This window comes from Euleptes europaea, chromosome 19, assembly GCF_029931775.1.
Source record: "Euleptes europaea isolate rEulEur1 chromosome 19, rEulEur1.hap1, whole genome shotgun sequence".
NCBI classification, from domain to species: Eukaryota; Metazoa; Chordata; class Lepidosauria; order Squamata; family Sphaerodactylidae; genus Euleptes; species Euleptes europaea.
In genome coordinates, this window is record NC_079330.1 from 6,770,912 (window position 1) to 6,832,205 (window position 61,294).

Sequence of the window (61,294 nt, forward strand, 5' to 3'; positions counted from 1 at the left end):
GGGATTTGTAACAAAGCCCAAACCCTTCAAAACAAATAGAGAAGGAATGAAGGGTGGTTAGTAAATTGTTTAAGGGGTGAGGGATCCGGGGCCTTTAACCAGCCGGAAATTCAACAGATATCACTTTCTACAGCCATTTCAGGCTAGGATTTGTACACAGAAGAGCATAGGGTTGCCAGGTCCCTGTTCGCCACTGGTGGGAGGTTTTTGGGGCAAAGCCTGAGGAGGGTGGGGTTTGGGGAGGCGAGGGGCTTCAGTGCCATAGAGTCCAATTGCCAAAGCAGCCATTTTCTCCAGGTGAACTGATCACTATTGGCTGGAGATCAATTGTAATAGCAAGAGATCTCCAGCTAGTACCTGCAGGTTGGCAACCCTAGAGCAGCAGTGGAAAATCACCCTCCACACAAGGCTTTGTGATTTATCAGACCAGTAAAAATTGTACCAAGGCTTTGCGTAAAATTATTTTCAAAACTTTTCCAAGCCCTCCCGGTCTAGGGTTCCTAAAATTTTGCACCAACCAAGACACCCGGAAATCTCGGTCGCCATTTGGTGGCGCTTCAAACCCCAAAGGGAAACTCGGCCGCCGTTTTCCTCCGAAGTACGAGATTCACCTGAGACAAACTCCTTTCTGTCCGCGCAAGCTTCCAAGGCCTGCGTCGATGCCAGAGCCGGGCACCCCTTCCCCGGAGGCCGCTTACCTCATGCGGTTTCCATGACGCTGCATGCCCGGGCAGACACACGGCCCACGTCGCCCGGCCTCGGCTGGCAAGGAACAAACCGCTCATTCTATTTTAATCCTGACCGATGCTGGGGCCCTTGCTCACCGGGTAGGGGCGAGGGCATGAAAAAGGGACCTTTTTCGGTCAGCCAAGGTCACTCTGGACTTTGAGAAAATGTCTCTGGGGGCGTCTCGGCTCTCATTTTCCCCAAACAATGACTGTCTGAACCATTCCTTTCAAGACCATCCAAAACAAAACCATGGAAGAACATGACATAAGAACAGTCCCGCCTCATCAGACCAAAGTTTTGGCTCGTTCCTAGGGTTGCCAACCTCCAGATACTAGCTGGAGAATTCGTGCTATTACAACTGATCTCCAGCTGAGAGAGATCAGTTCCCCTGGAGAAAACGGCCGCTTTGGCAATTGGACTCTATGGCATTGAAGTCCCTCCCCTCTCCAAGCCCTGCCCTCCTTCAGCCCCATCCCCAAAATCTCCAGGTATTTCCCAACCCAGAGCTGGCAACCCTGGAGTTTTACCTGGGATTCAAGGGTCTCTTGACCCACACTTTTCTGTTCCAAATCCTAAAAATGCGACACACGTTGTTTGCCCTGGAGAAAATCCTGGGGTTTCCGGAGTACCGCAGAATCACCAGCAGAAATCCGGATGCATCTGAGTCCCTGCCCCTTGAAAATGCTGCTTTGTAATTGGCGGTAGTGCTTACTGTGAGAGAAGAACGTCACGCGCACACTCAGCTCCCCTCTCCCGTGCTTTGGCTTATGCATGGAAATGGGGACAATTTACTTTTTAATCTGATCTAGATGACATTACTAATACAGAGAAGTGTAATTAATTATATCAATAGATTATTTTAATTGAAACTTAATTGAGATATATGAATAATTAAGATCAGATCATATCACGATGGGATATAATACTTTATTAAGAGGCGGACGGAGGTGATGGGGAAGTCAAAAGATTTTCCTTTATTTTTTATTTTATTAAGTACTTAAATAACTATAGCAACATTACTTATGATTTAGTTTTTCATATTACTTTCATTGTTGTTTCTTAACATGGAAAATTTATATTATAAAAACCAATAAAAATTTCTAAAAAAAAAGAAAAGAAATGGGGACAATTTGACCCAGGCTGATCTCAGGGCAGATCGAAGAGTTACGTTACAACAGGATCGGGAAGACCCGGACATTGTGCAGGCTGGGCGCAAGGTCATCTCTAAGGGCTGGAAAATTCATTCATAACCCCAACGAAAAACCGAGACCAACCAGCGGAGAAAGTAAGTCAAAGTGCCCATGCATAAAAGACCATCGAGAGGCCAAATCCTTCTCCTGCTGTGGCCCCCGCAACTGGCATTCAGAGTATACTGCCTGTGAACATGGAGGTTCTATTTACCTATCATGACAAATAGTCATTGTGGGGCATATCCTCCGTTCATTTGTTTATTCCCTTTTGAAAGCCTTCTATTGGCCATCGCTGCATCTTGCGGCGAGTTCCGTAAATTGGTTTCACAGCGTATGAAGAAATATTCCCTTTCCGTCTGTCCTCGAAGGTACCGACCATCAACTTCTTTAGGTGCTCCTGAGTCCCAGTATTTGGGGAGAGGGAGAAAAATGATCTCGCCACACGGTGCATCCTTTTATAATCCCTTTGGCCTTTTATCACGAATCTCTTCCCCTTTAGCTGCTCCCCCTCCAACCAGAAAACCAGACAAGCTCTTGCTAATTCGTTATTTGGGAATATCCATAGCTTTCCACTGCAAACGAAAATTGCAATACTTGAGGGCTGCCATATCATTATGTGATTTGCTGCGGAAATTACCGTGCGATCAACAAAGTCATTAAACTAACGATTCGGATCACCATTATACTATTACAAGCTGGGGGCTGATGAGGTATTATGTGCGGGGAATACAACTGGATTCTTCTCCCACATACACACATGAATCTCTCCTCCGGGATTAAGTTTGAACTCAGGAGACCAAACTGGCCCATTTCTCCATCACTATTTTTCTCTGTGTGTCTTTAACTGGTTCTCAACATTCTTTGCCTCCGGGAGCATGCTCAGACTTCATCAGGACATCCTGCTTTAAAAAAAGAATCATTTTGGTCCATATAAACTCATATTTTTCTGCTGTTCTTCAAGTAGGTAGAAGCCCCTGCCAAGTTTGTGAGTATCGGCATGGTGTCGTGTTTGTGAGAGCCAGCGTGGTGTGGTGGTTAAGAGCGGTGGTTTGGAGTGGTGGACTTGGCATTTAAAACCCAACTCTTCTTCTTCTTCTTCTTCTTCTTCTTCTTCTTCTTCTTCTTCTTCTTCTTCTTCATCATCTTCATCTTCATCATCATCATTTTCATCTTCATCTTCCCTCCTCCTCCTCCTCCTCTTCTTCTTCTTCTTCCTCCTCCTCCTCCTCCTCCTTCTCCTCCTCCTCCTCCTCCTCCTCCGGCCGATGTTAATTGATGTTTAGTTGACTGATGTTTTAATCAATCAATCTAACCAATTATTCAACAAAACGTTCTGGGTCCATGAAGAGGCGACTAAGGAAAGGAAGTCAAACACTGAGAAGCAAAGACATAGACCAAGAATTGCAGGAACAAACTGACCCGGCCGTGTCCCCAAAGCGTTTCCATTCCCATCAGGCAAAAATCAGTAACCCACAGGGAGCAGGTGTGATAACTAAAAGAGCCTGCCGTGCCCTATTGAACTTCCCAACATCCGGAGTTTGTCTCTGAGAGACCCCTGATGCGGTTCCTGTTTCTTAAGAGTTTCGGCCAAAGATGTTTCTTTTTTTGTTTATTTGTATGTTATCATGAAACAGAAAGAGGAAAAAAAGAAGAAGAAAAAAACCCTGCGCGTTTGGTATCCTGTGGTCAATCAGCCCATCTGCAACGGGGCCATTCCTAGTCTCCTGGGTAAATATTGAATCTGGCTGCCAGTAAAACAACACAAAGATTTCCAAAGCACAGTTTGTTTGCTTGGCTAAATTTGGAGAAGGCTTTTCAAATATCTTTGCAGTCCTGGGAATTAAAAGCCCTTATTTGTCAATCATGGAGGCAGAAGTCCTGGAAAAGAACCAGCAGATGTCCTGGGGAACTCTCCTTCCTAATCCGCAAACAGGTTTCTCAATTACCTTCCTTATGCCATCCAGAAATTACAAGGGGGTTGCAGAGATGTGTGAAATTTGCGATGTGGATCTGGAACATAACGTGGTATTAGACTTCTGAGGTCAAATGCTGGGACATGACTCTTGGCTCCAGATGGAGACTCTACATAGGGTTGCCAACCTCCAGGTACTAGCTGGAGATCTCCTGCTATTACAGCTGATCTCCAGCCGACAGAGATCAGTTCCTCTGGAGAAAATGGCCGCTTTGGCAACTGGACTCTATGGCACTGAAGCCCCTCCCCGAACCCCACCTTCCTCAGGCTCCACCCCAAAAATATCCCGCCAGTGGCAAAGAGGGACCTGGCAACCCTAACTATACAAGGGGCAGTGAGTGACCGTATTTTTGTCTGTGTGGTCTGTGTATACGTTGTGTATTTACTACTCCATAGCTCATTTCCTTGATCTGGGGCTTGGGGCGCAGACTTTTTTTAGGGGTGGAAAGGAATAAAGGTCATTACGATTTTTAAACATTGCAATCAACTGTGCACTCTTGAGCACTTCTGAGCTTTTTTTGCATTTTCAGGACATTAGAGGGCATTTAAAGTCTGCCAGTGTGTATATGCACTGGCACATCAGTGTATATGCACTGGCACATGCACAGTGTATATGCACTGGCACATCAGCACATAATGTTCCACATCTAAAGCGCATTGCTCACTCGCCCTTATCTCTTTCTTCTTGTATACAATTCTTGTTTGTCTGAGGAAACGTCTTTCATGGGCTTCCTCATATTTGTGGCTGTTGGAGGTCACCCAACCGAGTCAAGCGTCACTCGCGCATCAGTCGCACTGTGCCACACTTCCCGACACAACCGAGACATTTGTCGCTGCAACATCCGAGAACTAGAACAATATCCTAGCAAATAAAATCTGCCCTACGAGTGACCTGAAAACGTTTTGAGCTCGTATCTTGATCTCTGAGGCTACCCGTGAAGCTCATTGTGGCTACAGATTGGGGAAGGAGAACATGATTCTCCACACAAACACACTGATGTGCTGTGATTTTTTCACAGGTTTCTATTTGGGAGTCTTAAGCCTCATTCTTACAGAAGTACCACTTCAGATTGCAAGTGGAATCTCATAAGGACATAAGAAAGGCCATGCTGGATCAGGCCAAGGTCCATCAAGTCCAGCGGTCTGTTCACACAGTGGCCAACCAAGTGCCTCTAGGAAGCCCACAAACAAGATGACTGCAGCAGCACCATCCTGCCTGTGTTCCACAGCACCTCATACAATAGACATGCTCCTCTGATACTGGAGAGAACATAAGAACATAAGAAAAGCCCTGCTGGATCAGACCAAGGCCCACCAAGTCTAGCAGTCTGTTCACACAATGGCCAACCAGGGGCCTCCAGGAAGCCCCCAAACAAGACGACTGCAGCAGCACCATCCTGCCTGTGTTCCAAAGCACCTAATATAACAGGCATACTCCTCTGATCCTGGAGAAAATAAGTATGCATCATCATGACTAGTATTCATTTTTACTAGAAGCCATGAATACCCTCCTCCATGAACATGTCCACTCCCCTCTTAAAGCCTTCCATGTTGGCAGCCATCACCACATCCTGGGGCAGGGAGTTCAACAGTTTTGCTATGCGTTGTGTGAAGAAGTACTTCCTTTTATCTGTTTTGAATCTCTCGCCCTCCAGCTTCAGCCGATGACCCCGCATTCTAGTATTATGAGAGAGGGAGAAAAGCTTCTCCCTGTCCACTCTCTCCATACCATGCATAATTTTATAAACCCTGGAGAGCCACTCCAGTCTGAGTAGATGATACTGACCTTGATGGACTGATGCTCTAATTCAGTATAAGGCAGCTTCATGTGTGCCTGGTAGGGTTGCCATGTGGGAATTGAGAGAGTGAAGACAAAGACTCGGTGTCAAGGAAAACAGACCTCTGGTCCCAGAGCTGCGTTTTATTTATAGCAAGTAGTAAATAACAGTTGCTTGTAACTTGCAACTGTTGTGAGTAACCATGGTAGCGGCAGAGATAGCAAACTAGGTCAGCCGAGCATATATGGTGCAGGAACTAGAACCCTTTGTCTATTGTTCTACCCCCCCCCTCTACGGAGGAGGGGCAGCCTCAGTGACGTGGCCTGCCAGCCATCACCTGACTGCCCCACCAAGGCCGTGCATGGTATAGCGGCAGTTTGCCAACTCGCTAAACACGGCCTAGTGGTCATAGCGGTGGTCTGCCAACTTCGCCAGAGGGCCACAACCCTACACTTCCCCCTTTTTCGTTTTAAGCTGATGATATGCATAATACAGAAAGTGACGTTGCACATGCTCCTTAGAGAAAGCACACATATTGTAAAGACCAGGAAGACATTGGACAAAGCACCCCAATGCAATAAAACCAGCAATGATTCCAAGTAACGCTAAAAAAGTTGCTCGCAGCCACCCAAAGTCAGGTAGCCAGCTGGTCAACCAATCAAAAAGACCAGGAGCTCCGGAAGTAATAACATTGTTAGTGAGCATATGACGCAATTTCTCCAGCTCGTCCTCAATGGTTTTGTTGAGGTCATGGAATGTGACTTTGCAACCTGCCTGACCAACAATTTTACAAAACCCACCTTGACGAGCCAGGAGAAAATCTAAGGCAAAGCGATGCTGTAAGGTGATTTGATGCAATTCAGAAATCCCTTGCTGTAAATCTTGAATTAAGCGGCTTGTAGCATTAACAGTCATTTCTAACCTACAAGTGAGGCCTAAGATGGAACGGCGGTTCTCCTGGGCAATGATCCCTGGGTAGCTCCCCAGAGTCAAAATCCCAGTAAGACCAGCCCCTATGGCGCGACCCCAGTCGCTTCCCCCACTGAGTTGGGCGTCCACAATAACCTCATCGGAACACCCGGGGCCAAGGGGGGCCGCTGCGGCACGCCTCACTTTGTGATTGGCTAAAGGTGTCCCAGAAGCATCCAGGACTTGGACTGGTAAGGTAAGATACCCAAGAGCTGCACACTGATATTTCCCAGGATGATAGTTGGTAGCCCACCCTGACCCCCAAAAGAACCAAAGGTTGGGGTCTCGGATGAGCCAATTGCCACAAATGCTTCCGGATGTGAGCAGGGAAGCATTTGGGGAAAACATCGGTAAACGGTGATACAACTGTTGTGTGGTAGTGTTCATGAGATGGAGATTGGGTTGGAAAGACGAGTTAAAGGTACCCCAAAGGTAAAAACGGTCAGAACAAGCAGTATAATTGGCTGCATTATTTCCCACATCTGATCAGCAGCAGTCGTATAAGTCCAGTGGGAAAACAGAGGATTGCTAGCATAACATCAGAAGCACAACCCAGGTAGGTAGCGATGAAAGCGAAACCTTTGGAAAGGAGTACTGTTCCAGTGAGGGTCAGTGGTGGAGGCAAACAGCATGGAGTGGTTCAAATGTTGTAGTTCAGACAGAACCAGTTCAGGAGAGTTAAAGGGAGGAGGCAAAAAGGACATAGCAGAGGCAGAGAGAGGAGGCTCATAAATCAGAGAAACGTTCTTGCCATGAAAAGCAAACATGTAAGAAGCATGACGAACCCATAAGTTCGGGGCAGAGGACTCATGCTTGACCCCCTGCACTCCAGAGCTCAGGAGACAAAAACACAAGATGATCATAACTGAGTTCACAGTCAGCTGAGCAAAAACAGCAGCCAGAAAGTTCTCTGGGGTCATAGGCAGGTGCTGCTTAGCCAACTCCTGTTGGGCTTGCTCAGACAAGCCTTTGAGGGCCCCCCAAGTTACTGGAGGGCTCGATCTGCGACGACCACGACGCCTCTCGGCCATGGGCTCAGGGTCCACCAACTGAAGGCGGAAGTGAGGAATCAGGTTGGCTGGAGGACTCGGGTCGGGGGGAATCAGGTTGGCTGGAGGACTCAGGTTGGGGAGATCCTGCTGCCACGCCATGGAGATCAGGGCGAACACACCGTGCAGGCACCCACAACGGTCCGGTAGATGTTTGGACTGCAGCGTAGCCCCGGCCCCACGTGATGAGAGGCACCGGCCCGTGCCAGCGGGGGTCGGGGAGGCGGCGGTAGCGCACCAGGGGCTGTGGCAGCGGCACGTCAGTCTGGAAGTGCCGCTGAGTCCTAGTAACAAATTTTGAATTAAAAGAGAGAAGGTTAAGATGGTTGAGGGTAAAGAGAGCCTGAGCAAGTAGGCCCTCTCTGTCCAAGAGGGAGAGGCCAACTCCCCCTTGTGTTTTCAATTTGTCAAGCATTCTTTTGAGAGTGCCATTGGCACGTTCCACGATGGCTTGGCCCGTGGAATTATATGGGATGCCAAAGGTATGGCGCACTTGCCACCGATCACAAAAGGCAGCAAAGGCGGAGGAACAATAGGCAGGGCCATTGTCCTGTTTTCAAAGCAGAGGGAACACCCATAACCGAAAAGGCACGAATTAAATGGGCGCAAACGTGCTTAGCCTTCTCACCCTTTTGGGGAGTGGCAAACAGGTAACCAGAATAGGTATCAACAACCACATGGAGAAATTTCCAGGGAGCAAATGGAGGAAATTGAGTCACATCCATTTGCCACAATTGATTGGCTCCAAAACCTCGAGGGTTGACACCAGTGGAAGGAAAGGAAGCCTGTCCAGAACACTGAGGACATGGCTGAATGATGGCAGGGGCTTCTGCAAGGGGCAAGTGAAATTGTTTTGCCAAGGCCTTGGCGTTTTGGTGATGCATGGCATGGCTCTCAATGGGGGAGAGAGCTGCATAGGAAACAAGGGAGTCAGCCCGGGCATTTCCTTTAGAGATGATGCCAGGAAAGGGCTGACGACTGCGAATGATGATCAACAAACAGCAATCCAGTGCGCTTTGCCGATTGATTGCGCAAAGCAATGAACAGACTCAGGAGATTGTCATCACAGGAAGGAGACACGTAGCTTCCTTCCACCTGAGAAATGACATTACACACATACAAACTATCGGAGATGAGATTGACTGCATCATGAGGAAAAAGACCAATGTGACAAACATGAAACAAATTTCCAGAAGTATTTGAAAAAGTAAAAAAAAAGGACTAAGCAAAAGAAAAAAAATGTGGAGATTTTTTTATAATTTCCATTAATTTTAGTATAGAAGTGCAAAACGCAAAAATAAAATGGGCCCATACAAAGGGACCCTAAAAGGACAAAAAGTGTTAGAACTGCAGTTGACTTAAGCACAGAAAGTTATTTCCAAGGAACAATAGAACCTTTTAAACAACTAATTCTTTGGTCAGGAGATGCTACTGAAGGTCTTTGCCGTAGCAACGGGAGGGGAGTACAGCGAGCTGGCTGGCATAGAATTGTTGCGACTTTAAGAATGTGAACGTGTTTGTGTGCTGTTTAGGCACACTGAGTGAAGTGTGTAGCAGAGAAACAGAGAGCAGGAGAGAAAAAGAGGGGGAAAGGTTTATGGCATGCAGATCCAGAGGCCAAAGTGCCCTGGGTGTCACACCCACAAAGACAGCATAAACATTCAAATATATACATTTTAATGGCTGGTGGGAAACTTCTGCAGTTAATTGCTTCGATGCAGATGTAGTCCAATTAAACATAGTTACCACTGTAGAATCATTCACATTATTTATACAATCCATTTCTTTCACTGACTTTGTTATTAAGATTTCATCTTACCACGTGTACCATGAGCTGCAGTCTCATGTTCCCACCTTCCTTTGAAGAACTACATTGTAAATTCATTAGTTTCTCTACACTAGTTGTACATATTATAACCTTCATAACTTCCACCAGAATATGGACATGGGGGTGTCTCCCGGAATGGCCTGGAGAATCTCCCGGAATGGCCTGGAGATTCTCCCGGAATGGCCTGGAGATGTGATTTTTGAGCATCTGGTGCATGCTATTGCCGTTGCAGACACTTATGGATATTTTGGGAGTGTGAGGTGACCTAATAAGTCCACAAAAATGGACTTATAGACAATGTGACTGTTGAGTTTTAAAGGCAAAATATTTTTGATCTTGAGGCTGTAAGGTCAATGATAGCCATATTACGAGGGATCATGTTCGGGTTGGGCAAGCCACACTGTAAGGCACCCATTGGTTCGATAATTTTATTGATGGCGCGCAAATCATGCTTTGAACGCCATTTGCCAGATTTCTTTGTTGATGACAAACACTGGAGTATTGTAGGGACTAGTGGAAGGAACCAAATGACCCTGCAACTAGGCGTTGCAAAGCTTCCAATTTTTCACCAGGCAGTAGCCATTGGTCGATCCACACATAGTCTGTAGAAAGCCATGATAAGGCAAGGGCACGAGGCTTAGTCATTAGTGACTAAAGTAGCCTCCTAGTGAGACAAAAGGTCTCGCCCCCAAAGATTGACTTTAAGTGGGACGACAATTGGAGTCACGTACCCCACCTGCTGGTCAGTTGTGGTAGTGACAAGGAGAGGCCGACCACTTTGTTGTGCCGGCGTGGAACCCCCCACCCCCCAGACAGCAGCTGACTGTTCTAGAGGCCAGGAGGGGTCCCAATCCTGAGGGGTGATCACAGAAACATTAGCACCAGTATCGAGAAGACCTCTTAATTTTTTACCTAGTACCTTATACTCACGGATTGGCTTCTGGTGCCAGATGTTCTCGGTGACCAAGGCAATCTGTAAGGAATCAGAAGAAAAATCCCCCTTGTCCACTCCCGAGGGCGGGAGCGGCACAAGGTGTGCACAGGAAGCACCTTCCTTTAAATTCAAAGGAAGAGCGCTCCAACACTGCAAAACAACAAATACAATTGTCCTGGACCACAACCTTGTCTGGTGGTACATTGATTCCCTGTTGCTGGGCTGCACAGGTAGGTAAGGCCAGGTATGTGCCAGGAGGAGCCTCAGCACGCATGGAAACAAGGGCAACCTCTCCAGGGAGGGTTTGTTGAAGTGCTTGTGCAACATAGAGTTAGGAGTGTTAGCACCACTCCCTCGGTAGGCTCCCCCACCGGGGGCTCGGCACTTATTCCTAAAGTGATTGGGCTTTTGGCAGTGAAAACAGTGAGATGGCATTTTTAAGCCGATTTACAAAACTTGCATATGACTCATTGGGACTTTGTTTCAAGGCAGAGAAAGATTTACGCAGGTGGATCTCCCTCCCACTCTTCGGAAAGATCCAGGTCCCCATTACAGCGGGCTGCCTGGATTGCCAACGCCACTTTTGATCGAGGCGGTGGACAAGCGGGAGAAGGAGATAAGGGAGCCAAAGACGAGGCTGCAGGGAGGAGAGCCGGATAGGGGGGCGGTGTCACCTCCATAGCAGGTTTCAAGAGCATGTTGTCCGCTGGCGTCCCAGCGCAGACAGCTCTATAAACCTTTTGCCAGGCAAGAATATATTGCACTGGTGCATGGGGCTCACCCTTCAAGTCCCTTCCTATCTGCTCCCAGTCCCCTGGTTTGAGAGTGCCTTCCTGGGGATACCAGGGACACTGACAATCAATCTCCCGTAGGAGATCCTTAAGGTCTGCTGTCGACACTGAGTCCCCGTTATGTCTCACCAATTGATAAAGTTCTTCAGCATGCTTTACCTGCTCTGAAGATAATGTTTCACCCATACTTACCAATGGGGGCCGAAGCCGAGGGGGCCGATGAGCCGTGGGAGCCAAAGAGCTGAGAGTACGCGTAAACCTTTTCCAGTCGTGGTAAGCAGGCGAGACCCAGTGAATCACGTCGAATCACGTCGGCGGCACCAGATGTGGGAATTGAGAGAGTGAAGACAAAGACTCGGTGTCAAGGAAAACAGACCTCTGGTCCCAGAGCTGCGTTTTATTTATAGCAAGTAGTAAATAACAGTTGCTTGTAACTTGCAACTGTTGTGAGTAACCATGGTAGCGGCAGAGATAGCAAACTAGGTCAGCCGAGCATATATGGTGCAGGAACTAGAACCCTTTGTCTATTGTTCTACCCCCCCCTCTACGGAGGAGGGGCAGCCTCAGTGACGTGGCCTGCCAGCCATCACCTGACTGCCCCACCAAGGCCGTGCATGGTATAGCGGCAGTTTGCCAACTCGCTAAACACGGCCTAGTGGTCATAGCGGTGGTCTGCCAACTTCGCCAGAGGGCCACAACCCTACACTGCCAGGTCCCTCTTCACCACTGGTGGGAGGTTTTTGGGGCAGAGCCTGAGGAGGGCTGTGGCTCAGTGGTAGAGCATCTGCTTGGCATGCAGAAGGTCCCAGGTTCAATCCCCGGCATCTCCAGATAAGGGACCAGGCAAGTAGGTGATGGGAAAACCCTTTTCTGCCTGAGACCCTGGAGAGCCGCTGCCGGGCTGAGTAGACAATACTGATTTTGATGGACCAATGGTCTGATTCAGTATAAGGCAGCTTCATGTGTTCATGTGAGGGCAGGGCTTGGAGAGGGGAGGGACTTCAATGGCACAGAGTCCAATGGCCAAAGTGGCCATTTTCTCCAGGCGAACTGATCTCTATTGGCTGGAGATCAGTTGTAACAGAAGGAGATCTCCAGCTAGTACCTGGAGGTTGGCAACCCTAGTGCCAGGCCTCAAGTACAGGCCACCTGGTGAGAATGTTAGAGGCATCCTGTCACAGATGTTATCATAGACAATAGTTTCTGCTTCCCGATTCCAACTTTAGTGCTCAAAAGAAATATGTAACCCATTTACGACAGCACCCATAAAGCATCTTGTTGTTGTTTTTCACCTCTTTGGCTGCGGTCCCCTCATCTTGCATCGACCTCTGCCAGCTTCCTGCCTCGGGGCTTTCGGCTTTGGGTGAAAGATCTAAAGAGCTTGGCTCCGCTTCAAGAGGTTTTTTTTACTGTGTCTTTACGGTCTGTCATTCCCCTCTGCCCTGAACACACGGAAACCCAATTCATCTCCGGGAACGCTAAGGTGCCAAGCGGCAAATTCTGGAAATGGCCACGTTGGACTTCAAAGACTTGGATATCGTCCCGAAGAACAATTATGTGGGGCCGATGAAGGGGAAAGGCCCAGAAAGAAGCCAGTTTGCTACATGCTTAGCTCAAAAGAGGGCTCCTTCTCCCTCAGACAACTATTGAACTGCCAATGGCTTCTCTGTCCATTGAGGGATCCTCGGCCTTCTTTTAGAAGCCAAAACTTGCTGTGTGTAACTAACACCCCCCCCCCCACTTCTCTCCAAGAGAAGAGAAGACTGAGAGGGGATATGATAACCATGTTCAAGTACTTGAGGGGTTGTCATATAGAGGATGGTGCCAAGTTGTTTTCTGTTGCCCCAGAAGGTCAGACCAGAACCAACGGGTTGAAATTAAACCAAAAGAGTTTCCATCTAGACATTAGGAAGAATTTTCTAACAGTTAGAGTGGCTCCATAGTGGAACAGGCTTCCTCGGGAGGTGGTGGGCTCTCTTTCCCTGGAGGTTCTTAAGAAGAGGTTAGATGGTCATAGGAGCCCCGTGGTGCAGAGTGTTAAGCTGCAGTACTGCAGTCCAAGCTCTGCTCAAGACCTGAGTTCGATCCCGACAGAAGTCGGTTTCAGGTAGCCGGCTCAAGGTTGACTCAGCCTTCCATCCTCCCGAGGTCGGTGAAATGAGGACCCAGCTTGCTGGGGATAAAGGGAAGATGACTGGGGAAGGCACTGGCAAACCACCCCGCAAACAAAGTCTACCTTGGAAATGTCTGGATGTGACGTCACCCCATGGGTCAGGAATGACCCTGTGCTTGCACAGGGGACCTTTACCTTTACCTTTTTTAGATGGTCATCTGTCAGCAATGCTGATTCTGTGACCTTAGGCAGATGATAAGAGGGAGGGCCATCTTGGCCATCTTCTGGTCACTAGGGATGTGTGGGGGAGAGGTAGTTGTGAAATTCCTGCATTGTTCAGGGGGTTGGAGTTGATGACCCTGGTGGTCCCTTCCAACTTTATGATTCTGTGATTCTATATCTCCCCATTTCTCCAAGCGGCATCACTGGATTTGATTTCTTGTGGAAAGTAGAGCAATGAAGTTAGTTTAGTTGGGCCAAACTAACCAACAGAATGTAGTAGTTAGAGTAGGAGGTTAGGGACTGAATTCAAATCTCCATTCTTCAGTAGGGTTGCCAACCTCCAGGTACTAGCTGGCGATCTCCTGCTATTACAACTGATCTCCAGCCGATAGAGATCAGTTCAGGGAGGTTTGGGGGGCAGAGCCTGAGGAGGGTGGGGTTTGGGGAGGGGAGGGACTTCAATGCCATAGAGTCCAATTGCCAAAGTGGCCATTTTCTCCAAGTGAACTGATCTCTAATAGCTGGAGATCAGTTGTAATAGCAGGAGATCTCCAGCTAGTACCTGGAGGTTGGCCACCCTAATTGAAGTCCTTCCCCTCTCCAAACCCCGCCCTCCTCAGGCTCTGCCCCCCAAAACCTCCAACCAGTGGCGAAGAGGGACCTGACAACCCTATCTAGGTTGCTTTTAAATGTTGGGGGGAAAGTCTAGCTTAATGCTACCTAGAGAGAGGCTGGGATTCGAACAGAGGACTTTTCTGCTCTGATTCCTAGACCCCATGCTTCCACCACCTCCTCTTCACAATAGCAAGAAATAAATTATTGGAGAAACTGCCTTCTAGAGGCGGTCCTGCCAATTAAAATGTATTTATTAAAATTGCCCGCCACCCCCAAATTATCAATGAGCCTTCTAGTTGATTGATCCGTCAATTAAAACTTCCAAACCAGGTGCTGGGTTGGAGACAAAGAAGAAGAAGAAGAGTTGGTTTTTATATGCTGACTTTCTCTACCACTTAAAGAAGAATCAAACTGGCTTACAATCACCTTCCCTTCCCCTCCCCACAACGGACACCCTGAGAAGATAGGTGAGGCTGAGAGAGCTCGAAGAGAGCTGTGACTTGCCCAAGGTCATCCAGCTGGCTTCGTGTGTAGGAGCGGGGAAACAAATCCAATTCACCAGAGAAGCGTCCGCCGCTCATGTGGAGGAGTGGGGAATCAAACTCGGTTCTCCAGATCAGAGTCCACCGCTCCAAACCACCACTCTTAACCACGACACCAAGCTGGCAAAGGTGTGCCGTGGGTTGCTGAGAAGCCAAATCCAGAGCCTTTCACCCAATCTGGTGCCTTTGAGAACAGGAAACTAGTCCTCTGACCTTAGTGCCGATGCCGCCTCATGCCAGGTGTGTTCGGCCAGCCTGTCCCTCACCCCCCCGCCCCCCCGCCCCCAGCAGAATGATTTCCTTTTGAAGCTGAGCCAGGGAAACGTGGCCGGACCAGCCGCCCTCTCCACGGGCCTGCGCTTCCTCGGCAGGGGAGCTAATCTGTGCCGACAGCAGCTGACGTCTCCGATTGAGAAGAAGCAGAGGAGGATTTGTTGTGACAGAAAGAACTCTTGAACGTGGTCCGCTCTGCAGAGTTGGCAGCAGGGCTGCCGTGCGCAAGCACGAGAGGCCTTCGGCAGAGCCGTCCTCGGGTCTACCTGGTGGTCCAGGCACTCCTGGACTGCACAGTTGTCTAGTGCTTGCTTTCCAAAAATTGCTGGTTCACCTCTTTGATTTCAGCTAGGGATGATCCCGAACCCCTCGTCCCTGCCCAATATTCTGGTTTCGACTTTGCTCCTTCCTTGGCCTTTTATGCAGGGACGTTTCCTGCCAACTGCTTGGGGGCTTCCTTTTAATTATGCATGCCCGTCTGAGGTCGCCTCGCTCTCCCCGCACATTTTGCCTGCATTTTCCAGATTCTGGCTGAAACGGCATCCGGAAAACAAGGGCAGAACGTGCGGGGAGAGCGAGGCGAACTCTGACAGGCGGAAAAGGAATGCATAACCAAAAGGAAGCCCCAAAACAGTCGGCGGGGGGTGACTACAGGGAAACATCCCTGCATAAAAGGCCTCTGTGTGAACCAAACCTTAAAACTTCATTATTTCTACATTATTTTCAATTTCTTCATGCAAAATTTTGAGTAGTTTTTTTTTCCTTTTTTGCCATCAAGTCACAACCAACTTGTGGTGACCCTTCAAGCTGTTTTCAAGGCAAGAGATAAGCTTTGCCTCATTCTGCATAGCAACCCTGGACTTCCTTGGTGGTCTCTCATCAGCGTGGTGTAGTGGTCAGCGTGGTGTAGTGGTTAAGAGTGGTGGTTTGGAGCGGTGGAGTCTGATCTGGAGAACCGGGTTTGATTCCCCACTCCTCCACATGAGTGGCAGAGGCTAATCTGGTGAACTGGATTTGTTTTCCCACTCCTACACACGAAGCCAGCTGGGTGACCTTGGGCTAGTCACAGCTCTCTCAGCCTCATCTACCTCACAGGGTGTCTGTTGTGGGGAGGGGAAGGGAAGGTGATTGTAAGCCGGTTTGATTCTGCCTTAAGTGGCAAAGAAAGTTGGCATATAAAAACCAACTCTTCTTCTTCTTCTCCTCCTCCTCCTCTTCCTCTTCCTCTTCTTCTTCCTCCTCCTCCCATGGCTGACCCTGCTTAGTTTCCAAGATCTGACACAATTGGGCTAACCTGGGCTATCCAGGGTTTTAGGTAGGATGATTTTGAATCTTTCACCCATGCCAATTGAACTCGAAAATCCATATTTGATTTTGCTTCTCTCTTGTGTGTGCCAAATGCTTGATACTTTTTTTTGGCGGGGTGTGTGCTGAGGTGTATTGGTTAGGAGCGGCAGACTCTAATTTGGAGAACCGGGTTGGATTCCTCAACTCCTCCACATGAAGCCTGCTGGGTGACCTTGGGCTAGTCACATTTCTCTTCCAGCTCTCTTAGCCTCACCTACCTCACAAGGTATCTGTTGTGGGGAGAGGAAGGGTGGGAGATTGTAAGGAGGAGGAGTTGGTTTTTATATGCCAACTTTCTCTACCACTTAAGGAAGAATCAAACCAGCTTACAATCACCTTCCCTTCCCCTCCCCACAACAGACACCCTGTGAGGTGGGTGGGGCTGAGAGAGTTGTGACTAGCCCAAGGTCACCCAGCTGGCTTCATGTGTAGGAGTGGGGAAACCAACCCGGTTCACCAGATTAGCGTCCTCCGCTCATGTGGAGGAGCGGGGAATCAAACCTGGTTCTCCAGATCAGACTCCACCACTCCAAACCACTGCTCTTAACCACTACACCACGCTGGCTCTCCGAAGAAACTCCATGTTCATCTATTGCATTCAGATGAAAGACGTGAAATTCTTTTGGCCCCCTTGGAGACTCTGGAAGACAGAAGGACTGTTTTGCTGTGCAGACGTGCTGTCAACTTGCCTCAAAGAGGACGCCGCCGATTTTGCAGGGCTCTGTTTTCCTCCGCACAAAACCCTTCCAGCTCCCAATGAAATCATGTGCCACTCGCCTTTATCGGGAGCCAAGGAAGCGTCCTGTGCCCAGAAGGGATCGTAAATAAAGTTACCCCTCCCTCCTTCCCACCCAGACCAAACTTCTCCTTCGTGCAAAAGGGCACGGATGCCATCCATAAATGTACAAATTGCTACCGATGGCTGTCAGCCAACCTCGGGAAAGACAATAGGGAGTTCATAGCAAGAAAGAACCTATTGTTGGCATGCAAAGATGGACCCCCCCCCCCCAACAGCAAGATCCAAGCATTCTGGAGGGATCCTTGCTGGACTCCGGGCTGCCAATTGTACCCCGCGCAGCAAACGCATCCATTCTGGCTCATTTTTTCCCTTTCCTCCGCCCTGATGGGGTGTGCATTTTTGGCTGGCAAATATAAATAGATATTTTCAAATGATGATTCCCCCCCCTCCCTCCCTCCTTCTCTTCCTTTTAGAGAGTTATGGCCAAGGATCTTCACGCTGAGATAACATAGCCTCCTGCCAAGGGAGAGTTTTGCGCCAAGCCCGTGGTCGACAAGCAAGCAATCAATGGCATGAAGAGACGTCCATCGGTTCCCATGGCAAGGACTGGGTTGGTATGAATGGAGCCAGGCCACCAGCTGGTATAAACACCATCTTGGCTCTGGCACAGCGCGGCTGGTTAGCGCCAGCGGGGGAATCGTATTTTGTTTTGCAGTTCATTTTTGAAGTTTAAAGAGGGAAATTATCTGTACGCTGACATGTTATCGCCCAGGGAAAGTTAACTAAGGTATTGTTTTGAGAGTCACTATAGTAGAACAGGGGTCCTCAATGTGGTGCCCATGGGTGCCATGGCGCCCACTGGCACCTTTCCTGGTGCCCGTTTTAGAAAGCGGGCAGAGTAGCGTTGCCAACCTCCAGGTACTCAGCAAAAGTAGACACTTCTGTGCACAAAATAGCTGCTACCAAAGAAACACAGACTCAATCTATTTAAATGCAAGATTTCAATAACAAAAGGTACTAAGCAACAATTCTATTCAATATTATATTACAAAAAACTGTACAACTATGTAAACTATAACAAGTAAACCAACTAGTGAAGCCATATTTCTTATCTCAACAGGTATACACCATACATATACCAGGTAAGTATCACAATGTTCATTCCTATCAAGTTCTAACAACAATATTATGTCCCAATAGGACTAATCTTCTATATGTTCTTTTTCCAGATGTCAGGCAGAAGAGGAGGACGGCCGTTTCTGTTCTTCTTCAGTTCCTCTTCTGACACCTTATTTCTCCAGTCGGTATAGGTTTTTTAGGTTACACAGTTCCATTCTACACACTCCCCATGGGTAGCAGTAATATCCTTCTGCCTTCCAGAGGCTAGTGTGATTTCATAAGATTCCTCGGTTACAACTGATCCCCAGGCGATAGAAATCAGTTCTCCTGGAGAAAATGCCTGCTTTGGCAATTGGACTTTATGGCATTGAAGTCCCTCCCCTCTCCAAACCCAACCCTCCTCTGACTCCAAAATCGCCAGTTATTTCCCAAGCTGGAGCTGGCAACCCTATCTAGTCATACTAACCATCAATCCCGTGATTTCTTTTTCCTATAACCTTTCGGCTGTACAAAGGAATGTTTGCCTGGTAGCCTGTGGCAGCTTTCCCTGGGTCCAGTTCGATCTTGAAGGGGACGCGTAGTGGAACAGGTCAGGAATCAGCCTGCCATGAGGACTAGTGACTTTCATATAATGATAGCCATGGTTCTCGGGATGCTGGATTTTGTTCCAGGCGCCAAACCTTTGCTTGCACAGTGGGGGAACAATCTGCAGTTGCCTTGATTGTTTTTAGAGTAAACGGAAGCATCTGAAATGGATTTCTTTTCCTCCTCTCATTATCAAGTCTCCCTAATCGGTTCCAGCTGCAAAATCCCAATTTCAGTCCTCATCGTCTGTCAACGGCCTTTTCAGCGTTGGCTCGCTTGCAAGTTTCCATCTTGGGCTGTGAATATTGATTTCCAGTTTTGAAAAGCAAAGCGGCGACCCTTATTTTTATGATCCAGGGGTGGGAAGGGGAGGGTTCTCTGGCTCTCCCATTTGTGCAAGAGGAACGTTAGGCCTTTACCCAATGTATACATTTTCCATTGCTGCGTTATTCTGGCCGGAGAGCTTTTGGAAAAATGTGATCATCTTTCTACAGCGTGTGCGGTTGGGTGAGAGATGCTTCCTGGAGGCTGCCAGAGATGGGGATTTGGGGATAAAAATGATGTTTTCCTTAAAAAAAATTATATGGGCCATGCAAGGAACACCTTGAGCACCATATAGGGTTGCCAACCTCCAGGTACTAGCTGGAGATCTCCTGCTATTACAACTGATCTCCAGTTGACAGAGATCTGTTCATCTGGAGAAAATGGCCCCTTTGGCAATTGGACTGTATGGCACTGAAGTCCCTCCCCTCCCCAAACCCCGCCCTCCTCAGGCTCCACCCCAAAAACCTTCCCTCGGTAGCGAAGAGGGGCCTGGCAACCCTAGCGCCATAAGCATGCCAGAGTAGGCAAATAGCTATTCGTCTCACTTAGGGTTGCCAGCTCCGGGCTGGGAAATACCTGGAGATTTTTGGGGCGGAGGGTGGGGTTTGGGGAGGGGAGGGACTTCAATGCCAAAGCAGCTGTTTTCTCCAGGTGAACTGATCTCTATCGGCTGGAGATCAGTTGTAATAGCAGGAGATCTCCAGCCAGTACCTGGAGGTTGGCAACCCTACCTGTCACTGCCTCTCAGCCTAACTCACCTCACAGGGGTGTTGTGAGGACAAAACAGGGAGAGGAGAGCCATGTACGTCGTTGCCTCTCAAGGTAACCAACCTCACAAGTTTGTTGTTAGGCTCAACAGGGGGATCAGAACCAGGCGCACTGTCCCGAGAGCTTTCTTCTGCACCTCATCAAACACTCTACCATCCCAACCTGTTCCCATCATTCTGGTCCACAGTCAGGGAACGGGGCAGTCGTCTTTTAAACCAAGCAGAATCGGACGTCCCCTAGCGGATCGAGGGCATCGTCTAAAAGCGCCCTTGCCCGGTTTTGGGGTCTCTCTTTGCTTCTCTGTCCCCCTCCTACCCAGTCTGGCAGGCGTAGAGGGTCCTCCCGACTCTACCAGAGCTGAAAGCGGGGTGCGATTTCCGTCCTTTCCCCGGCTCCTCAGAATGCCAAGTTGGCTGATCAGTCATTTTGGGTTTGCTTCTCGCCCTGACTGGCTGGCGCTCTGCGACAGGCCGGCGGCCCAGAGGGTCCTTCAAGCGACGGGCGTTCTGATCCAAAGCGACCTGGTGGAGCGGCCACCAGGCGCTGAGTCGGAATAGGAACCGGGACCTTGTCCTGTGTTGGTTTGCATTTGTGATGGAGTCACTCAAGGGAAGGAGAAGCGTGAAAGATTCCACCTCGAATAACCCCTTTTCTGCTTCTTCTCTAGGGACGTTTCATGCGAGAAACCAAGGGTTCCCAGGTATTGGGGTTTGACCCAAAGTTTTGGGGATTTAGTTCGGGAGAAATAACCGCATTCCTGGCTACAAAGCTAGAACCCCAGGGCCAAGTTATTTTCTGGTGGACCCTTCCCTAGAAAGGATCATTCGGGATTTCATAATGCTGCGCTTTCAACTGAAAAATCCTGCTTCAATTTTGCGTCTCTCTTGGGCGAACCGAACCTGCGATTTGTTGTTTTTCGCTTAGGCAAATGGACTCTATGGCCCATCAGGTCCATCAGTCTGCTCACACAGTGGCCAACCAGGTGCCTCTCGGAAGCCCGCAAACAAGACGACTGCAGCAGCATCCTCTGATCCTGGAGAGAATAGGTATGCATCATGAAGAAATACTTCCTTTTATCTGTTTTGAATCTCTCGCTCTTCAGCTTCACCAGATGACCCCATGTTCTGGTATTACGAATAGGGCTGCTAACCTCCATGTAGTAGCTGGAGATCTCCTGCTATTACAACTGATCTCAGCCAATAGAGATCAGTTCCCCTGGAGAAAATGGCCACTTTGGCAATTGGACTCTATGGCATTGAAGCCCCTCCCCAAACCCCACCCTCCTCAGGCTCCACTCCAAAAATCTCCAGGTATTTCCCAACCCGGAGCTGGCAACCACAATTACGAGAGAGCCTGAGAGCCAGCATGATGTAGTGGTTCAGAGCGGTGGTTTGGAGCGGTGGACTCTGATCTGGAGAACCGGGTTTGATTCCAAACTCCTACACATGAGCAGCGGAGGCTAATCTGGTGAACAGGGTTGGTTTCCCCACTCCTACACACATAGCCAGCTGGGTGACCTTGGACAAGTCACGCTCTCTCAGCCCCACCTACCTCACAGGGTGTCTGTTGTGGGGAGGGGCAGGGAAGGTGATTGTAAGCCGGTTTTATTCTGCCTTAAGTGGTAGAGAAAGTCGGCATATCAAAACCAACTCTTCTTCTTCTTCTTCTTCTATCTGGTATTATGAGGGAGGTTCACATCTATCCTGTCCAGCTCCTTAATTCTAAGTGAGGGAGGACAGGCATCAGTCCTTCAACAGTGGCGGAAAGGAATTCTGTTTGCGCTCAGAGAGGTGCAGCTCTTTGTAACCATATCCCTTGCAAAACCCTGGTGTTGCCCAAGGGAAGGAGGCATGGGATAAATGTAGGGTGGCCAGGTCCCTCTTCGCTACCGGCGGGAGGTTTTTGGGGCGAAGCCTGAGGAGGGCAGGGTTTGGGGAGGGGAGGGACTTCAATGCCACTGAGTCCAATTGCCCAAGCGGCCCTTTTCTCCAGGGAAAGTAATCTCTATCAGCTGGCAATCAGTTGTAGTAGCAGGCGATCTCCAGCCACCACCTGGAGGCTTAATAGAAGGAAGCACCTACACTAACTAGTCACGTTGTGCAAAGGAATAGTAACAAGGTCTTGCAATATATGCAAAATAGTGATGTTATTCAAAAAGTGCAAAAACATGAAAGTTACAATGATATGACGAACTCACACTTATATACATAAGTCTTCCAAAAGGAAGTCAATCTTGTAGGCACAAGCTTTACAAGGTAAGTACAAAAACTTATTTCTCTTAACATTTGTTCTTTCTGCAGGTAGAAATGTTGAAGTGCTGTGGAGGCTGAAACGGATCGGGAGCATTGATTTCATCCGGAAGGACACTCCCGATCTGTTTCAGCCTCCACAGCACTTCAACATTTCTACCTGCAAAAAGAACAAATGTTAAGAGAAATAAGTTTTGTACTTACCTTGTAAAGCTTGTGCCTATCAAGATTAACTTCCTTTTGGAAGACTTATGTATATAAGTGTGAGTCCGTCATATCTTTGTAACTTTGCATGTTTTTGCACTTTTAGAATAACATCACTATTTTGCATATATTGCAAGAGCTTGTTATTATTCCTTTGCACAACCACCTGGAGGCTGGCTGCCCTAGATAAATGGGTGTGGTTACGGTAGGAAGGGGGCTCAAATCCCCTTTTTACCTGCCCAGGGATCTTTTTCTTTTCCCGAGCGATACCACCAGTCGGCACAGGGATTCCTTAAATCCGCGGAATTATTTTGGCCAGTCTGCATTAACGAGCATGTGAGCCTGAGTCACCCAGATAATATTACCCACGATGTTTCAGTGCCGGGAGTGAGATGCAAAGCTCGGCCAAGCCGGGGTGGCTTTCGTCTCGTAATCACCGAGGGCGGGGTGCCCGCTGCCAATTTTCCAGGCCGGTGCGGACATGTGCCAACACCTGAAGGAAGAGCCGGGGCGTGCGTGGAAACGGTCACACAGCATTCTTTGTGCCCTAGAGGGGAGTCCGGCCTGGGCAGGCCATAACAGGGCTGGGTCGTATTAACCTGCCTCTTAGTGCAGACTGTTTGCACAGTGTAGTACATGCCTGCTTCTTTTCAGACTCTTTCAGAACAGGAGCAGGATTCGAAGGCCTTTCGTGCAGGGATGTTTTCCTGCAGTCACCCCCGCCGACTGCTTCGGGGCTTGCTTTTGATTATGCATGCCTTTTCCTCCCATCGGAGTTCACCTCGCTCTCCCCGCCAGTTTTGCCAACACTTTCCAGATTCTGGTTAAAAGAAAACACGGGCAAAACGCGCGGGGAGAGCGAAGCAACCTCTGAAGGGGGGGGGGGGGGGAAGGCATGCATAATCAAAAGGAAGCCCCGAAGCAGTCGGAGGGGGTTACCGCGGGGAAACATCCCTGCATAAAAGGACTAACTTTACAACCTGTGAAAACGGTGGGCTACTTTCCTTCATTCTTCTCCCATCGTTTCTTTTACGTATTATGCTTTCTGAACTGCATAGTTTCCTACTGTTGCAATCCCGTTTTTAGGATTTGCGTTAATGGTAGATTGACTCAAGACGAGATGGATTGACTCAATAAAGGAAGCCACGGCTTTCACTTTGCAAGACCTGAACAGGGCTGTTAATGATAGGATGTTTTGGAGGTCCTTAATTCACAGACACATTAGTTGTAGAACAACAGTTAGATTTTAGTCCAGTGTCACCTTAGAGACCAACAAGAGTTTCAGGGTATGAGCTTTCGAGAGTCAAAGCTTCCTTCATCAGATACAGTAGAGTTGAAATGGGGTTCTGGGTCCTTTTATCCTAGGTTGTTTATGCATGGGTACTTTCGCTCACGTTCGCCCCCGGACCATCTTGGTTGTTCCTTGGAGTTATGCATGAGTTTTCCATCCATTAGAGATGACCTCGCTGCCAGCCCTCGCAATGTCCGGACCTTCCCGTTCCTCTGTTAACCCGATTCTTCCCTCTCCCCATAGCTCAACCTGGGTGAAATCCCCATGCATAAGGCAAAGCACGGGACACCCAAGCTGCAGCCAATGACAAAACAGCATGCAAAGAGGCGGGGATTTAAATGCTTCCTTCTTCCTCGGAGCTCTTTCTGAGCAGAAGAAAGGCTTTTTAAAAACGAGGTTCGGCTTTCTCCCCCCCCCCTTTTTTCAGATTGCTCTGTTTTTTGTTTCTCTTCTTCTTAAAATGCTTTTTTATTTGGCAATTGGGTTTTTTTGGGGGGGGGATTTTCTCTCACAGTAAGCACTACAAAGCAAGCCAATTACCAAAGCAGCATTTCAAGGGGCGGGGGCTTGATTTGGAGTTTGGAGACTGCTGGTCCAAATTCCATGCTGGCCATAATTAGACGAGGAATAGAGAATAAAACTGCTGATATCATACTGTCCTTGTACAAATCTACGGTGAGACCACACTTGGAATACTGCGTACAGTTCTGGTCATCGCACCTAAAAAGGGATATTGCAGAGCCTGAGAAGGTGCAGAAAAGAGCAACCAAAATGATCAGGGGGCCAAAGCGACTGCCCTATGAGGAGCGGTTAAGAAGCTTAGGGCTGTTTAGCTTGGAAAGGCGGCGGCTGAGGGGAGACATGATAGAAGTCTATAAAATTATGCATGGTTTGGAGAGAGTGGACGGGGAGAGGTTTTTCTCCCTCTCCCATAATACTAGAACACGGGGTCATCTGCTAAAGCTGGAGCGCGGGAGATTCAAAACAGATAAAAGTAAGTATTTTTTCACACAACCCATAGTTAAATTGTGGAACTCCCTGCCCCAGGATGTGGTGATGGCTGCCAGCTTGGACGGCTTTAAGAGGGGAGTGGACATATTCATGGAGGAAAGGAGTATTCATGGCTATTAGTTAGAATGGATACTAGTCATGCTGCATACCTATTCTCTCTAGTATCAGAGGAGCATGCCTATTATTTTGGGTGAGGTGGAACACAGGCAGGATGGTGCTGCTGCAGTTGTCTTGCTTGTGGGCTTCCTAGAGGCACCTGATTGGCCGCTGTGTGAACAGACTGCTGGACTTGATGGGCCTTGGTCTGATCCAGCAGGGCCTTTCTTATGATCTTATGTTCTTATTCCCATCAGGAAAGTGTGGGTCCAGCGAGCAGCGAACCTCCGGTAAAACTCCCATGCATGAATGACCCAAGTCAGATTGTGGGAAAGGTGTTCTAACTAAGCTGACCCTGCTGAACTTCCAAGCTCTGATGAGACTGGGCTAGCCTGGGCCATGGGCTACCTGTTTTCCCAAAGGGATTCAAATTTGTTTTTGTTTTTTTAAAAAAAGAATTAAAATTTGTTTTAAATGACATATAAGTGGAAGGGAGTAGGCAGCTATTAAAATTCCTCTGACTAACTGCATGATAAAGGCATCAGCTACCAAAACACTTGCATGGGCTAGAATGCAGGGTGGGGAAGATCACCATCCATTGCTCTGAAAAAAAGCAACTTATTGCAGCTACATTTTGTAAAGGGAGGGATCGTAATAGGAAATGATCCCCAAACTGTGGGGGCCTGGGAGAGATTTATAGGAGCTGTGGGGGAAGTTTCTTTGAACAGGGTTTCCTCTGCAGAAAAATAACATGGGAGGGAAAGATCCGGCTCCCCCAATAAATAGTGTCAAGGCCGTAGTGATGTAATAGAAGAGAAAAGGAAAGAAATGCAAAGGGCTGAAGAAGAGGAGGAAGAAGAAGAAGAGTTGGTTTTTATATGCCTACTTTCTCTACCACATAAGGGAGAATCAAACCAGCTTACAATCACCTTCCCTTCCCCTCAACAGACACCCTGTGAGGTAGGTGGAGCTGAGAGAGCTGTGACTAGCCCAAGGTCCCCTGGCTGGCCTTTTGTGCAGGAGTGGGGAAAGCAACCTGGTGCACCAGATTAGCATCTGCCACTCATGTGGAGGAGCGGGGAATCAAACCCGGTTCTCCAGATTAGAGTCCACCGCTCCAACAGAGTTGCCAAGTTCTCCACTGGAAGCTGTGACTGTGCTTTTGATGGTGGCAAGATCCCTTGGAAAGGAGCAGATGATCCCATTAATATCTGAGAAGTTTCTGCAGCTGGTCCAAACAGCTACCAAGAGCAACGCCATGTAGTCTGGAGGAAAAGTTTCCATCTAGACATTAGGAAGAATTTTCTAACAGTTAAGAGCGATTCCTCAGTGGAACAGGCTTCCTCGGGAGGTGGGAGCTCTCCTTCCCTGGAGGTTTTTAAGCAGAGGCTAGATGGCCATCTGTCAGCAATGCTGATTCTATGACCTTAGGCAGTTCACAAGAGGGAGGGCATCTTGGCCATCTTCTGGGCACAGGGTGTGTGTGTGTGGGGGGGGAGGTAGTTGTGAATTTCCTGCATTGTGCAGGGGGTTGGACTAGATGACCCTGGTGGTCCCTTCCAACTCTATGCTTCTAAGCCCAGGAACCATGTGAATAAATTGGGCAATCCCAGTTTCTCTGTCCTCTCCAGGCCAGTTAAACTTTTCCCTCGAGACTGCAGTAGCAGCCGCCGCCAGAGAAGGAGGGGTGATTCTCTCTCAGCCACTCCTGTCAGAAAGGATTTATGGCTGGGGGGGGGGGGAGGAGAGAGAAAAAGAAGAGGGAGAGAGAAACTGACTTGTAGATTTCGCAACTGCGCAGGGAGCAAAAAGATTACCAAGCAGGAGGGGGTGTCTCTGCTCAAGGCGAGAATGGCATAAAAGCAGAGTTTGGGACTCTCTGCTCAAGATTCTCTAATATGACTGTGCTCGCTTCCGCCCGTTTCCAGGTTTGGGGTTTAAGGTAGCCGCGGAGGCGTGAGGAATTGCTATGTGTGCCAGGATCCTGGCTCTGTTTCTCTTGCTTCATGGCATCCTGGGACAAACTATCCCACACCGAGGTGAGTAGGTTAAAATCGCCTGCTTTCTTTTTTCTTGTTTTTTCCTCCTGGGGTTTGTTGGGAACGGTTTGTCTTTCCTTAAAAAAAAAAAAAAACCCAATGCTAATTAAAAGTGCATTTGGATGTTTTCCAAGGCCAACTGGAGATGCGTAAATGGGCTTACCCCTGAAAGGGAGGGGAGGCAGATTTGGAGTAGCAGAGATTCTCTGGCAGTAGATAAGGCGATCGAATGGAACCCAGTGCCTTCCGCTTCAAGGTTATCATCCCGGGAATATTTGGAGCACATTGAAGGCAAAGTCACTCCAGAGATGCTTTTTGGGGTGGTGTGCTCCCCCACTCCCCCCTCCCCATTTGGAAAGTTAGTTTGTCTGTTGCTCCCAGAGAATCATCAATACAGAATGTGTATTATTTCCCCACCCTGGTGCCTGATGAAGTAAAGGAAGCCAGTAAAAAGTGCCAATAATAATTCAAGCAATAATAATTCGAGCAGAAACCGAACATGAGGAGTTACTCCCCCCCCCAAAAAAAAGTTTTATTATTATATAAAGGAAGGGTACAGAAGGAAAAAAGGGGCGAGGTAAGAAATAAAAATGTCCAACAGTTATAGAAAAATTAAATACAGAATAAATGAGGTAGACTATATTGCCCTGCGGTTCTACATCATTTTGTGATCAAATATTCACTCTTATTATAAAATGAAAAAGATATTTAAGCATATGATATAATCTAAAGATGATCATTTTATAAGCTATTAAACATGTTGAATATCTCCGTTACAACTCTACCATCAGGATTATTTCTTAACATGAGGAGTTACTTGAACTTATGAAGCCAGGTCACTGATCCAGCAATTCTCCAGGGTCTTTCCCAGTGCCTGCTATCGAGACTCTTCTAACAGAAGATGGCAGGAATTGAACCCGAGACTCTGTGAGCAAAATGTAGGCGCAGCCTCTGAGCTCTCCTTGTCTCTGCGACAGAATCAAGAGATCTCAAGGCAACGATGCTTTGAGCCCAGAGTGTGAGTGAGTTCTGGACATCGAAGTATTTGGCTTAAGACCCTGATACGGTTAGCTGTGACTGAGGCAGCACGCTTCCCTTGGGACCAAGTGTGTTGAAATCAGCAGGGCTTAATTTTGGAGTGAACGGGATTCAGGATGAGTCGTAAGTCCCGTTGAAAGCAGTGGGCATGCATTCTTGGAAGCTGTCGGCGTGGGAGAATAGAGGATACGGGGACTGCGGAAGAGAGTCAGCGTTTTGCAAAGTGTTCCCCCGCCCACGCTAACTGAAGCAATAGAAGCTGTACACCATAAGAGTAGGCAGACAAATCCCAGCCTTCCCTTGACGTGACTGAGCGGTGCTTTGCTCCACTGCCGCCTGAGGATATCCCTGCAGGTTCAAGGACAGGCAAAAGAAAATAACGCCAGATGCATGCAAAACTGACTCATGGAACTCACTGCCTCATGATGTAGTGATGGACAGGAGCTCAGATGACTTTAAAAGGGGGTGAAACGGGTGGCTGGAGGAGAGGTCTTTATGGTCATTAGCCACGGTGGCTAAGCGGAACCTCGATGTTCAGAGGCAATGTACCTTTGAATACCAGTTGCTGCGGTAGGAGGACAACAAGACAGAGAGACTGGGATCAATGCTGGTCTTTCCAGTTAGCCCTTGTTGGAAGCAATACTATCAAGGATGAATCCATGACCTGACCCAGTAGAGAAATTCTTTTGCTGGTGTAATGATGCTAGGGTTGCCAGGTTCAGGCTGGGAAATTCCTGGAGATTTGGGAGGGATGGAGCCTGGAGAGGGAAGTGTTTGCATAAGGGGGGGGACTTCAATGGGGTATAATGCTATGGAGTCTACCTTCCAAAGCTGCCGTTTCCTCCAGGGAAACTGTCCTCTGTCGTCTGGAGATCACTTGTAATCCCAGATCTCCAGGAGCCTCCTGGAGGATGGCAACCCCAGCTGATGCAGCGACCCAAAAGGCCAGGGAGGTGATGTTTGCGTCGCTTGCTTGCATGGGAGTGAGTGCCTTAACACCCATGCAGGCTGGAGTGTTGTTGTGTCCTGGCTCTGGCCCTCTCTCGGGATGTTCCCGGCACCCATGCAGGCCGCGGGGATCATTCCCTTCGGCGTACGTAAGCGTGACCCGGCTGCAAAACACCATTTGGTGCTGTAGAATTCACTACCTGCCCAACAGTTCAGTATTTTCTTCCTCCATCCAATCCTTTATTTTGGCGTTACCTTTATCCAGACGGGTTAATGTTTCCTTGCTGATTGCCTTCTGGCTTCTCTTTTTAACTTGTTCTTTTTAACTGCCTTCTGCCAGATTTTAAGACCATACGCATAATAAATTCTAGACCCTGCAAGAACTAGGGCGGGAAGAAAGGTGAAATGCTGAAACCAGGGAAGACGGGAAAATTCCGTGATTAGGATTTTCCGTGGGTTTTTAAGAAAGCGGCTACTCAGCTCCAACCTGGTGGATGCTTTGAATATAATGAAGGGTTCCAGGGGGAAGACAGTGGAGGGACGGTGGCTCAGTGGTAGAGCATTGGCTTGGCATGCAGAGGATCCCAGGTTCAATTCCCGGCATCTCCAGTTCCAAGGAACCTGTCGTAGGTGATGCGAAAGACCTGAGACCTTGGAGAGCTGCTGCCAACCTGAGTAGGCAATACTGCCCTTGATGGGCCCTTCAGTAGAAGGCAGCTTTATGCATGCTCACAGCCTTTTCTCTTGGCTCATTTCTGATTTAAATAGCCCCTATGAAATGGCAGTGAACCCTCTGGGCGAGGGGGACATTGGTCGGGCTGTCCTGTTTGGATGATGGGCGACTGTGGAACTCCCTGCCACAAGATCTGGAAATTGGTCACTGGAGCAGGTGGTGTTCAAGGGGGGTTATGCATCTTCGTGGAGGACAGAGTCTGTCAGTAGCTAAAGGAGATCCTCCAGGTTTGCTGTACCTTCTGACTCTCAGGCCAAACAATGGCAGGTTTCGTGTCTTGCGGCAGGTGAGCCGCCATTGGATTTCCTGCTTTGGGCTGGAAATCTGAGATCCGGATTTCTTATGGAACTCACTGCCACATGATAGCGTGAAAATAGACTTCCTTAGAAGGCTCTGAAAAGGGGTTGAACTAGGGTTGCCAGGTCCCTCGTGGCAACCGCCGGGAGGTTTTTGGGGCAGAGCCTGAGGAGGGCGGGGTTTGGGAGGGGAGGGGCTTCAACATCGTAGAGTCTAATTGCCAAAGCAGCCATTTTCTCCAGGTGAACTGATCTCTATCGGCTGGAAATCAGTTGGAATACCAGGAGATTACCAGCTATTACCTGGAGGTTGGCAACCCTAGGTTGGACTGATTCATGGAGGACAGGCCCATTTGTAGCTATTAGCTATGATGGCTAAATGGGACCTCCACGTTCAGATTTGGTGTGTCTGCCCTTCTTGTAGGCCTTCTAGGACCATCTATTTCTCCACAGTGGGGAAGCATAATGCAGAACTAGATGGTCTGATCCGGCAGGCCTTATTCTCTTTAAGAACATAGTATTCTCTGTAAGAACATAGTATCCTTGCTGGATCAGACCAAAGGTGCTTCTAGAACAGCATCCCATCTCCAAGAATGACCAGCCAGATGCCTCTGGGATACTCATAAACACAGCCTTCCCTGGAAACTGCTTTATAGCTCAGTCCTTCAGAGAGTTACTCCAGGCTAAGCCTTAGCCAATTGATTTCAACCAGGTAAAGTAACTCTGTATAGGATTGCACTGTTAGAGGAAGACTGCCTCTGGATATAGGGGTTCCATGTTTCTATCTAAGACTGTTAGAGGTATACTGTTAGAAGTAGACTGCCCCTCAACGTGGGGGTTCTGTTGATTCCATTTATCTGCATAGGATTGCACTGTTAGAGGTAGACTGCCTCTGGATATGGGGGTTCCATGTTTCTATAGAAGACTATTAGAGGTATACTGTTAGAACTAGACTGCCCCTCAACGTGGTGATTCTGTTGATTCCATTTATCTGCATAGGGTTGCATTGTCAGAAGTAGACTGCCTCTGAATATGCAGGTTCCATTTTTTGGCTATTAGCCATATACAGTTAGTGGTGCACTGCCTCTGAACTTGGAGGTTCCATGTATCTAACTTGAGAGCCAGCGTGGTGTAGTGCTTAAGAGCGGTGGTTTGGAGCGGTGGACTCTAATCTGGAGAACTGGGTTTGATTCCCCTCTCCTCCACATGAGCAGTGGACACTAATCTGGTGAACCAGGTTGGTTTCCCCACTCCTACACACGAAGCCAGCTGGGAGACCTTGGGCTAGTCACACTCTCTTGGCCCCACCTAACTCACAGGGAGTCTGTTGTGAGGAGGGGAAGGGAAGGAGATTGTAATCCGGTTTGAGTCTCCCTTAAGTGGTAGAGAAAGTCGGCATATAAAAACCGAGTCTTCTCCTCCTCCTCCTCCTCCTCCTCCTCACATGCCAGACGTACGCTTCATTAATATGATTAATCCTTTGTCAAAAAGCCCTCTGGACGGACGGCCATCACCGTCTCGCCGACCAATCGAAATCTCCACGCAGGATCCCCCAGAATGAGATATTTTGCAGCAGCATCCAAGAACGTGTTAGGTCCATAAACAAACCCCGCGGCTTCTGTTTCGGGGCTTTCTGGAAAAGCTGAGCTTGAATCCTGGCAAGGCTGAATGGTGGGACTCAAACTATAAAGAGCTGCTCCAGGGAGGAACGCCAGCTGGCTCCATCCCGGGCATGGCTCGCTGATGGAGCAGCAGAGAGTGCCGCCCATTTGGATGTTAGGTGGAAGCTGAGAAGCCAGAATGTTAGAACTATAGTGCTGGAAGACAGCAGAGAGTCCGAGCTTCGAATGAAACAGGATTTGCCTGTTGCCAAATATCCCTTAATTAGGCCAATATCGTCTGGCTTCGAGTCAGGGAGGTGCATCTTTGCTGGATCAGACCCTACATTAATTTGAGGTTTTTAGCCAATAGGAATTTATTTAATTTATCTAAGGATTATACATCCCCTCGTTTTAGATATCGTATCTTTTTAACTCCATCTTGTAATTGATATGAATGTTTTAATGGCTTTGCCGTATTAATAATAAATCTGAATCTGACCCTGAATTTATTTTGTTTAGAGCCAAATCGCTTATAGACCAGTAAACCATGCAAGGCATATAGCGTAATGCTATGTCTGCTTACTCAGAAGTAAGTCCAGCTTGTTCAATGAGATTTCTCCCCAGGTAAATGTGCACAGGATGGCAGCCTTGGCTGATCGATCAGTGAATTTACTGAAAACCTTTTCATTGATCCAAAAAAATTGCCCATGATATAAATATTTTTGAAACATTCTTTTTCAATGCAAATAGTAAGACAGAAGAACAGATGATAGATGCTTTTTTACAATGCCTCTTCTCATAAAGATTCTTTGTGTGACATTCATAGTTTTTTTTAAAAAATAGTGTCTTTTTTCCTTGGAAATGGTTTTTCTTCATGAGCAAATGCAAGCAGTTCAATTGATCAATTCCATCTCATTCAGGTAATCAGATGACAGGCTTAGGTTTATCACCCCATTCCTAATGGCCTCCAAGCAGTGTGCAAAGGTCCCCTGTTGTCCCCCAGCATCTACTTAGCACTCAGAGGTATATTGCTCCTGATCCTGGAGGTTCCATTTTAGCTCTCCCAGCTAACGATAATCTTCCATGAATTGGTCAGATTCTTTTGATAAATCCCTTTAAGCTACAAAAAGCCCCGGTGTGGCAGCAAATTCTTTTTTGCTTTCGGTGCCCGGGAAATCTGCCATACCCTTCCCCTGTGCAGGGAGATTCCGTTTTCTTCTCGAGTCCATGGGCAGCTTTCCCTTTATCTCTCTTCCAGCACAACATCATTTTCTCTTGCAAGGAATGAGCCAGAGGAGATGGGGACCAAAGGGTTGGAGGATAATGTGCAATTAACGGAAGCGGGCTTATCTCTCTTGGCAGTGCAGAAATCTTGCATTTCTTCCTATCACCTCTGGAAGAAACTGTTATAAACCAAGCATACAGCCATGGCTTATGCACACCGTTGCAGCTGATCAGGCACAAAGCCTGGTCTGGCATTTATTGATTTGTTTTGTTTCTACCCCATCGTCCCCTCCCAGGGGGATCCAAAGCAGTTGACGTCGTTCTCCTCTTCTCCATCTTATCCTCAGGACAATCCTGTGAGGTAGGTTAGGCAGAGAGTGTGCCGCCCGGCAAGCTTCCATGGCAGAGTAAGGATTCAAACCTGGGTCTCAGTAGGGCTGCCAACCTCCAGGTACTCAAACAAAAAAATCCTCGTGCTGCATTCACAAAACACATAAAAATACATAAAATCATAAAAATACCACAACTATGACCAAGGATATTTTCCAGTGTACTAGCTGGAGATCTCCTGCTATTACAACTAATCTCCACCCAATAGAGATCAGTTCCCCTGGAGAAACTGGCCGCTTAGGCAATTGGACTCTATGGCATTGAAGTTCCTCCCCTCCCCAAACCCCGCCCTTCTCAGGCTCCGTCCCAAAAACCTCCCGCCGGTGGCAAAGAGGGACCTGGCAACCCTAAGCATAAGAGCAAGGCTGCTTGTACACATTCCCCCCGTTTTCATCTGTGCGACATTCTTACCCCACTCATCCTACCTTGCAGGGTGGTTGTGAGGCTCCGAGACCTGCAGGGGGAAGGAATGGATGTACTTCAAGTGAACGAACACGCTCTAGGTGACGTTTTAAAACAATCTCAAATCCAGCAACGGACTTTGCCCTTTGCTTTTTCCACAGGCACTCCGGGGAGGGGGGATGCTACATTATTATGGGCAGGGGCAGCTCTGGCTGGTGGGTGTGGCTTTCTGGTTTGCCTGGCATTTGCCCCCTTCCCTTCCCCTCCCCACGGGGCTTCTCTCTGGAGCTGCTATGTCTCTCCCCGGTCTTTGATGACTAAGGAATCCAACCAGGAGAGAGGTTAATTAAACAGTTAGGTGGGGCATCTTTCATTGCTCAGAGAACTCTCTCGGCTCTGCCCAAGGGAGGGTTCGCAAACAGCCGGGGAAAACGGCACAGGGGGTGCCAGGCCAAAGCAGAAGATCAACGTTGGGTTTATTTCCAGGCTTCTTCCAACAACAGAGTTAACTCTCTGTCATGTTTAAGCCTTTTTGTGTGACAAAGTAAGGAGGTAGTTAGAGGTGGTTAGATGGCCATCTGTCAGCAATGCTGATCCTATGACCTTAGGCAGATGATGAGAGGGAGGGCATCTTGGCCATCTTCTGGGCATGGAGTAGGGGTCACTGGGGGTGTTGGGGGGAGGTAGTTGTGAATTTCCTGCATTGGGCAGGGGGTTGGACTAGATGACCCTGGTGGTCCCTTCCAACTCTATGATTCTATGATTCATGTACAGGGTAGCCAGGTTCTCCTCTGGCCACCGGCGGGGGGTGGGGTGGGTAGGGTTGGCAGATCCAGGCTGGGAAACTCCTGGAGATGTGGGGATGGAGCCTGGGGACAAGGAGGAGGAGTTGGTTTTTATATGCCGACTCTTTCTACCTCTTAAAGAAGAATCAAACCAGCTTACAATCACCTTCCCTTCCCCTCCCCACAACAGACATCCTGTGAGGTAGGTGGGGCTGAGAGAGCTCAAAGCTGTGACTTGCCCAAGGTCACCCAGCAGGCTTCATGTGTAGGAGTGGGGAAACCAACCCGGTTCACCAGATTCGAGTCCACCGCTCATGTGGAGGAGTGGGGAATCAAACCCGGTTCTCCAGATCAGAGTCCTCCGCTCCAAACCACCGCTCTTAGCCACTCCACCATGCTGGCTCCAGGAGGACAGAGACCTCAGTGGAGTACAATGCCACAAAAGTTCACCCTCCAAAGCATCCATATTCTCCAAGAAAAATGATCTCTATAGTCTGGAGGTGAGCTGTAATTTTAGGGGATCCCCAGGTCCCACCTAGCAGCTGGCATCCCTACCTTTGTCCCTTCACTAGAATCAAGTCGAATAGCATGCTCTGGACTATACCACAGGGGTACAGGTCTGGCTGCTTCCCCTTCTGTGAAAAACCGCCTGCATGAAGAATAGTAGCATGTCAGGGTAGAGTCTTGAATGGAACTAGCTTTCTACAGGCAGGGAGATTCTCTCTTGCAGCAAAGCGGTCAAACCCACCCATTCCACCAAGCTGCCTTCTACCGAGTCAGAACTTTGACACGTCCAAATCAGTCTTGTCTACTCTGACTGGCAGCCGCTCTCCAGGGCTTCAGAGGGAGGTTTCTCACACCCCCTGCCCTAACTGGAGATGTCATGGATTGAACCTGAGACCTCCCGCACGCAGAGCAGGGGCCTCTACCGCTGAGCCGCAGCCCCTTCCTGAAGGTGGAATAGGCCAGGGGGAGCTATACCACGTAATATTGCTGACTGGATTATCTGGTCTACGTAGGTAGGCTGGATCCGTGCAGAGCTTGAAAGACCAACATTAGAACTGTCATTATCAGATCCGACTGAAGAGCCTTTTAGCCTAGCATCGTGTTCCCAACAGGGGTCAGCCAGATGCCCGTGGACACCTGCCATTTGGCATGTCGAGGACAGCAGAGTGCAGAAGGGTTTTGTCTTCCCCGCGTCTCTGTTAAGCTAAAGAACAAACCCCGACTTGGATTTCAAAACAGATTCAATAAATAAGGCATTACGGAGAGCGGAGGAGAATCCTCAGCCATTTGTAATGGGGGTGTCAATCAGTAATTTTTGGGATGAGAAAAGGGAGAGCTTCAAAGAACGTTGTTCTTCATCTGTGCAGTCTTGGAAATGGGGTTGCCAGGTCCCTCTTCACCACCGGCGGGAGGTTTTGGGGGCGGAGCCTGAGGAGGGCGGGGTTTGGGGAGGGGCTTCAACGCCATAGAGTCCAATGGCCAATGGTCACTGGGGGTGACCAGGTGAGCTGATCTCTATCGGCTGGAGATCAGTTGGAATAGCAGGAGATCTCCAGCTAGTACCTGGAGGTTGGCAACCCAATTTGGAAATGACCCCCCCTTAATGTTTGGTCCCGTTTTCCTCATCATTTCCCAACAAGATGTGAATTATGGTCCCCTAAAGGGTTTAGGTTTAGCTGTCCGTTTCACAAGTGTGGTCAGTTTCTGGCACACGCATTCCTAGCATGGTTAGCAAGCCGGACACAGCGATAGGGCTGAAATCTCCCTGTTCGATCTCTCTTTCCTGCTCTGAGAATGAATACATGCAATCTGACGGCCCACCAAAGTTCCCCGTGAGCGGTGGACTCTAATCTAGAGAACCTGGTTTGATTCCCCACTCCTCCACATGAATGGTGGACTCTTACCCGGTGAACCGTGTTGGTTTCCCTGCTCCTCCACGTGAGCAGCAGACTCTAATCTAGAGGACCGGGTTGGTTTCCCTGCTCCTCCACGTGAGCAGCAGACTCTAATCTGGAGAACCTGGTTTGATTCCCCACTCCTCCACATGAATGGTGGACTCTTACCCGGTGAACCGTGTTGGTTTCTCTGCTCCTCCACGTGAGCAGAGGACTCTAATCTGGAGGACCGGGTTGGTTTCCCTGCTCCTCCACGTGAGCAGCAGACTCTAATCTGGAGAACCAGGTTCAATTCCCCACTCCTCCACACGAAGCCTGCTGGATGACCTTGGGCTAGTCACAGTTCTCTCCAAACTCTCTCAGCCTCACCTACCTCACGAGGTGTCTGTTGTGGGGAGAGGAAAGGAAGGCGGTTGTCAGCCGCTTTGAGACTCCTATCGGTAGAGAAAAGCGGGGTATAAAAACCAGCTCTTCGTCTTCTAAGCTCGAGTTGGTCACGTCTCATGATGAGTACAAACCAAGGCTGACTGGGGATATTTGCGGTGAGGACGTTTCTAGCCCGGGGGCGCAGCGTTGTCAGAACATACCAGGAAGTCATGGACAGCCTGTGACTTCAAATACATTTCTGGATTTCCAGGCTCTGTTTTTTCAATCTGCGGGTGGGGCACGAGGGGGCGGGAGTCATCCACATTCCAGCAGAGACCTCCAGACCAGACTTGCGGTTTTTGGAGGACCGCAGTATGGGATTAATGCGAGTTGTGTCATTTTGTGGGGGGCCCTCTGCCCTAAGCAATGGGAAACTGGAAGGGTTTCGCATGAAATGGTTGTACTGTGGACCTCTAGCAGATCTGTAAGATTCATTTCTATTAGGGATGAATGAATGTCACACGTTCCATCCAGCATGGTGTAGTGGTTAAAAGCGGTGGTTTGGAGTGGTGGACTCTGATCTGGAGAACCGGGTTTGATTCCTCCACATGAGCGGCGGAGGCTCTAATCTTTGAGGAGGGCTCAAAGCCAGCTGGGTGACCTTGGGCTAATCACAGTTCTCTCAGCCCCACCTACCTCACAGGGTGTCTGTTGTGGGGAGGGGAAGGGAAGGTGATTGTAAGCCGGTTTGATTCTGCCTTAAGTGGTAGAGAAAGTTGGCATATAAAAACCAACTCTTATTATTATTATTATTATTACCACAACCCAGCAAGTTGGGATGCCAGCCTCCAGGTGGTGGCTGGAGATCTCCTGCTATTACAACTGATCTCCAAGCAACAGTAGGGTTGCCAGCTCCGGGTTGGGAAATACCTGGAGATTTTGGGGGTGGAGCCTGAGGAGGTTGGGGTTTGGAGAGGGGAGGGACTTCAATGCCATAGAGTCCAATTGCCGAAGTGGCCATTTTCTCCAGGGGAACTGATCTCTGTCGCCTGGAGATTCCCAGACACCACCTGGAGGTTGGCAACCCTAGGTGGCAGAGGTCAGTTCACCTGGAGAAAAAGGCCACTTTGGAAGGTGGAGTCTACGGCACTGTACCCTACTGAGGTCTCTCCCCTCTCCACACCCCACCCTCCCCAAGCTCCACCCCCAAATCAACAGGAATTTCCCAACCCAGACTTGGCAACCCGAAGTGGATGTATGCACGGGCTCATTTCCACCAGCCATCAATGCTCATTTGAGCAAACATCTTTGGGCCGCCAGCCCCCAGGGAGGAAACACCTATCACAGCAAAATTAAAGACAAGGGGGGAAATGTCCAGCACTACCACCAGCACAATAGTATTCCCGTTATTATGGCACGTTTGAGAGAGAGGCAGGAAGGTGCCTTTGAGAAGCAGCATATTTCTTCTGCTTGGTCATCCTTTCTGTTCTAGGTCCCCCTCCCTGTCCTCCAGCTTATTTTAGCGATTGTATAAATTGTGACTTTAAAAGGAACTTGGCACCAGATGGACCCTGACGGAAGAAAAAGCCAGTGCTGCCTGTGTGGACTCCCCCCCACCTCCTTCGGCTTTTTAGGCCTTGCTAGAAAAATTCCAGGACACTCCCAAAATCTTGCTACCGCCAAGGCTTTTTGGTAGGGGAGCCCGATGCCGAATGCTATGCCCAAACAGGGCCAGGCTGTGATAGCCCCAAACAAGAGCCTTTTCACCAGGGGGTCAGGATCCGCCTTCCTGCTAGGCATGGTTTTTTTGTGGGAAGGTGGTAATACTTCTTAGAATGCCAGCCGACGTGCCAAGGGAGGCAGGGCAGGGAGAAACAGCCAATTCTCAAAAGAGACCAGAAGAGAAGAAGAAGAAGAGTTGGTTTTTATATGCCAACTTTCTCTACCACTTAAGGGAGAATCAAACCGGCTTCCCCTTCCCCTTCCCACAACAGACACCCTATGAGGGAGATGTGACTAGCCCAAGGTCACCCAGCTGGGTTCACGTGTAGGAGTGGAGAAACCAACCCGGTTCACCAGATCAGAGTCCACCGCTCCAAACCACCACTCTCAACCACTACCCACCCAGGCTGCAGGAAAACCATCTTAGGAGCAAGCTCTGTTGACCAACATATACTCTCCCTGTTTACAAATTGCCACTTACAATTTCCTGGTTCTCCTCTATGGAAAACCACAATTTTTGTCCTGATTTCTGTCCGGGGTTGGGAGATGCTTTGTTAAAATTCTGAGTGTTTTCCATCCTTCAGGGTTCAGTTCCACTTCCAGAATCTCAGGAAATTGTCTAGGAGACAGGATGCATCTTGAAAACACATGAATGCATGAAGCTGCCTTATTCTGAATCAGACCTTTGGCCTATCAAGGCCAGTACTGTCCTTTTATGCAGGGACTTTTCCCCGCGGTCACCCCCGCCGACTGCTTTGGGGCTTCCTTTTGATTATGCGTGCCTTTCCCATTCGTCGAAGGTCACCTTGCTCTCCCTGCGCTTTTTGCCCGTGTTTTCCAGAATCTGTTTTAGCCAGAATCTGGAAAATGTGGGCAAAACGTGCGGGGAAAGCGAGGCGACCTCAGACGGACAGAAAACGCATGCATAATCGAAGGGAAGGCCTGAGCAGTCGGCAGGGGTGACCGCGGGAAAACTTTCCCTGCATAAAAGGCCTTTGTCTACTCTGGCAGGCAGTAGTTCTCCGGGGTCTTGGGCTTCACATCACCTACTGCTTCCCCTTTTAAACTGAGGATGCTGAGGACTGAAATAGGGACCTTCTGCCCACAAAGCTGTAGCCCTCTTTAAACGATGCTGCCTTATGGTCAGTCAGACCCTTGATTTTACCAAATTTGATATTGTCTACTCTGACCGGCAGCAGCTCTCCAGGGTCTCAGGGAGAGACCTTTCAGATCCCCTGCCGCTTTTTTAAACGGGAGATGCCGGGGATTGAACCCGGGACCTTCTGCATGCAAAGCAGATGCTCTAGCACTGAGCCACAGCCCAGTACGCAGCCCTACCAATCCAAGCGTGAAGACAAAAGTGCAGTGAATTGAACAGGCTACCTGTTTCAAAAACGGCAGCTGCCGAGGTCTGTTTTGTACTGTTTAATACAGGATAATGATGTTCTAGTATATTATTAGCCAACGACCTGTTGCCCTCCTGGTTTTTAAATGAGCGGAGGACGCGTTGACTGCAGAATGAATGAATTTCACATGCAAAGTACAGTGAAGGGCTTTTAGCCCTGTGATGGGGCGGAGCTCGTAAATGATTCTGGACTGACATCAGAGGTGTTCCAAGCATGCATTTCTCCCGGGTCCCCCACCCCCTCTTTGAAATATTCATTTCTCCCTGGCAGCCAACTGACAAGACCGTTAGGAAAAGTACTTTCTTTCCAGGTTTCCACCACCCTCCCTTTCAGACAAATTCCCTCCAGGGCAGCTTACAACAGATTGCCAAACTACCAGCTTTAGTACCTGAGCGGCATCTACACCATAAGTTGCGCATTTATATTCTGCTAAAAGCCCAAACAAACAAAATACCTTTTCCACAGCAGCCGAAGGGAGCAAAACGGGCACCGGGTGAAAGTTTAGGGAGGGCATCCCATAGCTGGGGGAGCCACAAGAGGTAAGACACCTCCCCTGATAATTTCCCATTTAACTCCCAAAGTCTGGGGAGGGGGCTACTTGAGAAAGACCTCACCTGACAATCTTGAACACATGAAGCTGCCTTATACTGAATCAGACCCTTGGTCCATCAAAGTCAGTATTGTCTACTCAGACCGGCAGCGGCTCTCCAGGGTCTCAGGCGGAGGTCTTTCGCATCACCTGTTTGCCTAGTCCCTTTAACTGGAGATGCCGGGGATTGAACCTGGGACCTTCTGTATTGCAAGCAAAGGCTCTACCACTGAGCCACAGCCCCGCCCCAATTATCTTAGTGCACGGGTAAGCCAAAACAAGTAGGACCCACAGAACAGTTGAATTTTGATTCCCCAAAACCAAATGTCATATTTCAAGGCCAAATTTTATGCTTGAAATCCATACCAGGAATCTTTCTGTTTTTTTCTGAATCGGGTTACTGGTCCGTTCAATGCAGGATTTTCTATTCTGATCGGCAGGGGTTCTCCAAAGTCTTGGGTGAAGGTCTTTCCCCAAAACCAGCTTCCTGGGATTATTTGAACTGGCAATGCCAAGAATTGAACCCAAGACCATCTGCACACCAAACAGGTGCCCTGAGCTACATTTCCTTCTTTCGAGTTTCAAGACTTGATATTTTGTCCAGGTGGTGTTCCCCCCACCCCCTCGGTTTCTTTGCAGCTTGACTCGGGCAGCTCCACCACCCAAAGCAGTCCCTGCAAATGGGGTTGGAATTGTTCAATCAATCAATCAAAACCTTTATTGGCATACACAATACCTGCAGAGAACATAATCATACAATTTTACTCAACAGAGCTTGCCTGTTCCCAGTGTCTTTCGCGGATCCACATTGCATGTTGCAAAAACTTGGCTACATGGTCAGTTGTGGCCACATCCTGAGTAGACATAAGAAAGACCACCTTGCGCTCAGCTGGGTGTCGTTCCCTACCAGCGAACAACGGGTTGATGAACTTAAGGCGGATTCTCTGATAAAGAGGGCAGTGCAAAAGAACCCGTGCAACCGATTCTATGTGATCCATTCCACAGGGGCATAACCTTGCAGAGAGCGGTACTGATTGAAATCTCCCCTGTAATATTGAGGAAGGAGCCCCGTGGCGCAGAGTGTGGTAAGCTGCAGTATTGCAGTCCAAGCTCTGCTCACGACCTGAGTTCGATCCCGAAGGAAGTCGGTTTCAGGTCGCCGGCTCGAGGTTGACTCGGCCTTCCATCCTTCCGAGGTCGGTAAAATGAGGACCCAACTTGCTGGGGGTAAAGGGAAGATGACTGGGGGAGGCACTGGCAAACCACCCCGTAAAAATATAGACTGCCTAGTAAACGTCGGGATGTGATGTCACCCCATGGGTCAGGAATGACCCGGTGCTTGTACAGGGGACCTTTACCTTTTAATATTAATGAGGGTAGCATATTGAATCTTGCTAACATATGTGCTCTTCTTTGTTTTGGATCCGTTCAATGAGAAAAATAGGTTGCCACTGAACGTTCACATTTTGCCATCCCCAAACTCACACAAGCCCCCTTGGGTTGGAATTGTTGAGCATTTTAATGGCTGCTGCTGTCTTTCTCCCCCCCCCCCCCCGTGCCTTTCCTAGGTCCCCATCCCTCCATCCCCGATGTAGAAGGGGACCTCCTCTTCCTGCTGGACAGCTCTGGCAGCGTCTCCTACTACGAATTCTCCCGGGTCAAGGAGTTCATCGCCGACCTCCTCCGACCTTTCACCTTTGGTCCCCACGATGTCCAGACCAGCGTGGTTCACATCAGCACCGTCCCCACCATGGAGTTCCCGTTCGACCGCTACCTTTCCAGCGGGGCGGTCCAGCACGCCATCCGGGGCATCCAGCAGGTGATGGGAGACACCAACACGGGCAAAGCCCTTTCCTTTGCCAAGGAGACGCTCTTCACTGGAGAAGCTGGCGCCCGGCCCGATGTGCCCAAGGTGTTGGTGTGGATCACCGACGGGTTCTCCACGGACGACGTCTCCCGGCCCATGCAGCTTCTTAAGGACTTGGGGGTCACGGTTTTCATCGTCAGCACCGGTCGCGGGAACTACTTGGAGCTTTCGGCTGCAGCCAGCCAGCCGCCGGAGAAGCACCTGCATTTCGTGGACATGGATGACCTGCCCATCATTATCAAGGAGCTGAGAGACTCCGTAACAGGTACCTAGACGAGATGTCAGCTCAGGTCAGACCAAGGTCTTCTATTTACAACGTGTCCTACCCAGATGGGGAGGGGCTGTGGCTCAGTGGTAGAGCATCTGCTTGGCATGCAGAAGGTCCCAGATTCAATCCCCGGCATCTCCAGTTAAAGGGACTAGGCAGGTAGGTGATGGGAATGACCTCAGCCTGAGAGCCTGGAGAGCGGCTGCCGGTCTGAGTAGACAATACTGACTTTGATGGACCGAGGGTCTGGTTCAGTAGAAGGCAGCTCCATGCGTTCATGTGCGTCATCCCCTCCCTCTCATGATCTGCCTAAGGTCATAGAATCAGCATTGCTGACAGATGGCCACCTAGCCTCTGCTTAAAAACCTTCATGGAGCCACCAGCGGGAGGTTTCGAGGACAGAGCCTGAGGAGGGCAGGGTTTGGGGAGGGGAGGAACTTCAATGCCATAGAATCCAATTGCCAAAGCAGCCATTTCCTCCAGGGGAGCTGATCTTTATCGGCTGGAGACCAGTTGCAATAGCAGGAGATCTCCAGCTAGTGCCTGGAGGTTGGCAACCCTAAGTGTGGATTTTGCCTTCGGCAGCTTTCGGTGGGTCAGTTTCAGAGCAGGTGTCCCCCCTGGCAACCCAAAAACACCCCCCCCAATAAAGCTTTTGGTTTGCTGGATTGTCCCTTACAATGCACCTCCTTTTGATACTTTATTACCCAGCTGCTGGAACCCCCGGTCTGCTAAGAGTTTGGAAATTCAACAAGGGTTACTATGGAAGTGGGAAAATTTTCCACCCACTTCCTGGCAGCATTTCTTCCCTCTTTGGTTTCAGGAATGACCTGTATTTTAAAGCTGTCGGTTTCATAGGATTACCCTGAGTTCCAGTATGACGGGAGCAAGAGAGGCGTTTCTCACTAATCACCAAAGAAAAACAGATAGTAAGAGAGCTTTCTCCCTCTCCCAGAAGGCAATTCCCGACCTTGGGGGAATCTACTCATCTCTAGGGATTGATCTATGCATTAAAAAAGAAAAAAAAAGAATGTGGTACACATGAACCCATGAAGCTGCCTTATACTGAATCAGACCCTTGGTCCATCAAAGTTCAGTATTGTCTACTCAGACCGGCAGCAGCTCTCCAGGGTCTCAGGCTGAGATCTTTCACATCCCCTACTTTCCTGGTCCCTTTAACTGGAGATGTTTGCGGATTGAACCTGGGATCTTCTGCATGCCAAGCAGATGCTCTACCACTGAGCTATGGCCCTTTCCCAAAGACTTCAATGTTAACAACACATGAACACATGAAGCTGCCTTCTACTGAGTCAGACCCTTGGTCCATCAAAGTCCGCATTGTCTACTCAGACTGGCAGCAGCTCTCCAGGGTCTCAGGTAGAGGACTTTCACATCACCTGCTTGCCTAGTCCCTTCAACTAGAGATGCCAGCCAGAGATTGAACCTGGGACCTTCTGCATGCTGAGCAGATGCTCTACCATTGAGCCACAGCCCCTCCCCTTGTGTCCTACTTCTAAATTTGGCAAAGTCTAAACTATTCCAGGATAGAGAGGTGGGAATGGAATGGAGTTCTGCCCCAACCAAAGGCCTTGGGCTTAATTTAGGCTCTTTGGGGGAGGCGTATTTCCGGAAGGGAAGCAGTAAAGAGAGGTTCAATGTAACTGGTACATTCTCCCCAGGTCATGCTCACTGCCTTATACTGAATCAGACCCTTGGTCCATCAAGGTCAGTATTGTCTACTCAGACTGGCAAGGGCTCTCCAGGGTCTCAGGAGGAAGGCTTTCACATCACCTCCTGCCTGGTCCTTTTCAGCTGGAGACGCCTGGGACTGAACCTGGAACCCATGCCACTGTGAGGGGATTGCAGCGTCACCAGTCCCTCCTCGGAGGCCTCGAGTTACGGGCAAACAGGTCCGGCCATGCTAAGCTTTTCGTGCCTGCCTAGACCGGTTGGTGGGATCCATTTTAGATTACAGAATTGACTCGGCTGCTGGGGTGGAGTGGTCCAGATCCATTCGGTCCTCCCCACCCCCACCCCCCGAGCTTTTCAGCACATAACCCAAGCTCACGGGCAACCGGACGAAACATGCTCTGCCTCCCCCAGGAGCTTATTTTAAAAACCTGTTAGTGTTTACGATGCTCCACAATTCTGTTTTGTTTCCAGTCAAGGGAAGCCACCCAGGGGGATTTTGACCGGCGACTCTGTCGTCTGGCTCGCAAGCTGGGTCGGCCTTGCCAGGAGTCGCCTGGCAGGACTGAAAGGGAGGACGGGCCCGTTTCGAAACAATGCCCGCTTGTCTGTTTTACAAAGACGAGCTTTGATGGACTTGCACATGATATCAAAGTGCAACCTCTGGGCATGTTCCCAGGCTGCCAACGCTGGGTGCTCTCAGCCTCCCTACCCTGAGCCTGCATTAGAGGCTGGCGTCTCGTGCTTTCGATGCTTGTCCGAGTGTCAGGGCTGAGAAGATGGGGGCTATTGCTCTGGGAAGCCAGGAGGGGCAGCCCGTGGCTCTACTTCCCCCCCACCCAACGTTCCCTGTCCTCAGCTATCCATAGCTACTAGTCCAAATAGATGCATCTCTATTCTCTCCAGGATCAGAGGAGCATGCCTATTACATTAGGTGCTGTGGAACACAGGCAGGACAATGCTGCAGCTGTCATCTTGTTTGTGGGCTTCCTGGAGGCATCTGGTCGGCCACTGTGTGAACAGACTGCTGGACTTCATGGGCCTTGGTCTGATCCAGCAGGGCTTTTCTTATGTTCTTAGATCTGAGATCGCTCTAGGGACTTTTTCACCAGGTGCAAAGGGACTCGGGCCAGGGTTTGACAGCCAAAAGTGGCTGGCAGGAACGTGTCGCGTGGTCCATGCCAACACTGACGGTAGTGGAAGGGAATGGGGTGTGGCGCGCAGGCCCGGCTCGTGGCACCGGTGCCTCCCGCAGGCCTAACCGCCAGAATCCTCCTCTTCCCCCTCTGCGTGCAGCTGCTCCCTTCGAGGACAAGTGAGGTGAGGTCACATTTCCTGCCTGTGACTTCTTGTCTGGGGCGAGTAATGTCAACAAGCTGGGGATGAAAGGAGGCCGGAAGGCTAACAGCAGCCTCCTGTAACTGTTGCTCAGTGGAAGAGCCTCTGCTTGGCACGCAGAAGGTCCCAGGTTCAGTCCCAGGCATCTCCAGCTGAAAAGGACCAGGCAGGAGGTGATGTGAAAGCCTTCTTCCTGAGACCCTGGAGAGCCCTTGCCAGTTTGAGTAGACAATACTGACCTTGATGGACCAAGGGTCTGATTCAGTATAAGGCAGCTTCATATGTGTACTCATCCACTTGGAAGCCAGAGACTCTGGACCAAACTAGATGTTATGCCAGGGGTCTCCAATAGGGTTGCCAACCTCCAGGTGGTGGCTGGCGATCTCCCACTATTACAACTGATCTCCAGCTGATAGAGATCAGTACCCCTGGAGAAAATGGCCGCTTTGGCAATCGGACTCTATGGCATTGAAGTCCCTCCCCAAACCCTGCCCTCCTCAAGCTCTGCCCCAAAAATCTCCCGCCGGTGGCAAAGAGGAACCTAGTTCCCAACCTTTCTGGGCCTGTGGGCACCTTCGGAAACCTGAAGAAGATTTGGTTTTTATACCCCACTTTTCTCTACCTTTAAGGAGTCTCAAAGCAGCTTACGATCGCCTTCCGTTCCCCTCCCCACAACAGACACCTTGTGAGGTAGGTGGGACTGTGAGAGTTCAAAGAGAACTGTAACTAGCCCAAAGTCACCCAGCAGTAGCGGGAGATCTCCAGCTACCACCTGGAGGTTGGCAACCTTAGCTGTGGTACTGGGTAAAGGGGGGGGTAATGCTCCTTCCTCAATATTTCCATTCAGGGAAATGGTGCAGGTGGGCAGAGTTAATCTTACATGCACACAACATGCTCCCCAATCCATACTGGGGAGTTGCTCTTTACAATTAAATTACACATCTGGGAACCACAACATCCCACGCAGTTTGGCCCCAACAAAGGAGTCCCCCCCATACACAAAAACTCTCCCAGCCTTTTAGAGGTGGCCTCTGCTGCCATCTGCCGGCTACTCATGTACCTGATAAACCAGCCTCTTCAAAATCCTGCCTGCCTGGACTCGTAGGTCATTTATGCATGGTCGCTTTAACCTCCTTTATTCCCCGTTTCAGACAGGATCAAAGTAACCCGGGTTGGGGGAAACTGTCTGCGTTGACTGGAATGATCAGGGACCAAACTGTGTGCTAATGGAGGCACGAATACAGAAAAGCAGTCTCCCAAGTTCAAATCAAGTCCCACCTCTTTAAATGCTGCTCGCAACTCACCCTGAGAGAAGACTTCCTCCCCCCCAGACCCAACTGCTGCATAAAAAAGCATTTTAAGAACAAAAAACGGAGCAATCTGAAAGAAGGGGGGAATCCAAGCCTCTTTTTAAAAAAGCCTTTCTTTTGCTCAGAAAGAGCTCCGAGGTAGCAGGAAGCACTTGAATCCCTGGCTCTTTACATGCTGCTTCATGATTGGCTGTGAGAGAAGCCAAGCTTCTGTGCTTCCCCTGTTTGGCTGCCTTGAAGAAGGGTTTGGAAAAGGGTGGGGCGAAGCTCAACCCGGGAAAGGTGTACGTTCGCTCTGTGGCTCTGGAATGAGCCAGGAAGAACAGTTTGACTCGGTCCAAAAGAGGAATGGGGAAAGCCGGGTTCGTTTTGCGTTGAAGCAGCATTGAGCTTCCAAGGAATGAGGTATCGTGCATCCTGAAAAATTTGAAACAGGGAAGAAAGGAGGGTTAAGCGACCACGCATAAAACACCTTAGGCCATTTATGCCTGGTAATTAGCAGCACGTTCCAGGCTGAATTGCCCCGCATATTTTTTTCACTCTGTACCATCATTCAGGAAGTGACTGCAAAGGCGGCGCATACCTGCTTCGCATTTCTTAAGAGCCCCTTTAATGCGACCTTTTGTGTTTGCTCCGCTCCCGTCGCGAAGAATCCCCTCAAGGAAGCATGCAAAATAACAGCCACGTGTTAGCTATGCACAAGGCGGTTGCTATGCAAACAGGAATGAAGGAGCAGGTGAGTGTATGTGTGGGGGTGGAATTTCTCCTTTTGCATCGGGACCTTGAATAGGCATTTTAAAGGTCGCATTTAAAAAAAGAGATTTGAGCGAGCATCAATATTGACCCTGCATAAATGGCCTTACAAAAAAGGGGGAAAAGGAAAAAGAAGCGGAGCCACAATTTCAAACTAAACATTTTCAGGTTTAAAGAAGAGAGAGCGGAAGAATCACCCACACCTAGAGGAGCCCGTCTCCTCTGCATTTTGGCCTTAGCCACTAATCTGAATAGGTTCCCTGGGTGGAAAGAGGTGAATTCAGAACGGATTCGTGCAGAGAGGCAACTTCTCCCTGTGTCTCCCCCTCCAGATGTCATCCAGGCCAAACGTCTGCGCGCCACCGACATCTCTTCCAGCAGCTTCCGGCTCGTGTGGCCCAAACTTCTCGCTCGTGACACCGGCTATTACGTGCTGGAGTACGCGCCTACCGGACAACCCAGGCGGAAACTGACCAAACAGCTGACCGGCGACCACACTACTGCCCTGGTGGTTAACCTCGTACCTCAAACCACCTACGAGGTCGCCCTCATCCCCGAGTCCAATGAGAGGTACATCCCCCCTCAGACAACCAGAGTCACCACTTTGGAAGGTAAGCGCCATCAAGGAAACATCTGTTTTGGAGAGATCGGGGCCAAAGGCAGAAACTAGCTGGCCCGCAGCCAGAGTGGTGTAAGGGGACAGAGTGGTGGATTGGGACCCTGGGCAACCTGGGTTCAAAACTTCACTTCTGCCGCGGAAGCTTGCGGGGTGACCTTGGGCCTGTCACGAACGCTCAGCTTGGCCTACCCCACAAGGGTGTTGTTGCGGGGAAATGGAGGAGACGAGAATAACGTTCTATGTTGCTTTGAGTCCCAATGGGGGAGACCAGCAGGAGGTAAATAAATAAATGCAATACGTGCACATTCATGGATTTTGATTCTCATAGAATCATAGAGTTGGAAGGGACCACCAGGGCCACCTGGTCCAGCCCCTTGCACAACGCAGAAAATTCACGACCTCCCCCACACACCCCCAGTGACCCCCTACTCCATGCCCAGAAGATGGCCAAGGTGCCCTCCCTCTCATGATCTGGCTAAGGTCATAGAATCAGCATTGCTGACAGATGGCCATCTAGCCTCTGCTTACAAACCTCCAGGGATTCTCTCCCCATATTCTTTGTTGCATGAGTGCAAGAGGAGGTTGCCTGGTGCTGAGGGTGGAGGCAGTCTGCATATGCTCAGAGTCCACTGATGAAACGTGAATATGTTGCTTTTATGCTGACTTCGATTGCATTTTTGAACGGGAGTTTCAGTTTGTTGTACTGATGTGATTGTAGGCTGGGAGGATGCCTGGAGGGCTTTTCAGTGGAGAGGTGACGTTTGCATGACTTGGGAAAAAAAGCTCTTGAACGACTTTCTTCTTCTCCGCAGAGGTTGTCAGCCCGGTCCGGGTTCTCATCTCGGAATCCAAACCCCACAGCGTCCGGGTCAGCTGGTCCCCAACCCCAGAAAGCGTGGCCTCCTATCAAGTCTTGTACGGACCTCTGCCCGCCAACTCGGTCAAGTTGGTGGTGGTGGACGGGAGCCGGAACAGCACCGTCTTGGAGAACCTGGCAGCCAACACGACCTACTTGGTGACTGTCTCCGCTATTTACAAGTCGGGGAAAGAGAGAGCTCTTTCGGCCAAAGCCTGCACTCAGGAAGGTGAGTTAGTTCCGAACAACCATGGAGAAGCTCTTTGCGTATGCTCAGAGGGACATTGTCAATGAGGGTTTTTAAAAAGAAGGGGCAGAGCCACATTTGCAAGTGGGTGGTGCTAAACAGGGATGATTAAAAGAGAAGGTCTGGAGCTCTAAGGCCAACAGTACCTTGGAGGATTTGCTTCCGTTTGCCTCACTGGGGTGACACAAAATTTAAAGGGACTGCAGTTGTTGTAGAACAGAAGAGTTGGTTTTTATATGCTGACTTACCACTTAAGGGAGAATCAAACCGGCTTACAATCACCTTCCCCTCCCCACAACAGACACCCTGTGAGGGAGGTGGGGCTGAGAGAGTGTGACTAGCCCAAGGTCACCCAGCTGGCTTCGTGTGTAGGAGTGGGGAAACAAATCCAGTTGATTAGCCTCTGCCGCTCATGTGGAGGAGTGGGGAATCGAACCCGGTTCTCCTGATCAGAGTCCACCGCTCCAAACCACCGCTCTTAAGCACTACACCACGCTGGCTCTTAGTTAGTTCCAAATGACCATACAGAAACTCTTTGCATTTGCTCAGAGGAGCATTGTCGATGAGGGCTTTTTTAAAACAAGGAGCAGAGCCACATTTGGGGGTAGGTGGTGCTGAACAGGGATGATTAAAAGAGGTCTGGAGCTCTAAGGCAACCTTACTTGCAGGCTCAAAAAGGTTGGGAACCCCTGTTGTAGAGGATAACCTAAATATGGGGTCTTTCCCCTGCTTTGTCACTTATCAGAAAACTCCAAAGTGAAGCATCTACGCTTCGAAGACCTGGGCCCCAGCACCCTGAAGGCCTCTTGGGACCCTGCAGATGGCGACGTCCTTGGCTACCGCGTCCGGTGCCGGCGGCAGGCGGGGCCTTCGAACCTCCTCAGCGTCTCGCCGCAGATCAACAGCGTCCTGTTGTCCAACCTGACCGCGGGCAGCGCCAACAAAGTGTGTGTCAAGCCGGTGTACAAAAACATTCCCGGGAAAGGCTTGTGCCGGATGGTGCGCATGCAGCCGGGTGAGTCGGGGCCGGGGGGGTGTTTTTCTCTTTCCTGCAAAACTCGCCAGCCCAGATCGGGAGCGGAGGGGGTGACTGCGGGCACTTCCGCACATGCCGAATAATGCACTTTCAATCTGGTTTCAACGCACTGTGTGGAACTGCAAAATCAACTTGCAAACTGTCGCTAAAGTGCATTGAAAGTGGATTGAAAGTGCATTATCCAGCATGTGTGCCTCTCTTGGCTCAGGGGCCGGATAAGAGCTCTCAAGGGGCCATGAGCCAGCCACCCTCCCCCACTTGGCCCGACCAAGTGACGTTTATGTCAAATCCGGCCCTGGTAAGAATTGAGTTCGACACCCCTGCCTTATAGCTTTGGAACAAATGCAAAAATTCCCTAAGAGAGAGACTATGTAAGCACTAAGCCTGTTTGTTAGGTGAAGTGGGTCACTGTTTCCAAGCCAGTCAGACCCCCTCAATGCATACCCTCCTCCTTGAGACCCTGGAGAGCCGCTGCTGGTCTGAGTAGGCAATACTGACTTTGCTGGACCAAGGGTCTGATTCAGTAGAAGGCAGCTTCATGCGTTCAGTTTCCGAACCTGTGGTCGTCAATCCTAAGCAAGACTGAAGGGTGACCTGAAGGAGAGACTTAGGGAGTTGGGTTTGTTTAGTTTGGAGAAGAGAAGGTTGAGGGGAGACATGATAGCCATGTTTAAATATTTGAAGGGATGTCATGTTGATGAGGGAACTAGCTTGTTCTCAGTTGCTCCAGAGACTAGGACACGGAGTAATGGATTTAAACTAATAGAAAAGCGATTCCACCTAAACATTAGGAAGAACTTTCTGACTGTGAGGGCTGTTCGATGGTGGAATGTGCTGCCTCGGAGGGTGGTGGAGTCCCCGTCTTTGGAGGTCTTTAAGCAGAGGCTAGATGGCCATCTGTCGGGAGAGCTTTGATTGTGGGATCCTGAATGGTGGGGGGAGGGTTGGGGTCACTGGGGATGTGGGGGGAGGTAGTTGTTAGTTTCCTGCATTGTGCAGGGGTTGGACTAGATGACCCTGGTGGTCCCTTCCAACTCTAGGATTCTATGAAGCAGGATAAATAAGCTCAACTGTACCTATCATGCCACATGGTATACTACAATTCCTTTAGGGGAGGGGCTGTGGCTCAGTGGCAGAGCATCTGCTTGGCATGCAGAAGGTCCCAGGTTCAATCCCCGGCATCTCCAGTTAAAGGGACTAGGCAGGTAGGGGATGCGAAAGACCTCTGCCTGAGAACCTGGAGAGCCGCTGCCGGTCTGAGTAGACAATACTGACTTTGACGGACCGAGGGTCTGATTCAGTATAAGGCAGCTTCATGGGGAGGTGCCATGGCTCAAAGCCTATGCTTGCCATGCAGAAGGTCCCAGGTTCAATCCTCGGCATCTCCAGCTAAAGGGACTAGGCAGGTAGGGGAAGCGAAAGACCTCTGCCTGAGACCCTGGAGAGCCGCTGCTGGTCTGAGTAGACAATACTGACTTTGACGGACCGAGGGTCTGATTCAGTATAAGGCAGCTTCCTGTGTTCATCATGTGTTCGTGTGGTCCTGTTTCCAGCCTCGCAGGTGAGAAGCTATCGACATCGACGGAGAGCCTGAGCCCCGCTGGATTGAGAAGCGCCTCCGCGGGGCGGAGGGGAAATACAGGAAGAGATGGGGAACCCAGATTCGGAGGGGATGCGACTCCCGTTATCCGTTCCATCTTCCCAAGATGCTCTGAAGCACTCTGGCCCCCCTCTGGTGGCCGTCCGTTCCTGAGACTTTGCTTGGTGTCAAGAAAGTTGGCTTTGCTCGGAGGATGGATTCCACCCGCCGCAACCAGCCCTGGGCTACCGATCTCTTCCTTGGGGCAGAAGACTGGGAATTCCTGTTACCTGACATGTACTCTATTTATTTGTGTCCGTGTTTCTGTTTTAGCTGAGGGGGGGGGGAAGGGATGAGGAGTTACCCCGCGCCAATAGTCAGGCTCTTCTCAAGCTTTGGTTCCGATGTTATCGTTACAAAACAGCGTTCCTTCTGTTGTGTCAACCCGAACGGGGTTTGCGTTGCGGTTCGGTGGGAGGAGAGATTCTCACAGGCCCAAGGGAGATGAATCCAAATCCGCGGGGACCAGGCCAGCTCCAGATGGTAGGATTAAAATAGCAGTTTGTTGTGTCTTAAAAAAAAAAAAAAAAAACAGAGGAAAATGCCATTTGAGAGTTTAGTCTTTGCTGGCTTTTCTGGTAAGCCAGAAACCTTTTCCCTCCCGGATCTTTTTCAACTTCGCCATGTAGTTTTGACCCAATGTGGTTACAGTTGCTTTCCCCTCTGTTGTATCGCATCCTCTGGAAGACAGTTGAAATAAACAGGAGAACAAAGATCCCGCGACTTGGCAGACGCTTCCTTCTGGAGCAGGGAAAAACAGTTTAGCGTAGGACATGTTGGAAAGGGAGAGAAAATAGGAGATGCCTACAAGAAAGGCTTCGGGCTTCCACTGGTAAGGGGCCAGGAATCCTAGCAGTGGGAACCTGTTGATTCTCGCGTCATTGGGGGATAGCAAGCCAGAGGAAGGAGCTGCTGGGTGTGTTTCAGCGCCTCCGCTGCAGATGGCCAAAGGGTGGTATTGCAGCAACCAGTTCAGGGGTGGGTCAGCTGACCTTAGGCCAGTCACAGTTCTCTCCGAACTCTCTCAGCCCCACCTACCTCACAAGGTGCCTGTTGTGGGGAGAGGAAGGGAAGGAGATCGTAAGCCGGTTTGATTCTCCTTAACAGAGAAAATCGGCTTATAAAAACCAACTCATCTTCTTCTGCTGCTCTCAGGCCTGGCTCCTCAGTCTGAACAATCAAGTGTAGGCCTGTGCCCCTCTCCCCAGCTCTCTAGTGAGAATCTCCTCTCTTTTGGAGGCCCCTGGCAAGGGTTGCAACAAGCTGAGGTGTGGTCATGACCCAACCAAACAAGTGGTAGCCAGAGAAGCCTACCTGGTTGAACGTAGGCACAGGTTGATAGCTTCAGCAGGACCAGGGCCTTTAACCTAACTGCTGATAAACCGCCGGCACCGTACCAGGCAAATGCCCAACAAAAACATCTCTGGTGACTTCCATCCATCATCCTTGATGATTAAAACAATCGGTGTCTTCAAAGCCCCCCGTGGAAGAGAATTAAAAACGCTAATTAGAAAGCTGTTATGAAAGGCAAATCAATTGCTTCCCCTCCCCTGTGGTCTCCCCATGATGCTTATTCCATAAACAGTGAAGCCGGGTAGGGAGGAAGAGGGATTTAACTGTCCTGAGGCAAACTCTGTCCTTGGATCGGGTCCTGGATTCAAAGCCGGTTCTCGCATCAGCTTCACTCTAAAGGCCAAACCGACCGCGATGCAGAAGACGTAGCGAGGGTCGCCCAGTTCCTTTTCCTTCGGGCCATGGGAGAAACTCTGAGTTTGAGCAGAGGCGGCCGGTGCGTGTGTGTGTGTAAAGTGCCGTCAAGTCGCTGCCGACTTATGGTGACCCCTTTTGGGGTTTTCATGGCAAGAGGCTAACAGAGGTGGTTTGCCAGTGCCTTCCTCTGCACAGCAACCCTGGTATTCCTTGGTGGTCTCCCATCCATATACTAACCAGGGCTGACCCTGCTTAGCTTCTGAGATCTGACAAGATCAGGCTAGCCTGGGCCATCCAGATCAGGGTGGTGGGTGCTTAACTATCTGGAAATTCCTCCTAAATGCTCTCTCATTAATGGAGGAAAAGACAGCAGGGCCCTCCAAATCTTTTCCCCTGTGGGGAGAAGAGCAGCTTGTAGGCAATGTGCGTAGGGGGGTCTTTTAACAGAAAAATGGCCTGCAGGAGAAAAGTGAAGCTGCCCTCTCCTCCTAGCGCTACTCTGATGAAATCCACAGCACCCCTCGGCTGTCATGGAGCAAAAGAAAAGAGACCCCTTTGAGAGAGGACATATGTTACTAACAACAGGTTCCTCCCAATTTTCCTTCTCATGGGAATGGCTTGTGATTGCGCCTTCAGGATTTCATTTTTAAGAAACTCCCACCCTTCTTGAACTCCCTTCTATGAGCAAAGGTTGAAGGTGCTGGGTATGTTTAGCCTGAAGAGAAGACTAAGAGGGGATATGCTAACCATCTTCAAGCACTTGAAGGGCTGTCATATAGAGGAGGGTGCCGAGTTGTTTTCTGTTGTCCCAGAAGGTTGGACCAGAACCAGCGAGTTGAAATTAAATTAAAAGAGTTTCCGTCTAGACATTAGGAAGAATTATCAAACAGTTAAGAGCGGTTCCTCAGTGGAACAGGCTTCCTCAGGAGGTGGTAAGCTCTCCTTCCCTGGAGGTTATTAAGAAGAGACTAGATGGCCATCTGTCAGCAATGCTGATTCTATGACCTTAAGCAGATGATGAGAGGGAGGGCATCTTAGCCATCTTCTGGGCATGGAGTAGGGGTCACTGGGGGTGTGCGGGGGAGGTAGTTGTGAATTTCCTGCATTGTGCAGGGGGTTGGACTAGATGGCCCTGGTGGTCCCTTCCAACTCTATGATTCTATGAATACTACAGGGCACATAAATGATGGTACAGCTGCCTTAGGTGGGGTGGGGGGAAACCGCGGTGTCCATCACAATGATTTCAGCAAAATTATTGGGGGGGGGAGGAGTTGGGGAGGGCAGAGTGGAATTCCTAGAAGCAGTTGCTGATGGGTACTCCAATCACAGAATCCTCCTTAAAAAGGCCAGGCCCAAAGAAAGTGGGGAAGGTGTGTGAAAGGGTGTTCCTAGGGTTTCCAGCCTCCAGGTGGTGGCTGGAGGGCTCCTGGGATTACAACAGATCTCCAGGCCACAGAGATCAGTTTGCCTGGAGAAAATGGCTGCTTTGGAAGGTGGACTCTATGTCGTTATACCCCGTTGAAGTCCCTCCCCTCCCCAAACCCCACTTTCCTCAGGCTCCACCCCCAAAATCTCCAGGTAATACCCAACCTGGAGCTGGCAACCCCAGGCGCCTCAGAGATGGGTACGTACAGCAGTCTGCATGGGGATTTTGTAAGAGGCACGCCATTCAGATTTTGGAAAGGGGGGGGGGAAATGAGACTACACCAAGCTGAAAATGTAAAACCCAATTTACAGGAACCATAACAATGTATTTTCTTGCAGATTCCACTTTCTATCGTCTTTGGGAGGAGGGGATATCTTCTTACGCACCAGGAAACCATTTTCCCGATCTGCACTCGTTTTTCGGTTCATGGCTTTGTTTAGCCTAAGAGTTTGAAACATATGAGTTGTGTCTAAGGCATCCGTTGCTAGGCTGTTCCATCTGTGGATAAGAACACACACACCCCGTATATACTGAACGTGCATGCGGAAAGCTAGCTAGTCAGGAGAAAGGCCAATTGAGAACCTTGCCACTAATATACTCCTACAAGCAGTCTTTCTAACAGTGAATGAGGTGTTCTGACATTCAATTCTGCCCCTGCAGCCCGAAGTGGTACAGCCCTTGCAAAAGATGCACCACTTGAAGCGTCTGTCCATCTGTTTTCGTTTTAACTGTAACATGGGGGAGCGTTCAGCTGGGCAATCCCCCTCTGGCATTCTAGAATGGCACAGTCCAAGCAGGACGGGCCAGGAGATTCTTCCAAGCAAATAGCATATCGTACCAAGTAGCATATCGTACCAAGGAGAGAGCAATTGCTTGACTACACAGAATTGCGAATATCCCTATTATTTGCCAAAGTCTCCAATACATTATGTGGTATACAGGTACGGGTGTCCGGAATCAGTCTGTTTCATATCAAAACTTCATCAGCCTGTTTCATACCATTAGCTCAATTCTGGAGTACAAGCTGCTGGTATATACCAAGGACTTGGTATATATACTACCAGGTTGTACTGCAGTTTAACCCTCCATAAGGATATGTTATGAACTAGCAGCTTATCTTTAAAGTACTTCTAAATTATGGTTCTGCACCCATTGAAGGGCTGCCTGCTGCCTACATGGTGTATAATATGTGGCAGCTTGATGTGGTTTATATGTCTTCTTTACTTCACCTGATGAAGTGCTGTCTATAGTGTGAATAATAAGTCTATTATATTTAAATGATATCTTTAGATACTTGTCAATGTTTCCCCCTTGCTCACTCTTTATCATGATATGATATGCTATTTGTTTGTATTACTTTCTGTATTGCAGCATAAGTGGTGTATTTTGTAGGATGTGATTCTTCCAAGGCATCAACCAACTCCAGGGGACCAGAGAAGAGCAGCCCCCAAATCGGGGCGGGGAAAACATTGACGGGCCTTTCCGAAGCACACTAGGAATCTTCTTCGCATTCATACTGGAATGGACTCGTGTCCAGCCACAGCTGGGTCAGGGCGCCGGCGACTGGAGCTTCGCTGTGAAGACTCTTCCGTTTAGTTACAGCTTTGACCCTCTCTGCTGTCCGTAGAAAAGGGACCGCTTGGACCACCCTGAACCCTGCCGTCGCCATCTGATTTGGGTTCATAAAGCCCCCTGCCAGGATCTTTTTCAGCGGGTCTCCAGGTAGGCGGACCAGGGACGTTGCTGGAACCCCTTGGAGGCCGTCGCCAACTCCTGCCGATATTTGCACACTGACTCCACATCCGGGCTGTTTCTCAGGAGCTCGTTGTTCTTGCGGGCTTCATAATGGAACTGGGAGTTCTTTATCTCGTACCTGAAGCAGAAGAGAAAAGGCACGGCCTGGCATCAGAATGTGGGCTCCTCGGGAGCGGGACTAGTTTGGTGCAACCCTTTGGAGTTCCAGCATGCCTAGAGGCAGTAAAGCAGCCAGCAGGTCTATAGATATGAGAAGTTAGTCTGCCTAACAGCAGCTAAGGTCCTGGCTACACATCACATGCACTGCATGAAAAGGAACCCTATGTAAACCAGGCTCTGTTTAACCCTTACCCATCGCTAGGGTTGCCAGCTTCCAGATACTGGTAGAGATCAGTAAAAATACAACTGACCATCTATATTGTGTCTCACAACTCAATTCTTATAAATGCCTAACATAAATGATGTACAGCACACACAAAAATACTCTCAATGTAACATCAGAGAGTCCATAAGTGATCCTCATGCTCTCTGGTGTTAAATTGAGAGTATTTTTTGTGCTCTGTACATCATTTATGTTAGGCATTTATAAGAACTGAGTTGTGAGACACAATATAGATGGTCAGTTGTATTTTTACTGATCAGTGTTAATTCTGGATCAGCCTCCAGGTACTAGCTGGAGATCTCCCGCTATTACAACTGATCTCCAGCCAATAGAGATCAGTTTCCCTGGAGAAAAATAGCCACTTTGGCCATTGGACTCTATGGCATTGAAGTCCCTCCGCTCCCCAAACCCCGCCCTCCGCAGGCTCTGCCCCAAAAACCTCCCGCCAGTGGCAAGGAGGGACCTGGCAACTCTACCGCCTCCCCGCCTTCCCAGGGGTCAAGAACATGAACTTGCCACTTGGGCTTCGGGCCCCGGGTCCGTTCCAGCTCCTGCTGCCTCTTCAGCTCCAGCAGCCAGGCCTCTTCCACCCGCAGGCGCTCCAGCCGCAGGCGCGCCAGCTCCTTCTGATACGGGGACATTTCGACCAGGGAGCTGCCAACGGCTCCTTCTGTGAGAGTCTGCAGGAACCTGGGCAGCCAACGAGAGGAAGGCGGGAGTGTTTTCTGTGTCCCTCCGCTCCCCACTCCGATGCAGGCTTGATAACAGCCACTGCCCTGATTGCTACCAACAGCAAAGAGCCTCCTCCGTAGGGTTGCCAGACTCCAGGTAGTGGCTGGAGAACAGCGTTGCCCGCTCCAGGTTGGGAAATACCTGGAGATTTTGGGAGTGGAGCCTGAGGAGGGGGGAGTTTGGGGAGGGGAAGGACTTCAGTGACATAGAGTCCAATTGCCAAAGTGGCCCTTTTCTCCAGGTGAACTTTTGGTGGACACGCTAGAGGTTTATACAATTATGAATGGTACAGAGTGTGACTAACTTATGAAAAGAGGCCTTCCCCCCACCTCAACTGGCTGTAGCTTCAACACAAGCAAAAGGGAGATCTGATTCACAAACATGTGACTAACTCATGAAACTTACTGCCACAAGATGTGGTGTCGGCGGCTTGTTTAGAAGAAGAGTTGTTTTTTATATACCGACTTTCTCTACCACTTAAGGAAGAATCAAAAGGGCTTACAATCACCTTCCCCTCCCCACAACCGACACCTTGTGAGGTAGGTGAGGCTGAGAGAGCTCTAAGAGCTGTGACTAGCTCAAGGTCACCCAGCTGGCTTCATGTGGAGGAGCAGGGAAACCCTAGTTCACTAGATTAGCCTCCGCTGCTCATGTGGAGGAGTGGGGAATCAAACCCGGTTCTCCAGATCAGAGTCCATTGCTCCAAACCACCACTCTTAACCACTACACCACACTGGTTCAGTCAGCTTTGAAAAAAAGAAGACCCAACGTGAGATGGAGTGACTCCATAAAGGAAGCCACGGCCCTCAGTCTGAAAGATCTGGGCAAGGCTGTTACCGATAGGACATTTTGGAGGACATTAATTCATGGGGTCGCCATACATCAGAAGCACTTAAAACACACACACACTGGGGTAATGTCTAAATGGAGCTAAATGGAGCCTCCATGTTCAGAGGCAGTATACGCTGGTATACCAGATGCTTGCATCATACACTGGGGGAGGTTGTGGCCTCGGTTCCTTGCTTGCAAGCCTTCCACAGGCTTCTAGGTGACCACAGATGGAAACAGGAGATCATAGAATCAAAGAGCTGGAAGGGACCACCAGGGTCATCTAGTTCAACCCCCTGCACAATGCAGGAAATTCACAACTACCTCCCCCACACACACCCAGTGACCCCTACTTCTCCTTCTCATCATCTGCCTACGGTCATAGAATCAGCATTGCTGACAGATGGCCATCTAACCTCTTCTTAAAAACCTCCAGGGAAGGAGAGCTCACCACCTCCCAAGGAAGCCTGTTCCACTGAGGAACCGCTCTAACTGTTAGAAAGTTCTTCCTGATGTCTGGACGGAAACTCTTCTGATTTAATTTCAACCTGCTGGTTCTGGTCCGACCTTCTGGGGCAACAGAAAACAACCCGGCACCATCCTCTATATGACAGCCCTTTGAGTACTTGAAGATGGTTATCATGTCCCCTCTCAGTCTTCTCCTCTTCAGGCTAAACATACCCAGCTCCTTCAACCTTTCCTCATAGGACTTGGTCTCCGGACCCCTCACCATCTTTGAGCTGACCCAGGAAATTTTATTCTTTTCAAGACCCATTGGTCCCCAAGACGTCCTCTTACCATTGATTGATCTCCTGGGCCGTAGGCGAGGAGAGGGCAGCAGAAGGCAAACTGTAAGGACTCCAAGAGTTATTCGGCACTCTCCTTCCAGTCACCAGGCTGGGGGATCTGGCAGCCAAGATGCCCGGCCTATACATCCTCCATCGCGACTGCCGACAGGATCCATTTTTCTTCCTGCTTCCTCTGGGCTTCCCGAGCTGTGGCGGAGGCTGAGCGCAGGCATCCACCTTGGCCGAATTCGGTCTCCAGATGGGCCTTGGGGATTGAGATCGTGATCGGAGCCGGCGGAAGCGTTTGGAGGCCGGGGAGAAAGAACGCGAGAGGTGGGTCTCAGAATGGCCGCGGCTCAGGGAACGGCCTCTGTCGAGGGGCGGTGGCGCCCGTTCTGGGGAGCGAGACCTGACAGGGATCTTGGGGGGCAACAGGGACCGGACTCCGATCACGTGAGGGGCCCCCACCTTCAACGGGAAAGCAAGGTCGGTGGAAGACATGGAGTTCTGAGCAGCAATCTCACTTCCTAGCATCCCTGCCACCCGGTCCGCAGAGGACAAGGCAAAGGTTGGAAGGCCCAGATGGGTCAAGGCTGAATAATCCCCTAAAGATCTGAGCAGGTGCTTCGGCTTCAAGAACCACTCTGATTCAGATGGTGGCTTTGGTGGCCCTCCAACAACGGACTCCATGTAGCTCCCTGAAGGAGCCTCAGGCCAAACGGAACCAAAAGGACTCGAGTCGCTGGGCGGTTCCGGATCCAAAATGTCATCTTCGTCGGAGTGGAAACTCAGACTGGAGGCCAAGCTGTCCACTTGGACTTTAAGCTTCCTCAAGCTTTCTTCCAGTTCATCAATGGTTGGGGTCTCTGTGAGGTACTGAGGTGGCCGACCTAAGAAAAAGCACACATTTAAGAAGGGCCAAGCTAGAGAGCCCTGTGGCACAGAGCGGTGAACGGCAGGACTGCAGTCAAAAGGTCTGCTGTCAAAAATACTCTGAGTAAAATATGTACCTCCATACAGGACAACAGGAGGGAAGGCAGCATGGTACAGCCCAATCTCATCAGATCTCGGAAGCTAAGCAGGGTCAGCCCTGGTTAGTACTTGGATGGGAGACCACCAAGGAATACCAGGGTTGCTATGCCGAGGAAGGCACTGGCACACTACCGCTCTTAGTCTCTTGCCATGAAAACCCCAAAAGGGGTCGCCATAAGTCAACTACAATTTGACAGCACTTTACACACACATACGGGACAACTTACCTTCTGATTTCATCATGAACTCTCCCAATAGCTTTGAGCAGGAGTCTTTCACCCCTAGCTCTACAAAAGGTCTGGTCCCCCATGTGTGCAAATGCCCACCTTTAGGACAGACACCTGCTGACTTTGCGACTCTTACCAAGTTCTCCCTCATCCAGCGATGATCTACCCAAGATACCATTGTGAAATGTTTGGCTCCTTCCCAAGCCTGGGAAACTGAGGTTATGCGTTGTGCCGGTTCTTTGGCTGTTGCTCAGAAGCTCCTTTGGTCTCTCCCTTTAAAAGAAAGAACCAAACTTTTTCGTGCTTGTGTTTTTTACTTCATAAGGCTAGGTGTTGGTTACTCCTCAAACTGATATTTATTTACTTACTTGATTTATAGTTTGCCTTTCTCACAGAGTCCAGGTGCATTTTTACAAAAGGTAAAAATAATGCAATATGAACACTATAATACATATAATAAGCAATGCACTAAAACCGGGGGATGAAGTTAGAAAAACAATACAAACCCCCACCACCACCACAGTAGAATCCATATTATAAACAATGCAATAAAAACCAGAGAAGTTGAGCAGTTGATCTTATGACGATGATTCTGGGTCAGAATTATTACACCC

At 49.5% G+C, this 61,294-nt stretch overlaps 1 protein-coding gene across 1 annotated transcript; it reads left to right on the top strand.

Moving 5' to 3' along the window:
- The first annotated feature begins 26,507 nt into the window (after window positions 1-26,507).
- On the top strand, window positions 26,508-51,755 carry VWA1 (von Willebrand factor A domain containing 1). Its single transcript, XM_056865190.1, has 6 exons — window positions 26,508-26,777; window positions 41,747-42,310; window positions 47,736-48,014; window positions 48,835-49,107; window positions 49,871-50,140; window positions 51,715-51,755. The coding sequence occupies exons 1-6, from the start codon at window positions 26,708-26,710 to the stop codon at window positions 51,753-51,755; spliced, it is 1,497 nt and encodes a 498-aa protein (XP_056721168.1). The 5' UTR covers window positions 26,508-26,707.
- The last annotated feature ends 9,539 nt before the right edge of the window (window positions 51,756-61,294 follow it).

What these genes read in the sequence shown, in the direction of transcription:
- VWA1 (XM_056865190.1), top strand. Translation starts at nt 26,708, where the DNA reads ATGTGTGCCAGGATCCTGGCTCTGTTTCTCTTGCTTCATGGCATCCTG. An exon ending in CAGAGTCACCACTTTGGAAG is followed by an intron (nt 48,015 to 48,834) that starts GTAAGCGCCATC and finishes TCTTCTCCGCAG; the next exon opens with AGGTTGTCAGCCCGGTCCGG. An exon ending in GATGGTGCGCATGCAGCCGG is followed by an intron (nt 50,141 to 51,714) that starts GTGAGTCGGGGC and finishes TCCTGTTTCCAG; the next exon opens with CCTCGCAGGTGAGAAGCTAT.